The sequence below is a fragment of the Alosa sapidissima genome, chromosome 5 (genome assembly GCF_018492685.1).
Source record: "Alosa sapidissima isolate fAloSap1 chromosome 5, fAloSap1.pri, whole genome shotgun sequence".
NCBI classification, from domain to species: domain Eukaryota; kingdom Metazoa; phylum Chordata; class Actinopteri; order Clupeiformes; family Clupeidae; genus Alosa; species Alosa sapidissima.
Window position 1 is genome coordinate 14,611,205 of NC_055961.1, and position 72,089 is coordinate 14,683,293.

The 72,089-nt window shown below is 43.4% G+C and overlaps 3 protein-coding genes and 2 long non-coding RNA genes across 6 annotated transcripts in view; 3 read left to right on the plus strand and 2 right to left on the minus strand.

Annotated features, from left to right (window-relative positions):
* The first annotated feature begins 9,154 nt into the window (after positions 1-9,154).
* On the plus strand, positions 9,155-10,333 carry LOC121709684. The gene is made up of 3 exons (XR_006032009.1): positions 9,155-9,210; positions 9,893-9,969; positions 10,081-10,333. It is a non-coding gene; the product is annotated as an uncharacterized LOC121709684 (long non-coding RNA).
* Positions 10,334-11,381: 1,048 nt separating this feature from the next.
* LOC121709669 (NEDD4-binding protein 2-like 2) lies at positions 11,382-15,200 on the plus strand. The gene is made up of 5 exons (XM_042093253.1): positions 11,382-11,961; positions 12,131-12,276; positions 12,380-12,468; positions 14,602-14,675; positions 14,806-15,200. Exons 1-5 carry the CDS (start codon positions 11,888-11,890, stop codon positions 14,930-14,932), a joined length of 510 nt encoding a protein of 169 aa, XP_041949187.1. The 5' UTR covers positions 11,382-11,887; the 3' UTR covers positions 14,933-15,200.
* A 10,283-nt stretch (positions 15,201-25,483) lies between these two features.
* On the minus strand, positions 25,484-31,781 carry kl (klotho). The gene is made up of 5 exons (XM_042093199.1): positions 30,744-31,781; positions 29,838-30,384; positions 29,454-29,722; positions 27,403-28,522; positions 25,484-26,492 (listed from the first exon to the last, which is right to left on the minus strand). The coding sequence occupies exons 1-5, from the start codon at positions 31,467-31,469 to the stop codon at positions 26,167-26,169; spliced, it is 2,988 nt and encodes a 995-aa protein (XP_041949133.1). The 5' UTR covers positions 31,470-31,781; the 3' UTR covers positions 25,484-26,166.
* Positions 31,782-36,116: 4,335 nt separating this feature from the next.
* Positions 36,117-38,136, plus strand: LOC121709678. 2 transcript variants are annotated; one of them, XR_006032003.1, is made up of 4 exons: positions 36,117-36,255; positions 36,588-36,660; positions 36,756-36,816; positions 37,560-38,136. It is a non-coding gene; the product is annotated as an uncharacterized LOC121709678 (long non-coding RNA). The 2 variants fall into 2 exon arrangements; XR_006032002.1 differs by lacking the exon at positions 37,560-38,136 and having other exon boundaries at positions 36,756-36,853.
* Positions 38,137-45,907: 7,771 nt separating this feature from the next.
* The window catches only part of LOC121709643, a 94,504-nt gene continuing 68,322 nt past the window's right edge, over positions 45,908-72,089 (minus strand). The window contains exon 4 of the mRNA XM_042093208.1: positions 45,908-48,530. Within this exon, the coding sequence (XP_041949142.1) occupies positions 46,843-48,530 (1,688 nt within the window). The 3' untranslated portion in view covers positions 45,908-46,842. The remainder of the gene's footprint in view (positions 48,531-72,089) is intronic.

Consider the following 72,089-nt stretch of genomic DNA (forward strand, 5'->3'; position numbering starts at 1 on the left):
AAGTGCAGAGTGTGGGAAATAAAATAAAATTGCTTTGGGGCTTAAGTTCTTATAAGCACAGTCTAGTCGTGTCTATGTTTTTGCAATGAAAAGTATGTTTTATTATTTGTCACAGCACTGGATATGCTGAGGTACTGAATCATCTAGATCGGAAACTCACGCAGCGTAGTCTTTCTTTAATGCTCAAAGGACATACATTACAGCATGTTCAGTTGTGTTGAGAAACTGTTGTGAAGAAACTATATTCACTGTTAAGTACAAAATATCTTTATCTGGTCAGTTATGAGTTCTGACTTTCGAAAGGAGAGACTCGGTCAGGTACATCGTGTCTCACACTGGATTGGGGGTTTGTGACCTTGAGCTTATCTACAAACAGGCTCAAGAAGAATGTGCAGTTTGTGTCTCTTAATATCACACATTAGTTCACATAATCTTATAGGATACAAACTCTTTATTTATAAAGGTTATTATGATACTTATAGTTATGATACATATAGTTAATAATAATGTATACATCAATAATGGTTATGTGGATTACATCGTCTCCATCTTTGAATTTTCACAGCATGTATTTTTTTATCCATGCTAATAAGTTATAGAGCCATCCTTACAGTGTAGTATTTCATGGTCAAGAAACGCTCTAAGTGATAACCTTTGGAATGAAATGGATGGAGTCAGGTTGTAAAACTTCTGTTGTTTAATTTTTGGTGTGGAAAGTAGTTTCTTAAACCTCCACCGATCTTGAATTAGGATGATGCATCAGAATGTTTCATTCATGAGACTCATATTTATTGAAAAACATGAATGGTTATTTTCCTGTCAGAAAACTTCCAAAAGCACAGATCTATGGCCTATTTTAGTCAGAGAAGAGTAGGCTTACTATAATGCTATATACACTATAGCCTAGTTGGAGTCACAACAAGGCTCCAAAAGGTACAGTATGGTATTGTCACAAAAACTTATTCAAGACCTTTTCTCTAATAGGAAAAAATGTTTTTTTTTTTAACTGATCAGGATATATGACTTCATTCTTTAGATTTCAAAATACATATTTCATATGCATCGTGGTAACAGCATTAAGTGGCAATTCGACAGCAACCTAAATTAACTAAATGAATGCAATTCACAAACAAGTGCCAGTCTCAAATGCCACCCACATCGCTAGTTATTAAAGTGTCCAATATACTCACATGTTAAACGCGCTCAAGTAATAGAGGGTCAGGGAGCACAATACATAGGCCTACAAAGCACTAAAGAAGACATCCGATAGATATCTTTGAATTTCCGAGCACTTTGGACTATATGTTGGAGACACCAATTCACCATGTTCGCACAAAGGCTTTATCAACAGTAGCCTAAACTCACAGCCGTCAATCAATCAATCACTCTTAATCAATATTAAACCTGATTTAATAGAGATTTAATAACTCATGTGCACACCCATTGTAAAAAACCTACATTTTGTAAAACTAACGTTGTAGTAGGAAAGACCATCAATCAACTGATCAAGGCAGCTCTGGCGTTGCAGGATGACATGATATAGTGCTGCATTGTTAACAAATGCATGTTTAGTCTCCATTGTGACTGGGTTTGGAAGCCCCTCAACATCAAACCTCCATTCACAGCAATTGAGTGCTTCCTCCAATTCTTCCGGTGGGCCTGCTCCTTTGACCTAAAGATGACCGAGAAAATAGAAAATAACAGACAAGAAACAGACATAAATATATATTCCGAACTAAATCATTCTGAAATCAAAAAACATGGTTGGCCTAACACTAATACCTTTTGCAGAGAAGCCCTTAATGCAACATAAGCTACGTCAGGTGTAACATGAACTTGCGAGATATCTCCAGTCAGTCCACAACATGGGGCGCAAGGAATGCTGGTGGTTCACCGCCTTAGACTTTTATAGTCGACATCAGTTGTCCAATTGTTTTGTCTGTTTTTGTACATGGAATATGTTCATCCTAGGAGGGAACCAATTAAAAATATAGTAGCAAATAAATGCAGAACATAAGTGTCCTCCCGTATGAAAGCAACAGAGGCCTATGGATGTGTGTTTACATATACCATGTGCTGTTCTGTGCCCCCCCCCTCCCAATAACAAAATTGCAAGATAAACAAAAACATGTTGTGATGCTAAATGTGCTAAAACTGCACTGGATAAAACAAAATGCCCAATTTTACAAACGGCACCCCATAGTTATTAACCTTCATAATGACATGACAATTTATTAGGCCTTCACTTTGTCGAGTTATTACATAATGCAGTGTTATTACATAATGCGTTGTTACAGCCCTTGTCAGTTAATCATATTGGTGAATATTCCTGCTACGGTTACCATTAAAAATAATGTATGACATCAGTTGGTCTTAATGTCAGGTTTTGCCGATTAATCTTCACAGGTTTGGGCTTTTTGCCACTTTCCCAGGCGTCGAATAATTAATCATGTCAGCCTGTGTTATGGGGAGACGCTTTAGGCTACTAAGTGCTTCTTAAAGGAACCATATGTAAGATTGTGGCCAAAACTGGTACTGCAATCACTTTCAAATTACTGTAGAGTGGTGTATCCCCTCCACCTCCCCCTTGACTCAAGGTTGCCAACCCGGAAGCCGAAACACTACTGACTTTGTGATTAGTACATAGGTGGACGGTGGCGCATCAGGCCAAAACACAACATGACATGACAAAACACAACATCAACATCAGTTGAGGGCTGCAACTTCACTTTTTAAAATGACAATATCCTGGCCGGACTGCTCTTGCCAGTGATATAAGTATTTTAAATTAACATGATTTCTTAATGTCTAGTGACATACCAGAGCCATTTTATGATTAATTGAAATACATTTCTTACATACGGTTCCTTTAAGTGCTTTTTACATGTTTCAGTGACACTTTCCCCAGTGTCCAGTAGGATCCGATAATGTTTGGCTTGATCCTACAGAGTGGCATTTCGATACACCACTTCCTTCATGGGGGTGAATTATTACGGTATGAAAAGGAATGCAGGGTTCCCATAGCCCAGGTCATGGAATTTCTGTAACATCATGGAATTTTGGAAAGTCTATTCCAGACATGGAAAGTCATTTGATCATTTTGGGGGCAAATTCATTGAATATCAGGAGATTTTGTTATAGCAGTTTAAAATGTACTTGCGATACATTTATACAAATACAGTATACTTCCACTCAGTTATTAGCTTTACTGCTGAGTAGTTGTGTTTAGCCCAAGATTCCTGAACGCTACGCAACTGTTCTGAAAGCTTTGCTCGGTATATTGTACCCTTCATTATATAATAGGTCATGGAAATTCTATTTTTTGTCAGGGAAAAGTCATGACATTTTACATTTCACTTGGAGTGGGAACCCTGGGAATGATCAGATATCATGCATCATCCATACAGAAATAAATTGTGATATTTTTGAGAATTCAAGTTCACTGCAATCCATATTTTCTTACTAATTTGTTGTGCAGAGTGTGGGAAATGATACTTTTGCTTTGGGGCTTAACACTGGGTGAAAGGGCTCTGTATCAGGGAATATTTATAGTGATGTGTTTCCTGATATGTGTAATATATGGTCATATATTGGTAGATATTTTGCGGACATTTTGCCCCTCAACAGCCTCCTCCATGGTGCATGGACATCTTTAGTAAACTCTTGGTGGAATAATAGTGAGCGAGGATGATTACTTTTGAAATGGTCCAAATGATGAGATGGTCAACTTTCACCCCAGGAAACTCTGGGTCGCTCATAAGAAGGTACGGGAGAAGGGTTTTTTCATTCTGGGACATATATTAAAATCTATATTTAGTTCTCAATACATTCATGGTCATTATTTATGATGCCACACCCATGTGTTTATGTTTTAGCTTTGGATGTCAAGGAAAGAAAATCGTGTCATCATTGACAACATCAATATGGAATTTCAGTACATGTATCCTTATGTTTTCATGGTATGTATGTGATTCTCATTTGTTGTGCGGTGGGTGTGTTTGGCTTTAGAGATTGTCTTTGGCACCAGAAAGATCAGAAATACCACTGCTTTGTAGTGCTATGTGTAGATAAAGGTAATGTACAGCCCTCTATCAGGCCTTTGTTGTTACCTTGAGTCGAGAAAGTGGGCAAGAGACGACTCAAATCAGCTCTTCAGACTGTTCGACCTAATAGTAGTGGGGTTTTGTGTATAGGCAATTTGTCATTTTCATTTGAAATTAATTCAAAAGTTTCGTTTTCACTTCTAAATTGTAGATAAAGGCCTATAGAACAATCTTGGTTCGAGGGCCACCAAGCTGAGCAAAAATTGCCCTCCAATTAGAGTTTATGTAGATTTCCCATTGAAATGAATGGGAATCTTTGGATTTAGGTGGAAAAGTATCCAACCAGTACATTTTGGTCTAAACCATGAAGGGGAAACTGATTCTACACAGTACCATATATACCATGCTTTTTGAAAGCTTACACTCTCACGTTGTGATATGATATGACATAAGGTATGGCCCACCCTCCTCATTACCAGAATTATATAAAGTATCTGAAACCCACACTTGAGTAGAATTTCAGATATTTGATGAGAAATGACTTAAAGCGATGGTTCGGAGTAATTTCACCCTAGGCTCCTTTGCACAATGACCTCGAGCCAAACAACCCCACAGAAGCTTTTTTTCTCTTGGTTGAACATTGGTCGAGTTAGCGCTATCAGCCGAATGGCTTAGTGCAGGCGCTAATGGAACTAATGGTGTATCTTGTAACTACCCCACTAATAATGCCCGGAATGGTACCGAACTTCTACAGTAGTACAAATATGTTCTGTACTCATAAAACAAGGCATTGGAAAGTTTGTAACTACACCAGGAGTTTATGTAAATATCACTTGCCTGATGGCTTCTACTCTCTGCTGCTACCGCTACTGTTGCGTTGACGTTACTTCCGTGTTTTGGGAAAAGCCTGTAAAAGTTTTTTGGTATATCCAAAGTTTTTCATATTTTTCCCGAAGTGTTTACAACTTAGTGTTAACTATTAATTGTTGCAATCTGGTACTATGAATAAAATATTAGTGCATCCCTGGAACTGGCCATCGTTAGACTACATCCTTATACATAATTTTCTGCCAGGACTTGATTAATACACAATTATCTGTAGACTTTATTAGATTTCAAGTACTGTATACAGTTACACCTAACTTATTCTTTAACTATGGAAAACGGGAGGCGTAAGGGGAGGTGGTGGGTTGCGAGCGGAGTAATGCCGATGCTGCAACTTCGGCAGGTAGACTGGGAATAAATAACCTGACTGATTGAAGAAGGAGGTGTGGCAAATTCCGTCATGCTCCTTCCGAACTTCCGTTTGTAAACGCCATTTCACTAGTTCACATTCCGTAATTTTCAAAAAGATATAATAGCATAATAGAAAAGCATGTTTGGAGAAGTCTCTGGCCAGGGTCCTGAAGTGATTTGTGGGATTGTGCAGGAGTCAACTGTGCAGGCAGGAGTCGTGCAGGATTCCGCCATACACCCCAAAAAATTGCGTTAATGAGGGACCCTATGGCCAGGACCACGCGGAACAAATTCAGCGGGAGAGCACTCGGTGCAGGTGTACAGTTTGGAAAATGAACATTAAGGGTTGTTTTAAGGACATGTTTGTGAATGCCCATAGCCAGCCAGTCAAAGGCAATTGAAAACGAGTCAGAAAGTCGAGACAGGACCCATTGTCAAAATTTCGGTGTCCACCACTCTAGTTCAACCAAAAAAAAAAAACAGAAAAGGGACTCAAAGTGCTAAATACCGGAATTATCCTTTAAGCTAGTACTGCCCATCTCTGCACGGTCGCTACAGGAGGAGGGGGAGGAGGTTGCGCAGCACCCTGGGTCGGCAAAGAGAAAGGGGCTGGTTGATTAACTGGAAGTGGGGAAGGTTGATTAGCTGGAAAAGAGAAAGAGGCCACAGAAGTGGAAGGCAAGGTAGAGGGCTGCGTGTGGGCACCCATAACTTGCTGAGTTGAGTGAGCAGGGGGAAAAGGCTGATTAGCTGGAATAGAGAAAGAGGCCGCAGTAGTGGAAGGCAAGGTAGAGGGCTGCACGCGGGCAGCCATAACTTGCTGAGTTGAAAACCTGTTGCATGAACAGAGGGGGAGACGCCGGAGGAACGGAGCTCTGCGCTGCGCTGCGCTGCGCTGCTGGTGCTCGGTTGATCGGCTTTAGTAAGAGGGGAAAGAGAAAAGGATCGAGTACTTGCTCAACACCCTGACTGGGGAGAAGTTCAACCAAAACGCGTCTTTGCGAGCGGAGTAACGCAGATGCTGCAACTTTGGCAGGTAGATTGCGAATAAATAACCTGTCTGATTGAAGGAGGCGTGGCAAATTCCATCATGCTCCTCCCGAACTTCCGTTTGTAAACGCTATAAATATGGACCACTTTATGTTAGAAATGGGTGACTTCTCTCCAAATTAATTAATTAATTAATTAATTAATTAATTTATTTATTTGTAATAAAAAAAAGTTACAAAGTACCAAATACAGTGAGAATGAGTTTTGTTAATAGGATTTTTCCTCAAACTTTGGGACCAGGGCCCCATCGAATACATGACTATTTCAGGCCTAATACGATATAATAATATGGTTTAACACATAATTCGACTTTAGACTATGATATAACATGTAAAATACTTTGTGTTGATACCCAACTTGTTCAATATTGACTACTTTTTGCATAAGTAATGGCTTTTCATTTCTCATGTCTTAAAATCGGAAGTCAGAAAGTGGTCCACCAGGTACAGTGGGAATGAGTTTATTTCTTGTTAACATGATATCTTAAACTCTGGGACCAGGGCTACAAGAAAATACCAATTAAGTCTAGTAGTTGGGGGGGGGGGGGGGGGCATTTGGACCCCTCCTAGCCCATAGACTATAAGACACAACAACTGGTACTTGTGTCAAGTCAGCAAATCTACTACCTCAACTAGTTTATCTTTTGGTCGTTTTTACAATGTATCCGATGCATCAGCATCAAAAAAATTGAGTAGGCCTAATCGACATCTCATACAGCAGGTATTATGAAGGCTACACGGCACCACGTAAGAAAGGGACAAATGACGGAATAGCCGCCAGCTGTAAAACACAAGCAGAGCTGCACATTGAGCCGAGAATTCCACATTAGCACGTTGGGGGGCTCACTCACTAAAATGTTTGGCTTGTGTGCTAAATCATGTGCTCGTTTTAATTATTGTAGATATTGTAGATGTTCATACTGTAGATGTGAAAAGGGCCCCCCTGGCCACTTCAAAAGGTTGGTAACTCAGCTTAGTTAGGGTGGTCTGGGGGCATGCTCCCCCAGAAGAATTTTTTTTTAAAATAACCCCTTAAATAACGACTTCTGGTAAGTTTTTTGGAAAGAAGCATTAACCCTTTGAGACCTTGAATTTGTCATTGTAATCTATACATCCTATATCTTGTTTTTGTTTATTTTTCAGGACAGTCTGGGATTTGTATCCATGTGGGAAAGTATATACTTGCATAGCCTATGTCTCTTATGTCAGCCTTTATATCAAGGGGAAACCATTTGTGTTTTTATGTCACCAGGAAGCATCTCAGTAGAAGTAGAGTTGAGTAGAGTAAACTCATGTATATCTCCAGATCATTAACTCTTTAGGTGAGAACAGATACATTGACATCTCTAGTAATATTTCTGCGTAAGAAATGCAAGGTGTGGCGTGTGAACGTTTGAACTTGTTAAATTGAAAAATAGCTGGAGATTATCCTAATAATGTACCAAGACAAACGCAACCGTGGGACCATTTATATCCTCAGGGGTTTACCCTACACGGGTAGAAAAGGCAAAGCAAGGTAAAAAGTTAAATTATGTTTTAAGATCTTTTTTTAAAAGCACCAACTCTCAAAAAATAGTAGCTTTTTCCAAGCTGAGGTAACCTTGTTGGGCATACAGTATATTAACGGTGACCCATCAGACTGAATATCGTTAATCTCGTTAAGAAATACATTATTAAGACTTACGGTCGTACTTTCTTGTTCAGGCCATGGTCATCTCCAAACTGGAATATTGTAATTCACTATTAGCTGGCTTACCTGCTTGTGTAGTAAGATCATTACAACTGATTCAGAATGCTGCAGCACGCCTCAATCAGAAGAGGACAAATGTAGCCTAACTCCTCTCCTCCACTGGCTCCCTATAGTGGCCAGAATTAAATAAAAACATCTCACTTTGGCCTATAGGACACCAACTGGATCTGCTCCCTGTTATTTTAATTCAATGATCAAGATGTACATCCCCAACCGCCCACTGCGGTAAACTCTTTTCCTCATGTTGGTGGAATGAGTTGCTCTCCGTTCCTGCTGTGATAGTTTTGGGTCTTTCAAGACGGGTCTAAAAGCATATCTATTCAACCTAGCTTATTAACCGCTTATTATGTGTTATGGTTTGTATATTATAGTATTGTTCATTATAGGCTGTTGATTAATTTGACATTGTTGTGTATTATTGATATTCTCCTTAATGTAGTCTTACCATGTTATTGTTGTGTTATTTTATTATTGATTGAATGGACATTATTGTTTATATTGCTATTTCCTTTATTTTCATTGTTTATTTCGTTAGGCTATTGATTGAATTAAATTACATTTTCACATTAATTTATGTCTGATAGGAAACTGAAGAGGTGGAGTGGAGTGATCATCAGTTATTTCAATTATTTTCGCAAGTATCACAATTCTCAGATCATTCCTAAGTATCTTCACAAAGGCACATATGTGGGCACGCAGGAGAGGTAAGATCACTCTAAAAACTGGTGGCATTTAGTCTGGCTTTCATACAGCGAATTGTATATTGTTTGTTGCTTGTCAGCATATAAGGGTCAGCTTACGTAGGCAGTATATGAATAATGTGTGTTATATGTGTAGAGCCTGTATTGTCTCAAAATATATGTTCTGTGTTTTTCATGTAAGCTACATGTCACTTCATGTATGAAGTCTTCATGCGATGTCTCCAACTCCACTGTAGTGCAATGTGATCTGATGTGAAGCGGAATGTGGGGATGTATGTCTGTATAGACCTGTTAACAAAGGGCAATAAACTAACTATCTAACTAACATTATGACAGCCCTAGCAAATATATAGAAAGAGGGGTCATCAACAACCTCAGTCATCAACAACCTCAACATGCCCCGTTGGCACATGTATCCATACGTCTGAATGGTACGTTATGATATTCAACATCGCTTTTGTTCTTATTGTCAATGGAATGGACTGTAAGGCAGTTTCCTCTTTTTGATTTGTAAGACAATTTAACCATTTGTCTACACATCACACTATTCAGACAGTCCACTTAGGCCAACTTTTTAAACTGATTTGTTTGTAGACAGTGTGTGTGTAGGCATCTGTTCAGAAAAATGATCCATGGCTCATCTCTATATGGGTTAGAATGTGTGATAATTTTCCAGAAAAAGGCCTATGTACCACTCTACAGTAGAAGCCATTGCCCAATCCACTTATTACAATGTAACTGAACTGAATGTAACTTCGGTAACTGTCTCCATTTAGCTTTCTCCACAATGCTCAGCCGTGGGCTGAGTTTATGACATGAGCTACTAAACTGATCCAATCCACTTAAAAAAATCATTATTATATTTTATATTATTATATTTTTTACATTATTTTAATTTTGTATTATTATTATTTGTGTATTATTATAGTGTTTTTCCCCTTGCCCATTTAATGAGGTGATTCCATGGTTGTAATTAAGGTTGTATAGAACCAACAGGAAAAACATTAGCCTATTTTAAATAATCAGACCGGTTTGGAGAACGTGGATTAAGCCAAGTTTTAACCAAGTTACTACATAAGAGAAATCTTTCCTAATATTGTGTTTGATGGGTAGGCTTTTGAACGTGGCTACTGAATTAATTTAATTGAAACAAAAGACACCTGGAATGTTCCTCTTGAGGAATTGGAAAGGTGAGCCCATGTCTGGTAAACCATGTACAATGTACTATTTTGAATGATCTGATAACATTTTTAGTTTTAGTTCGGTGGTATTCTTGTCACATTATAAATTGTTTTCTGCAGAATTGGTGGCGGTACAATTCCACTACCAATACTGGAAGACATGAAGAACTAATATGAGCCAGTACGAAATGTCTACGACGTCCTGAATGATGAATATTCTCAATATAGATGGATTGTTAGTAAGGAAATGACATCTAATTTCTATAGGCATTTCTATATTCCACTTCCTTCATGGCGTGAATTATGTTATGAAAAGGAATGATCAGATATCATGCATCATTCATATAAAAATAAATTGTGACATTTTTGTTTAGCCTACTGCCATCCACATTTGTTGTACTCAGAAGTGCAAAGTGTGGGAAATAATAATTTTGCTTTGGGGTTTAAGTTCTTATAAGCACAGTCTAGCTGTGTCTTGTGCAGTGTTGGAGCAATACAAAGTGTGTTACTGTAATTCCACTACTTTTAGCGGTAACAAGCATGTAAAGAAGTATTTTTTTGTGTTAAATATGCATCATACCTGCGGCATTGACGAATGTAAAGGAGGCAAAAATGCTTTTGACATCTGGCTCCTCGTAACGAGAGATTCTGGGTTTAAATAGAGGCGCCTCCATTCATATCTACCTAGAGCCACTCACCATATAGCCATCTGAACCCAAATGACAGGCGGCCACAGCCCAACTTCATTCTGTCACACTTGCATAAAGGGACAGTCATAAAATGCTTAATGTCAAGGTGGCAATGTGGTTATCACAGAACAAAAAACTCTTTTATTCTTACTATTCTTTCTATTCTGTACACTCTTTTATTTCTAAAAATAATAAATTACTGTATTAAGAAGAGGCTTTAATTAGGAATCTTGATAGGCCTATTCAAATACACCTCAATTGGAACCTTGTTATGGGAGAACATTTTTACATTGTGTTTGTTAAAAATGACAATATATCAGCCGATATATTGGTTATCAGTTTTTGAAAAACTATATTTTGAAAAAATATCGAAATCATATCGGCCTTCAAAATCCCATATTGGTCAGGCTCTATATAGAAGATGGAGACAAATTGACACACACACACACACACACACATCCACACACACAAACAGACACACAGGCACGCACACACACTCACACACAGGCACGCACATACAAGCATACACAAAAGTTGTGAGTAGGGGATGGAGTAGGAGATGGAGAAAAACTGACTTATGATTTATTATTAATATATAAATATATATTATATATTATATATATATAAATATATATAAATATATATTATATATAAATGATTTATTTTCGCGGAGAGAATGTAGCATACAGGACTGAGCGGCGGATCTATTTTGTACCACTATGCGTCATCTGCGTCCGTATATAGTTTCTCAGGGGGATGCAGAGTTTATCTCTGGGGTGGCACTGCCTTCCCCAGCCTCCCCATAGACACAGACACACCCCTGCACCCACATCGCTAGTAGGACTATCACGGTGTCCAGCATTATATGTTAAACGCGCACAAATAATAGAGGGAGCACAATACATAGGCATTCTCTCCAGTCGTCTTGCACATAATCAAGACATATTGAATTGAATTTAAATGAATTGAACATCCCCGACCATCCCGAGGGACTTTCCCCCGGACGCTCACCAAAATCATGTGACAGCAACTTCACTTTTTGTTCTGGGCTAACTCAATTCATTTCCGCATATAGTTGGCCTACATGTTTTTACAACAGTACTAAAGAAGACATTCGAAAGATATCTTTGCATTTCCGAGCGCTTTGGACTTTTTGTGAAGCAAAACGACTATATTTTGGAGAGACCGATTCACCGTGTCCGCACAAAGGATTTACCGACAGTAAACTCACAACCGTCATGGGAAGAAGGCGTTGGAGAAAGCTAATAATTCTCCGAGGTCTGCCTGGATCAAGAAAGACGGACAAAGCAAAGTATGTTTTAATGCAATTTCTTGCTTAAGCTAATGCGTTGTGTTATCACAACTTAAAATACATTGAACAGCTATTTGAATCAATCTGTCTGAATCAATAAATCCCAAATCTGAGCTGTTTGTTTATGGTGAGCGCATGGATTTAAATACAACATATTTTACATTTTTAGTGAGCTCTTAAAATACTTTAAAGAACGTGGGATGTATGGGATAATAGTGAGCGCGGATGATTACTTTCGAAATGGTCCAAATGGCGAGATAGTCAACTTTGACGCCAGGAAACTCTATGCAGCTCATAAAGAGGCACTGGAGAAGGGTAACTTTTTTTTATTATTATTCTGGGACATGTAAAATATTTTTGGTTCTCAATACATTCATTATGATGTAACATGCTGTTTAACATAATGTTTATGCTTCAGCTTTGGACGCTATGTTAAGGAAAGAAAATCCTATCATCATTGACAACATCAATATGGAATTCCAGTACATGTATCCTTATGTTTTTAGGGTATGTATGCGATTCTCATTTGTTGTGGGTTGGGTGTGTTTGGCTTTACAGATTGTCTTTGGCACCAGAGAGGTCAGAAATACCGCTGCTCTGAAGTGCATGTGTTAATTGTTATTTGAATTCTTTAAATGTCCTCTTATACTCAACATCAGAACTAGATTTACCGCAGAGCGGTACAAAATATGACCGCCGCCCAGTCCAGCACATTTTTTCCACAAAAAGAAATCACGCTGAAAGGCCTATATGATTCTAACTGTCTCACTAAATTGCATTATCCACACTCAATTCTCACTTGTATCTGCTAGACAACAAGTACCAAAACATGATTAGTTCATAGATTTCACATTAATTTTATACAACCCCACCTCCATCTTGCCTGTTCATAATTCTGAGAAATTCTTGATTGTTTGTGTTATGTTTATGTTATGTGTGTGTGTGTGAGTGTGTGTGTGTGTGTGTGTGTGCGTGTGTGTGTTTGCCTGTTTATGTGCCTGTGTGTGTGCATGTGCATGCATGCGTATATATATCTACTGTGTGAGTATGTGTCATACGTAGGATTACTGTGAATGTATGTGTGTGCGTGTGTATCTGTTTATGTACATGTGTGCATATGGAATGGGTTTACATGACCCCTGGAGGCAAACATACGCAAAAAAATGGTCATCCTAGGCCTAGGTTCTCAAGATATTCACAGAAAACTGTGTCTGCCCTACCCTCCTTTCGGGGGGTCCAGTCCAGCGGGGGGGGCTACAGATCAAAACGAAAAGCGATGGTTCCATGCTATCCATATGGGGTTACATGCCCACCAAGTTTCGTGTACCCCGGTCTTTCAGTGTCCCGGGAATCCTTGTTGGTGTACGGTCACTAAATGTACACATAAATTATTTTATTGTAAGGCCCCCCATGAACGAAAGTATGCATGCATGGCATGCATTCGGAGGGTGTCATAATGATCCTACACTTTCAATTTCGTGCAGTTTTGACCATGTCAGCCAGAGATATTGTGATGAAAACACCTAATGTTTTGCTTTTTAATTTTTAACTAGGTGCCGCTATACATGAAATAAGTGGTAATGGGATAGATTGACATGCCCCCTTAAGACCAACATACAAAAAAAAGGTGGACCTCCTAGGCACTACGGTTCTCGAGATATTCACAGAAAACTGTCTCCGGCCACTTACAGGCCAGTTGGTGTATAGTAACATAAATTAATTTATTGTGTGGCCCCCCATGAACGGAATTCCACGAAACTTGGCGTGCTTTCAGAGGGTGTCATAATGATCCTACACATCCAATTTCGTGCAGTTTTGACTATGTTAGGTCACAGATACCTGCGATTACAACACCTCATTTTTACATTTTTGTGTTTAATAGGTGGCGCTATACATGAAATGAGTGGTTATGGAATGGGTTGACATGGCCCTTTGAGATTAACATACAAAAAAATGGTCCTCCTAAACCCTACGGTTCTCCAAATATTCACAGAAAACTGTGTCTGCCCTACCCTCCTTTCGGGGGGTCCAGTCCAGCGGGGGGGCTACAGATCAAAACGAAAACAGGAGGTTCCATGCTATCCATGTGGGGTTACATGCCCACCAAGTTTCGTGTACCCCGGTCTTACAGTGTCCCGGGAATCCTTGACGGAAATTTGGACATGCGAAAAAGAAAAAAAAAAAAAATATATCTGACTAAACCTATATGCTGCGCTTCGCTGCGCGGCGGTCATAATAATGTGTAACTTTGTAGTTTTGAAATAGAAAATAGTGCTGCCTTGCGCATTGTTTATTAGAAAATGTTTACACAGTAAACTGTCATATTGACAACAAGACAAAACAGTATGACTATCTAGACATAAAAAGTGGCGTCAGGACTTGTCATTGTCATTGGTATAAACATTTGCTTTTGAGGCATAAACAAGGCATTTTGAGCAAGATACACATTTTTGCAGGTAATTCACTATGCAGTGCAATTTGCTGTAAATGTTTTGAGAAATGCAGTAACTGTTGTGCAAATGTTAACAATAATTCAAGAAATGCACCAAAGCGACTGAGAAAAACCAATATTTCTAATTAGATTAGAAAAAGATTATATTGAATGGATTTATAAATAAATGTTTTGACATTATATTTCAGGGTTTTCGTAAAAGATATTGGATTGAGTTTGTTGATTTGATGGATGACAATGTTTGCCCCTATGACTCATACAGGTAGCTATATAATTAATTCTTTGTGATGGAAATATGGAAATGGAAACATATGACAAACTAAATTACATTTTATGCGCAATGATAATTTGAGCATATTCACCAGAACCATCTTAATTATTTCCCTACATAGGAGCTGTAAAGGAAAGATCCCTTTGGAGAAGTTTGAAAAATGGAAGGCCTCCTACAGAAAAGTAAAACATATTTATCAAATTCTGCATGACCCAGTGTCAAAATCCAAGTGGAAGTACCGTTTGTAGTATGGAATGGGACAAAACATTGCAACATGTAATCCAAGGCAAAACTAATAATAAGTCATCACACTTAATTTACATATAGTATTTGTGTCTGATAACTGATACTTTTAATCTGAAATATTGAGTCAGAAAGGAAGTTGTTTTCTAACTTGAAATTGTATCCCCTATGTGCACATTTCAGTTATTGCTAGAGTCAAGAGAGACAAGAGTCTGTTGTCTATTTGTTTCAGTTCAGCAAGTCACCAAATAAAAACAAAATTGATGATAAGAATATGACATGTGCGCCACCTGGTTTATAAGATTGATACAGTATGATGCCTTGTTAAATTTCTCTATACTGCATCCTTGTTGCTTCTCCTGGGAGTGTTGAATGTGTTATTTGTTGCAATTCGCAGGGATTGTTTTAGATTTGGATTTAGAAACGTACAACAGTAGCTACATATAGAATATACCAAATATATTATTACGTACAACAGTAGCTATATATAGAATATACCAAATATATTATTATTATTTTTATTTTATTTTTACCATCGCTTTGGCGCCCCCACGGTGCTGCGCCCCTATGCGCCGCATATAGCGCATACCCATTTTTTGCGCCACTGCTCACAATGAATAGTTATTCACCATCATTTGCACATTGGTAATGACAGATAAAAGTGATTAGGCGAAAGGCACATATGAAGCACAGCTGAAGACGCACTGTCACGAGATGTAAGCAGCAACTCCTTTTTTATTCAGTCATTCAAACATTATTGGGGTAAGTGTTGCTTTTTTCAGGCTATGTTTTTGATGGTAATTAACCCATTGTCAGTCAATAGTGAAAGTAATTAACTGTGTATAACTGTTTTGTTGTTGACGATGACACCATGATGAAGTTAGTTTCACTTTGCCAATGAGTTCAAATAAGACGAATGGAGATGCGTGTAGGCTATACTCTGCTAGGTTTTAGTAAAGCATGGTTTAATGGAATACCTGTGCCATAGGCCTACGGTCTCGCATGCAAGCAGATTCCTTCAAATGCGCTGCTGACTATGAAAAAATACATATGTCATTCTCATTGATGTCAAATGATGTTACGCCCAAAACACACCCATGACTAATTATGACATAGGAAAGCCTTGTTGCGCCATCCGACGTTTGATAACAAAACCACTCCCAATGTGGACTGGACAACCCCCTATTTGCTAGTGACCATGTGTTTTAGATTGCTAAAATAGTTCAATTAATTAAGTTAAATTAATCAAATGTTAAAAGTTTAATTCAATTTGAGTTTAACAAAAGGATTATTTGGGAGTGTACGTAGTTAGGCCTAACTCAAACAGATATGTGAGAAGGCCCCATCTCTAGAGAGGATGTGTTGCCAAACCATGATTCAGTCCCTTCTGGCTTAGTTAGACCCTCGGAAGCAGTCAGATCAGTAGTGGCCTTATCAAGCTGAATCTCACAAGAGTATGTTGCACAGTCAGGAAGAATATGGCAAAGAAGTTTACAAAATCAATGGTTCAATGTGTATGTTTATTTGTATGTCTGATTTTTTTGGTTGTTTTTAATGGGTTCCGTTCGGATGGAATGGACCACCAGAGGAAAATAGGGCAGGGTCATTTTTATTCTTTGTTGAGGGGAGGGCAACGTTTTTTAGTCTACGGGGGAGGGTCACCCAACTTTTGTATTCATGAAAACAGCAAAAATTCCAAAGTGGCTTGTTTGGTGCATATTTTTCCATGTAGCTCTCAGTCTCCACCCCCCATCGCTAGCAGATGGGTCTGACCCAACTCGGTCTCTGGGACTTGCAGCCAGGTGGTGTACTGGTGTACAGTACATCCACAGTAGCTGCAGGCATTGCCCTGTGCTGGCAGGTCATAATCCTCGCGTTCTTCACACTTCAGGCACCTAGCCCCTCTGCACACCACGTTTATCCTTCATTTCCTTCTTCCTTGCAGGGTAGGGGGAGTAAACAAAAGGCCTCGCGCTCAGTGACGTTGGAAGTGGGGGTGCGAGGACTTTATGGGGGTGACACTTGTCATTTTCCGTGTAGACAGACTCATGGCTACACTGGACATGCAACTGTGTTCTGTTCCCAGAGCATGCTTTTCTGTCTGTATGTGATCTGCAGGGTTAGGGCTTCCTTGACGCGGAGATTGCTGGTCCGCGGATAATTTGCCGCGCAGGATAGGCACCTCTGAGCTGCCTATCCTGAGGTGCCTATCAAAGGGATTTCCCCTCTTCTCACATTTTCCCCTTTCCCGGGGAAAAACCTCGGACCCCCGCTGACATCATCAACCCCCCCTCTCAGAAAATACTTCCAACGTCTCTGATTGCACTGTGGCTTTCGAGTGGAGAGTGATGTGTAAGATGAGAAAGCAGAGGTTAAGTCATATACTGTACTGTATGTCACAATTGTAAAAAAACAGTGGCTATCTGTGGCCTACATCTTTGCCAAGCGTAAACCAGTACAGAATGCATCAATACATTGTTGGGGGGGGGGGGGGGGGGTCATGCCTCTTTTCCCAATCATGGGTCATAAAAAAATTCATTGCTGGCGGGTCAAGCCTAGTCATCTATTTTGACTAAAGATACGAAAACTCCTCCGGTGGCCTAAACAGTCCCTTACATTGCTGTTTTCATCAAATAAGTTGACAAAGTCAAATGGCACAACTTAAGCACCTCTCATTATTTTCTGATAAAGTAAGAGAGATTAATTATTTCAAACTCAAATATTAATGAAAAGATATTTCATGTGATCATGCGACAGATCATGTTGAATCAATTTGTCCTTCACTCACTATGAGACCGGCATTGCGAAACACAATGGGCCCTATTTTGGCAATCAGAAATGGATGGTCAGAGGCGTAAAGCGGCGACAGTCGAGGGCTTTGTGGCCTGGCTCGTGTTCTCTCCACAAGGGTTAAAAAAAGGTTAAATAATAATTCCCTTTGCCCCAGCTGTGGCACAACTGGCTGGGGCACCTGCACCGTACACCGGCGACCCTGGTTCGATTCCCGCCCCGTGGTCCTTTCCGGATCCCACCCCTGCTCTCTCTCCCATTCGCTTCCTGTCACTCTCCACTGTCCTATCATTAAAAGGCATAAAAAGCCCAAAAAATATATTTAAAAAAAATAATAATAATAATTCCCTTAAGCTGAAACATATTCCACTATTCCAAAAGGATCAAATTAACAAAAGCAGAAAGAAAGAAATAAAGCATTTGAAACATATCAAAACGCCGGTCTCATAGTGAGGTCAGGACAGGATTAAATGGACACTTCCATATATGGCAGTTCGCCACTATCCTCCTGACCTTCCTGTGTCACCTCACTACATGTCCTGACAGTATAACCTTTAAGAGAGGACTTTTCCAGTCTCTCCCAATGGTTGGGATGGTTGCCAGGCTAGACAGCTCAGTTTGTAATGTACTAACAGTAGCTCTGTCATCAAACCTAAGCAGACATTTGTTGATTTCCTGGAGTGCTGAGTTAGCCCATTTATCTTTATTTCAGCATAGGGTCAAGACAAGCAAAATCTGAGGCAAGTTTTGCATTTGCTGAAAGCCACAGTGTCCAGAATAACATTATGGACATTGACCTCAAAGGCAGCATCAGATGAGGCTACTGACTTATCATCTAAAAGCTGTCCTGGCTGGCATTCTTTTCTTTTTTTGACACGCTTCTCTGGGAGTGCAGTCTGCACAACTAGCTCATAGTTGTCCATCTCTTCCAGCTTTTCATTGGCCCAACTCACAAACTAATCAGCCGCAACTTTCACTCCCTTCAAATATGTTTGAGAAATGAAAAGAAAGTTTGAGCAATGAGGATAATCTCATATTTCAGAAGATTTTCAATTAATCCCTTTGCTTTGACCTTCATACTTCTATCTCCCTCAACAGAGGCTAGGGTCAGCAGCAGTACAAACAAGGCATCCTGGGGATTACCAAAACACCCAAAGACCTTAGTGAGAGCCTGATCCTTAGCCCACCACTTGGTTTCCTCAGTCTCCTGTGATGTTTGTTCTCACTTGTCTCTTCCCATGTCTGCATACATTTATAAGACTCCCTGAGGAAAACTGCCACATTATTAAGTAGTATAGTGAGAAGAGAGATGCACTCTCTATAACACTGTCACAGTCACACCAGGTTCTCCTCCAGCCACATCCACTGCTTACGGCTCCCACACACAGCTGCATTCCGTCACCGCATTCCAGTGGGTGTTCCCGACGGTAGCTATGCAAATGACTTGAAGTAAAACCGTAATGTGATTGGTTGGTGCCGTCCGTAGATTGGCTTGATTGGCCGGTGCCGTCTGTCAGTGCAGCAACAGCTGAACTCCTCAACGCGAGCAGCGGGAGAAACGCGACGCGACGGACCCACAATTCAGTTCGGCAATGGATCACGTGAGCCCATTTAAAGTGAATGGGATGCGTCTCCAGGCAACGCGATGCACGCAGCTGTGTGTGGGAGCCGTTACTCTCCTGAAGCTCTCCTCAGTCTCACACTCCCCAGTCTACTAATGACCTGCACCTGTTCCCAATCAGCCTCACTCCCTACTTAAACCCCAGTCTCCCCTCAGTCTTTGTCTGGCCTCGTCAGAGATGACACTAAAGACACCCCTCCACAAGCTCCTCCTGGATTCCCCTCGCCTGGTCCAGCATCCTTCTGGTCTAGTGTCCTTCTGGCAAGGGCGTAGGTTTGGTCTGAGCTTTGGTGGGGACACTACCCAACCCCCCCCAAATAAAATAAAATAAAAAATAAAATAAATAATGTGTAACCCCTTCTTAACGGGTGTGTGCACAGGCACTAGTTACAATACATTAAACAATTAATTAAATGGCGCAAACAGGATCCTGAAGGTCTCAGCGGTGGAATGGTGAGCTGGCTGAGATTCCTGAATACCACAGTAGGCTAATAATTAAAGACAATCAAAGAATTAAATAGCGCGGTGCCTCCACTGTAAAAATACTACACTTACCGTATAGCTTGTGTATAGTGTATTCCTACAGAATTTAAATAATCAATGTGGAAATGCTCCAGTAATTTAGTGGTGGATGCAAGGCTTGAAAACAAAATAATTTTTCAAACGTTCCGTTCCGAACGGTTCAGATAGGCCTATGTTTAACGTTTTCGTTCTTGCATGCGTTCCGCCACCAACATATCGGTCCTGAACCGGTTCGGAACGCAAAATATCGTTCGTTCTTAAAGTTCCGGCAGTGTTTGGCGGGCCTATCAAGTCTATTTTTGTGGATTTTACCTTAGAATAGACGTACTCATTATTTCCCCTTGATTTAGCCTATACCGTAGCTATGCCCCAAAATAATAAATCACAGGCGGCATCCAAAAACATTCAGATGGGCTATCCATCCCATAGCCTACAGACTTACTGTAGGCCTAAAATAATTTCTTATCAAAAATATTTCTGGATACGTGCTAAACTCCTTACCTGGTTGTAGCCTAAGTTTTATCCATATGGAGATCTTCAAAGACTTGCGCTATAATTCCAACCCTGTTTATAAACGAACCTGTCTGTTGCTGACAAGGCCTATCTCAAATTTCCCGTTTAACTCTTCTACATAGAATAGGCTATAATTGCGCAAACATTTCAAATCCCGACTTTAAAACGACAAGGCGTGGACAGGCAAAATAGGCTATTACGCATAGGCTACAAACAATTTCCAAATCAGTTTCAGTAGCCTATGCTACGAGCTGGCCTAAGATCCGAAGTGGCAGACGGATAGGTTAGGACAGCAAGACAAAATATACACATTTGGACCAAAGGTCCATTTATTCGTTTTTTTTTTCAAACTGCAGAAATCAAATTATTAGGCTGTTATATAGAGAACGAAAAAAAAACGTTATTAACCGGTTTTGTGGATTGCAGAATAACGTTTCTGTTCCGGAACAGTTGAAGACCATTTTGTTTTCGTTTCCGCTCCTCGTAAAATTCCGTAAAATTCTGTTCGTTTTCGGTTTTCGTTTTCGTTCCTTGAACCGGTTCGGAGCCCTGGGTGGATGCATACAAATGAATTGCCAATACACCCAAAAGTATAATGAAATATAATAATCAAAAATGTATTTAATAATAATAGCCACGTCGTAAACGTGACGACCAAAAAGCTGACAACTGTCAGCGAGTGAACAATTCACTCGAACGTTAACGTTAAGGTTAACAGACTTTAGCTAAAGGTTGGCCAACACAGTTAGCTTAAGCTAAACAGCTGGGCTCAGCACCGGAGGCAAAACGCAGTCGTCCTTAGGAGGTCTGGCTCCGGTGGGCCCAGCACTGGAGGAAAAACGCAGTCGTCCCTGGGAGGTCTGGCTCCAGTGGGCCCAGCACCGAAGCACAAATCGAGTCCGTCTCCGAAGGAGAATGCAACAGGAGCTAGCAAGTCAGCTACCCAGGTCAGGATAGCTTCAGCTACAAAATAGCACTGACAAATAGCTAGCTAGACAAATAATAGCTGACTGGTAACTTAAAAGAGAAGGAGTAAACAAGTACGATGCGCCAATGTTACGGAGTATGTGGGCCTATGAACTTGTCCAATGGTCTCCACAAACTACAGGCAGCAAAGTATCCTCTCCAGTGCAAAACCCAGGACCGTGACTGATGAGCCTTCTCCTCTCTGAGGAGATGGAACCTTCCCGTTCCCCGCGATTTCGCGGGCATAAACAAATAACAAATAATGATTGGCTGAGTATAAAATTCAAATAAAAGCAAACAAAGACATTTGATTGGTTGACATGTACAGTATTCCATCCCAACATAACCATGACAAACCCAAAGCATTGTGGTCATTGTAGTGACAAAAATTAAACAGTGCAGTAATAAACACTAAACAGATTTTACAGGTGCTTACAAATGTATGATGCGTGCCTGACTTTAACTTTGATGCATTAGGCTACCTATGCATGCAGTAAAACATTTAGTCAAAACACCATGTAACACCATGTCAAATTTACCTGTAGCCCTGAATCTTCCCTGAGCAACAACCTGGCCGGGTTAGGGTTAGCATGTCCTTATTCAAGTTCACCTGCTGCTGTGAGTGACCCTGCCACACCGCTGTCTGATAAAGGGAGCGGCTGGGTTGCTTATTCTGTCATCTGACAACGTAACAAATCGATTGCCATGAGTGAGAAAACGGTTGGAAACAATGTTTTACATTCATGTTCATCCATCATGGTGGTGCTTCGGCATCGGGCTAGCCATGCAAATAAATCACTGTTTTACACCATTTACGAGGCTCAATGTATCTCCACACTTCATTGGTAGACTTCCGAGGGCCCTGACATTTAAAACGAGACATTGAGAACTTTGAAAAAGCACTGGTAGTTTACTTACAAGACGATTTATACAGACAGTATCTTCACGAAGTTTAGTGTTTGCAGCCATCTTGAATTTAGTCACGATAAGTCGAGCAACGAGTAAGAATGAACAGCTATGATAAGGGATCAGATTCCAAAAATAATTCAGTGGAAATGCATGGATTCCAGTTGCTGCTACTGGAAGAAACTGGAATCCATGCATTTCCACTGAATTATTTAGACAAGGGTCTCTTCTCCCCTCATCAAGTGGATGTTGGTATTAGGCTGTGACCCTCTTAACTCATTAGAGGGTGGTGTTGGTATTAGGCTGTGACCCTTTTAAATCATTAGTGGGTGTTGGTATTACGCTGTGACCCTCTTAAATGATTCATTAGTATCTGAGCCATATATTACATTACATTACATTACATTACATTACATTACATTTGGCTGACGCTTTTTTAACCAAAGCGACTAACAACATGGTAAACAGTAAGTTTTAGAACAATTCTCACAATTTTAGGACAGTTTAAAAAAATATATATATAAACCCTATTTTGTCACCCGCTATAACAAAGAGGCTGTCCAGATTAAACATATCATAAAGAAGAACTGGAACCTCATTGAATGTGACCCAGCCCTACGGGAAATATTCACTGAACCCCCTGGGATTAGTTTTAGAAGGGCCCCTACTATTAAAGACAAATTAGTGAGAAGTCACCTCCCTGCTCCAAAACGTGAAACTTGGCTTCGCCAACCCAAGGGAAACTTCCCCTGTGGTAATTGCAATTATTGTGAGAATATGGTTAAAACTGACAGATTTATAGATGTTTTTCAATAATAAGACCTATTCTCTTAACAGTTTCATAAATTGCAATACTACTCACGTGGTCTATCGATTAGAATGTCCTTGTGGTTGTTTCTATGTAGGCCTTACGAAAAGGAGACTAAGAGACAGGGTAGCTGGACATAGGTATGCCATTCGAACTAGAAATATGAATTACCCAATGGCCAAACATTATGCAGAAGCTAATCATGGGAGGGATTCAACATTAAGAGTAATTGGTATTGAATCTATTCGCCTTGATGCCAGGGGTGGGGACAAAATAAAACGCCTTAAACAGAGGGAGACATACTGGATTTATTCGCTGAGAGCTACTAGCCATCCAGGTCTCAACGAAGATTTTGACCTTTCACCTTTTCTGTAGTTTTTTGTAGCCTATTGTGGGTCTTCAGAACAATGGGTCTGTTTTGATCTGTTGTTGTGTGGAGTACATTTTAGTACATTTTAGAATAACCATGAACTATGACATTTGACTGAACATGTTAGGACTTATTTAGTTTTGACATGAAGAATACATCCAGATTTTAGAATTACTGTTGTAATCTTTACCGTGATTTGTGATTTATGGACTTTTTGATACATGTGTGGAGTAGACCTGCACCAAGGTTTTAGAACTACTGTTGACATCTTGATCATGAACTGTAATGTATAACCTATTCATATTTACTGTCTTTTAATGCATGTACGGAATGCGTTTAGAGCTTTTGGAATTGCTATCGTGATCTTGACTATGAATTGTGATACATGGTGTGTTCATATTTGTTCAATTTTGATGTGGAGTTCTTTGTTTGTGAATAATAATCATTTGGAATGATGTCATTGCTAGTTTCTCAATAGGATTTTCCCAACTGCCCTGTTGCCTTTGATTATTGACCTGCTTGACAAAAATGACTGCCCCTAGTGGCTGAAGAAATGTATAGCAAGTGCCTCATTGGCACACCTGAAACCCATGCTATAATTATGCTCAGACTCTCTGTTCCCAACACCCTGATGAAGGCTGGTGAGCCGACACGCGTTGGTGTTTTTTAATGGATTAGCCCTAAATAATAAATGTTAAAAAAAATTTGCATCCTACTGAGTGCCTGGACCTGGAATCTTTTTCCAAACTGATTCATATCTGAGCCATATGTTGGTTCATCAGATAGTCTGTGTCACAGCTACAAATAGGCCTACTGTATTGCATAGATACTCATACATGATGTATTACAGTAGAGTGGGTTATTTATATTTTCAAGCACTAATTTGTAGATAAAGAGAAGACAGTTAAAGACTTTGTCAGTGACATTCTTAAATGTTTCCTTCACTACCCAGCTGTCTAGGTCATTGTTTAAGCCACTCTTTGTGTGTTTAGACCTGACGTCAGTCAGAACTGTCCCCTGGACCCTGTGATGTAGGCTGAGTGATGTGCATTTCTGCAGACATTTGGTGTCTGTGACTTCCTAGAGAGTTAGCTAAGCAGAATGCTGAGAAAGGTGAGATATAGACTAGTTTAAAAAAAACAAAAAAAAAACAGGTTTTCAGATAAAAGCACTTACCATGAAACAACATGTTTTACATGTTCAACAAATTCTGTTCAGAAAAAGGGAAACAGCAAGACTGGCAGGCCTACACTCACGGCCAGCAACGCAACAGTGATTTAGGTCAGTGTTTCTCAAAGTGTGGTCCGGGGACCACTGGTGGTCCGTAAGCTAGCCCAAGTGGTCCGTGAGCAGACGTGGTAAAATATAATATAGATGAGTTGTTTGCAATATTGAACCAAGTTGTATGTAAATCCAAACATTTCTGCAACACTGCCTATGTAAGGCATGCCAGTTTAAATCATATAAATTCTCTGACACAATAAGCAAGGTGCAAAGACAATCAGTGAGTAGGCCTATTGTGTAATTTACTGTTGAAGTAGGTCTACTTTTTTTTTTTTAGCTAGGTGGTCCGTGAGGCTATTTTTATTGATTAAGTGGTCCTTGGTCTGAAAAAGTTTGAGAAACACTGATTTAGGTGACCGGCAACATTGAATAGAATCTATTGAAGTAAATGGGGAAACGTTCACGGCAAGTGGAACGAAAGGGCAACCGTCGCCGTCACATCACCCAAAACGCCCCCTTTCTATTTTTCAGGGCGATTTTGATATGTCATAATAGGAAACAGCTTTCTGGTCAGTGTATCTCCACTGAATCGATGGGTGATTGCGTCGCCAGTTGTGTGTGTAGCAAAGCGATTAACAGAATTCCACCGTTGCGTTCAACTGTTACGTGGCCGGCCGTGTGTGACGGCCTTAAAAGTTGACCCATGGTACACTAGGGCATAGGGAATAGGGTCAGCGGATTGTGATTTAAAAAAAATGAACATTCACATTAACAACAAACTGATAGCTGTCACTGATAATGTGTGTGGGAAAGTTTCTGTTAAATAACCAAATATGTACACACCTACGATTTATTATAGATTGTTACAAAGCACAAGAAAGATGCTTTGACAAACACACATTGATCAAAAAACATGAAGCCACATGAAAACATGCTATCTAGAATAAATTACATAGACCTACTGAAAATACAAAATATGTATAATTAATTTAAAAATAAAACACAGATTTCTAAAATGATTGACATAATTAGGATAGCAGTCTCATTGACAGGATATGCAACATTGTTTTCATCAGAAAGACATCAGCTACTTCACAGGACAACAATATTTGAATCTAACATTGTTTAGTCCACATTGATTATACACAAATGAATAATATTAATGTACAAAAGCTTAGGTGCCAAACACTACTACACTGATATTTCCCATTTCACTAAAAGCCTTGCCAGTCTATATCTAATGCGTAACTGCTTACAGTCTGTTCTATCAGCATCACAAAAGGCACACAAGCAGAGACTGATGAGGTGTCTAAAGGCCTCCACGCATAGGCGCCGACATGAGTGCAGCACACTCCACTTTCGACATTTCGCTACATTCCATTCCGTTGTTTTCAATACAACCCCGCTCACCAGCATCAAACTCTGTCGTGCCACCGTATCATTGTTTATGGAATGCTTGTCAGTAAAACATTTCGTCGCTGGTGTGTGGGGGTAAATGAAAAACCTATATACGGAGCACTTAACTGTGCTTTCTGGTGGCGTAATACAAAGTAAGGCCCATCGTGATGACCAACGCAGAGCCCACCAGTGAAAGGAAGCCGACCACCGAGTGCTTGGCCAGGATGTGGCAGCCGCTGCAAGGCTCGACAGGTCGCTTGCACTGCTGAGGAGCCGACTCTGGGGCAGGGAACCCGTTGTGGTCGATGATGTTGCGGTAGTGGCTCAGCGACACTTTCTCGATGACTTCGTCCTGCACGTAACCATACATGCCAAAGCCAGGATCGAGCAGGTCATTGAGGCCATACGCAAAGTAGCCCTGAAGGTTCACCCCATCCAGTGTATGAGCTGCAAAATTGAGGACATGAGAACAACTGGTTTGAGGATTACATATTTTAGGTTGTGAAAACTAAAAGAATGTCACAATTACTGTAATAAAATACATACATTTCCACAACAAATATACACACATATTACCAGGGGGTAATTTTATAAATGTGGGTGCTGTATTCCCAACAATGGCCCTAAAATGTCCATGTCGACCTTTGAACACTACTGTATGCGTATGTGAGTGTATACTGTGTGCATACTTATACTGTATGTAAGCTGGCTAAAAGGGTGTCCTGAATACTAAGCATACTGCCAGTCTCACTCAGTGAGCTGTGTCTGCTTGCCTGTCAATGATTAAACACTTTTGCGTGCTTGTTTGTGTGTCTATGAGCTGAGGGTCAAGAGCTGGGGGAGGGTGGGAGCTCCAAAAAGATGATGCTCATCATTTTCCTAACAAACCTCCACAATGACCACAGTTTTTTACTTGTTCCCACTGATGACATTGGCTAAGGGAATTGTATTTGTAACCCTTTCTATGAAGCCTCCTTCATAAATAAGCCTTCATCACAGGCCTATTAGTTTTTATGGGAGCGCTCCTATGATGTGACACAGTCAGTGTTGCCATTTTCAATGTAATTATTTAGTTTTAGCCATGTCCGTAACATGCAAACAAGCCTCCATGCCACCAAACATTTGAGAACTGTCAAGGCAATTACTGATTGGGGTCCTGCTGTTTCTGCAGGGCCTGTTTACATACACTACAAAAGATATAGTCACACACTGTACGTCTCAGACCACCTCGACAGGTGATTTCAGTGATCAGATAACAATGCATCTTTCTACCACTTACCACTTGTGATCGGATCACCCAGGACGCATTTTAAAAACGAAAGTAAACAGAATTTAAATGACACTGTGTTTGACTTACCTTTTAGAGCCTCATTGATGTAGTTGTACAAATAGTAAACTCGCAAGTTGTCTTTAAATTGGGAGGGATCCACTTTCACACCGTTGGCCATGACGTAGATGGGCACATCCTTATAATGGGCATGTATCCACTTGAGAGCTTTGCGTAGGCCAAAAGGCACCACACAGTTGTTTGGCGCACCGACCCAGGTGGGGTCGTTGCTGAACTGGACCTCCAGTGTCGGGTTGTTGTATTTGTTATTCAACAAAACCTGGTTATCCAGCACGGTGGTGGTGGTGTAGTGGCTGATGGCCAAGAAGTCATAGGTGCCCCTGACCAGCTCCCTCTCCTCCTCGGAGAAGGTGGGTAGCTGGTAGTTGAACAGGCCCAAAGAGTTGCGGTACTGCAACCAGCTCCGCATAAGTGCCGGATAGTCGCCGCCGCCGAAGACGGGTTCGGCGAACCAACCGACACGGAAAGCCAGCACGCGGTGGATGGCCTCCGCGTCCTGCCGACTGAAGGAGATGGCCGGCTCCACCCAGTCCATGTGGAGCACGAGCGAGACCTTGCCGCCATGCGTGGCGCGGAACTCGCGGTCGTACGCACGCCACGCCAGTGCGTGGGCCAGCAGCAAGTGGTGGCCGGCCTCGTAGCCCAGCACCTCGTTGGGCTCAGCCAGCGTGATCCACATCTTGACGTGCACGCCCAGCCAGCGGTAGCACAGCCGGGCGTAGTCAGCGAATGCCGCCACCGTGGACTTGCTCTGCCAGCCTCCGCCCTCCAGTGGCGCGGGGATGCTGGAGCGCCCCAGCGTGTGGTGCCACAGCGTGACCACCGGCGTGACGTTGGCGCGGCTGAGCTCGCTGACGAAACAGCGGTAGTAGCCCAGCAAGGTGGCGTTGGCCTCGTCCACGCGGCCTGTGGGTGTGACTGACGACCAGTTGAGGGCGAAGTGGAAGTGGGAGACATGCAGGCGACGCACATCTGACACCTGCTGGTGGATGGAGGCGTAGTCGGCGCAGTGGCGGACTGGGCGGACAGAAGGGGCCTGGACGCCCTCGAGGCGCCGCAGCTCGCCGTTGCCCGAGATGTTCCAGATGTAGACGTTGGGGTCGGCGAACTGGGTGGGGGTCGTCTCAATCTGAAGCACACACGGACAGAGAAAGGGTATGCTTGCTATTGTGATGCTGCTTTTCATAATGTATAACATAATGTTTTATTTAATTCTAAAAACATTGAATTACAAAAAACAGGTAACCAAGCAAACAACATTGAGAGTAAGCACTGGCTGACAGTAGTACTGTAGATGCGCTTTGATGTGCATACAAGGGCAGTCCGACTAACTGAGGTCATCGCCCACATTTGTTTGGCTAAGTAGGGCAGATGAGCTTGTGTAGTTTACAGATTAGGTCTTATCTACCATGACAAACATTCAACTGATTTGCAAAACTGGGGGCACTTCTTTGGGTGCCACTGCAAAACATTATTCTATGGCTCATTATAAGTACTGAAATATACTTTAATCATACTGAAGGTGCTTGATCATATGAATACTGGTGGTCAGTGATATATCCTAAATGTAGTGAAATAGTAGCAAATACAATAGTTGTGCCTCAGGTCCTACTCTATAACACATCAACTCTAAACTGCAGTCCAAGAGTTCAGTGAAGACGGATACAAGGGTTAATATTTTCTCAAGTTGTGTTCTTATGAAAGCTTCTACACTCCATGTTGTCTCAAGGTGAACAGCTCTACTGTATGCCACTAGTGCGCTGGCCATCAGGCCTACAGGGACACATCCCAGTGGGCCGAGGCAATCTGTGGGCCAGTGGACAATCTAGATATAATATATATATCTACTGTTTTGATATTTTTGCTATTTCTATCTGCCTCAATATTGGCCCCTTTGGTTGGTGCAGTCCAGGACCTAATTTCGTACACCCTTGCAGTGTGAGTAACTGAGTAACACTGAAGAATGTAATGAGTTTGAATTTGTGTGCAATTTGCGTTTGGGTACATTCCAGGTTCGAGGTCAGCACCTTGAATTGTACACTGCATCTTTCACTGTGTACCTGTATGGAGTTGGCTTCTACACCCCAGGCAAAGTTGCAGGGGAAAACCCCCTGGACGGGCTGGTGTTCCAGGAGCAGGGGGAAGCCATTCTTCTCTATGAGTTTGTTGTAGAACATGGCAGACGCCTTGGGTTCCCTCCTTTGATCTGGGGTTTTGAAGTCAACGTAGAACAGCCCACGCCGAATCGTGTACTCCCGGGACCACTCGAACCCATCCACTAAAGACCAGGCCGTGTAGCCGATTACAGTCACATTGTCATACCTGATGGCTGGATATAAAACAGATATTAAAACATTACATTGCCTCTGATACTGTATGCCATACTGAAATGTAAATGAATACTGTGTATGTAAATATGTTTCGTATACTATAACAGCTCTCACATTTCAATGTGTCCATTATGAATCTCTTCAGATAATTGATGTATTTAGCATCCTTGGTTTTGATGTTGTTATACTCATACCATCCACTTTCCACCACAAAAATGGGCGGGTTGTCATACTCAGCGTGAATCCAGTACATCAGCATACGCAGGTCCAGCTGTTCTTCTTGGCCAAACAGAAGAAAACTATCGCTGAGCTGATAACTCGGCGAGGTGCTGTCCTCGATCTTGAGCTGATAACTCAGCGAGGGCCCGTGAGACAGGGCAAAGAAATCCGCCGTGCCCCTGATGTGAAGCTTCTCGGCCTCTGTGAACTCGGGGAGTGTGTGGAACAGTTTGTGCTTCATGCAAGGGGGATAGTCGCCATCCACAAACAGGGGTCGCGCAAACCACCCAAGCACAAAGTCTAGAGAGCACTGGCACGCCCTGTGGTTCTCGTGCCGGGTTCTGCGAGGCTTGACCCAGTGGGAGGCCAGAGCCATGGAGACCTTTCCACCTTGTTTGGCACGGTAGTGTTTGTCATATGTATGCCAAGCTGCTGCATGGGCCTGGGAGAAAACAATGATGAACAGAAACAAGCCTGGTGACAATATTCCACCACAAAGAGATGAGCAACATTATCCTACTTCCTGAGTAGACATAACCAAAAGATAACAACACAGAATTTATACTGTAGGTTTAAGCACAATTTACTTTTTAATACAAGGTCTTTTTAACCACCCTGAATCTTTAGAGCATATTTGCTCAGCAGGCTCCTTAAATGCATTGTCCAATATTCAATAGGAATATTAATAATGGTATAACATTCAATAATACAGTAATAGTGATAGTAATAGTAATTTAATTTACCATTTAGCCTACCCATGGTACTTATAATTTACCATTCGTGCTCGTTATTTGTTTTTACCTTAAGGAGATTGTGTCCCACTCTGTATGGCAAGTCTGATTCATTCTTTATTCCAGGCGCTGCTTTTCCCGTGCCATATCCTTGCCAGGCGACCACAAATGGGTTATCTATAGTGATCCAGTATTTCACATCATCTCCATACGTTTTGAAACAAAATTCTGCATACTCTCGAAATAGATCAATGAGAATAGGATTACCCCAACCACCGTAGCGAATTTGTAGGTTGTCGGGCAAATCCCAGTGGTAGATAGTAACTACAGGCTGCACTTTAATTTCTTTTAAACTATGTATCAACCTTTTGTAGTGGTTTGCTCCCTTTTCATTATAGCTGCTCACACTTCCATTCGGGAAAATACGCGGCCAGGAGAGAGAAAACCGATAGTGACTCACACCAAGAAATTGTAAAGCACGGATATCGCCAGGGATGTTGTGATAACTGTCGCTCCCCACGTCTCCCTTGTTTATTCGACTGCCGCCGCGGTAGAAGGTGTCCCAAATAGACAACCCTTTGCCGTCCTTGTTATGCGCCCCTTCGATCTGGTAAGCGGCAGTGCCAACTGACCACATGAAGTTGACTGGAAAGGTGTCGTACAAAAACGCTGTGTCGCCGGGGTAAGAGAGTTTGTTGAATCTCCCCCAGGTGTGGAGTCCGTCTCCTGGACTGGCGACCACGCATTTTGTGCAACGACAAATAAGAATCGCCAACAGAACTTCGATGTATTTCATTGCCTTTTAGCTTATTGTCCGGTAATTTTGTGACACATTTAAGTAAAAGTAAATGTGGCTTATTGTAGCATTCACCTTGTTTATCATCTCCACACGCTTCTGGCTGTCATAAAATCAGCCTGTCCCACGCCAGCCCGCTTTTGTAGTCACTGGAAATCTATCAATTATTACCAGAGCACTTGACGCATAAAACGGTTTCCAAGCGCAGCACCATATCAAGGCACGATAACAACAATTTACAATCCAATTTCGCCTATTTTAGGACATTTTAGGATTTGATGTTACATATGCCTACATGGCAACTTAGCAGAATGACCATAAATACAAAATAAAATTCTCATTTCTAGCAACATATATATATATATATATATATATATATAATGTTTAAAGACCTACAATTCTGACCTCTCATATCACACATGAGTGTAAAAACGTCAAAGGTTATCACTTCTTATTAACCTGCTTTGACTGTGGATAAATAAACCATTTAATGTGTGCAGCTAATCATATGCCAAGAAACCTCAATTTACCTTCTCTCCTGTATATATGAAACATTTTTACAGTATAAGCTTATTACATGTATTGGCTGCATGGATATGAACATCCAACTGTTTCATTCTGTGTTTAATTGTAATAATCTGAAGAAAGACCTTTGCATCAAAGCTGTGGTGTAAGTAACAGCTCAAAAATATAAATATTTTATCCAAACCGAAAAATATGCCAGCCATTGTCTTTGCATGATACCAGAAAACCTTACCTCTGCCTGTTGTCTTCACTTCAGTGTTCCCTTGGGCAATCAATCACCCATTAGTGTTTGGACCCACAGAGGGATACAGATGGTAGGATTTGTAAAACATGGAGATAACACAATATCCCTTGGACAGATCTTATTTGTTCTCTCACACACAACATCTTGGGCCTTGTGCAAAATTGCTGTCTTATTAGGGTATGAACATCCACCAGTAACACAATCTTCCTGTGACAGGCCAATATACATAAACACTATAGACATTATAGTTTATCATCAATGATCTTAAGCCTGCCTGATGTGTCAGCCTCATCTAATGCATTTCTGACTGATCATAATGTTGACTACAGAAGACTATGCACCTGTCTTTGTCCTGACCTGCCTTGCTGATTCTCAGGATATAGGGGGGATGCATGGTGTGAAAACAGGCTGTTTACACTGTGCAGTGCATGACTTGGTAATTTTCTCTCTTGCGCATGTCCACACCACAGAACAACAGGTGGCGTCAGAAAAGAATGTCTGCTGTTGATATGAAAGGGTGTGATTTGTCACTCCTAATGTTTGAATTATAATTTAATAAAATGTATGTAATTTTATTTTGCATAGTTTGCTTAGCCCTTCAGGTCACCACTAAAATCACTAAAAATGACCCAAAGCAAACTAGAAAAACAGTGGCTTATGCAATATGTCAAAAACCTATGCTGTTCTGATTGAATACCTTTGAGCACCTGTGCAGATTATATTTACCAAATATGGAGATTTATTGTTAGACCACATTTTTGTATGATTTGAATACACAGAAAAACCCTCAGGTCTCCCACTGTGTTAAACATGTTAATAATACAGGTTTAACACAAAAATACTAAAGTACTCTCATAATATCTGGTCAGCAATCAATTTGGATCAGATACCCAGAGAAACGGGTAAGAAGTCTCATGTGTTTGGCTTGTCTTCATTCTTATGGCTGGTGTTTGTCTTGGGAAATCAAGGCTGGCGGGATGCACAGATAAGGATCAATCTCACCCTTTTACAACCGGCACCACTCGCCTCCTGCCCTGACAACCAGGCGCAGCAGCCAAGAGCTTTACTTTCACACCAGATCACACTGTCAGCACGGTACAGTGTAAGCAGCAGCACATACAGTATGCAGTGTAAACTATAAAGAAACACTATTATCAGGTAGTGTTTTTTAAAAAGAACATTGAAATATATAATACTGTAAATAATATTGTAAATATATATTACTGCATGTGTAGGATGTTATGGCTGGCTGGCTTAACATAAAAGGAGGCAGACAAACAAGATGAGGTTAACCAATAATACATTTACATAAGGTAGTCAAAAGTAATAAATAACTGCAATCAAAAGTAGGGGAAAAAACAAAATGAGGCACTGTAGCTACTCAGTAGAAAGAACATGGTATACGTGTATAATTGAAAAAAAAAGTATATTGCTTTGGGCTTTTTACCTTTTATTGATCGTGGACAGTGAAGAGTGACAGAAAGTGAGAGGGAGAGAGATATGGGGGGAGGCTGTGGCCTGTAGCTTTATGGCATGCCATTATCCATCTGCTCATTTAACTCTGACTGTTTCTGGTCTCCACATTACCAGGCACTCACATCTGGGAAAATTAAAATGATTGAAATGAAATAAAAACTGTAAACAACAAGCATTCCCAATATCCCCAATATGAAACACACACATGTCCACATTTTCTTCATGAACATCCTCATGAGGGCGATCTAACACAAAATTGGGTAGTTTCTAAAATGTGAGCACCAATGGTGAGTTTCCCAGTAAGGCTGTTTCATAGGATTTTATATCATACATTCACATCTTAATAAGAATATTAATCAAATTTCATTGGCCAAGTATGTCCACACATGCAGGGAACTTTGGTTCTGTCCTTTGGTGCCACTAGCAATAGAGACTAAATATAGTCAATTACAACATTCAGAAAATGTATACTGTATATATTATAATGGATTTCAGCTGATCAACAGTCTAGGGTATTCTTAATCATGTTTTTCATTCCATGATGCACCCAATTTGACAGGTCTGGACTGCAGACAGGTCATTTTAGCATGGTCCTCTATGGAGAAATACTATGGGCAGAATTAATTTTGCAAAAAAACAAAAATCAGCTCTGCCCCTTGTTTTAAAGATTTCATGTTTAGAAACATTATTCTAATATTGTTTCATAATTTTCCCACACAGGTTTACACAGATTAATGAATACCTCCACATCTTTACTTCTGAGAAACTCCGTCTCTCTGGGATGCTCTTTTTATCCCCGTTCATGGTTACAATTAAGCTAATTAGTTGTGAAATGTTCCTCCTTTTGTTATCTTTATCATTACAAAACTTTCCCAGCCTTTTGTTGCCCCCATCCCAACTTTTTTGAGGCCTGTTGCTGACACCAAATTCAAAATGTTCTTATTATATGTATTCCATGAAATTTCTCTCCTTCAACAGTTGATATGTTGTCTTTGAACTATTCTCAATTAAATATAGGGTTGGCATGATTTGTATATTTAATACACAGGCTACATAGAAGACTAACAATGTATATAAAGTGCATAATATAATAGGCTAGGGCAACCTACAAATATCACATATGGGTACCTATGCAATACAGTAGGCCTATTTGTATCTGTGACACAGAATGTAATGACTGCCTGATGAACAAAGAGTAGAAATATGACATATGGATATTAGTCAATCATTGAAATGGGTGACGGCCTAATACTAACACCCACTCTGAAACGAGAAGAGGAGGGGAGGCAGGGCCTGCAGTATGCATGGAGGAGTGGTCTGCCTGTGCAATTATGTCCCTTTGCATTAAATCAATGAGTCTTGAGTCCCCATTAATATATTGTGTTTTCTATAAAAGTAATGGGCAGGCATGGATGCCCATAGATTCCATTACCTTGCTATATTAGACGCTGAATACAAAGCAGGGCAAAAGCACACTGATCACTATGAAACGTGATGTACTCAAATTTACCATAATTACCCCTGAAAACATAGGCTACCAAAACTACTTAATTTATATTAAGTGGCCCTTAATTTGTAAAACAGGCCCTTAACTTTACCTCAAAATGCCATTTTAAGGTGTGACCCCTTAGTCTACATTTAAGGTGTCAAGTCAGGGGTTCCCTTTATTTGTTGTGCTTAAGGCGGTAATTAAGGACAATTTAAGTATATCTTAATTTTATTTTAAGGTGTTAATTCAGGGACTCCTTGATTAAGGGGGGAAATTAAAGGAAAAACGAAAAAGTAAGGGGTAAATTCAGTAGGCTTTTCTCCTTAAATCGACCGTAATCTATGCACATTTCTACTTAAAAACTACTTAAATATAGAAGGGGTTTAAGGTCAAAAGTAAGGCATTTAAAAGGGATGTTTCATAGTGGATTCTACTGTAATGTGACCCTATGGCCCATAGTGTTAGGGGCCAGGTGAGTATTTTCCAATGCTGAACATTTTCCAAATAAATTCATGCTCAAATTGTACTGTCCCTCATCTGAGGTAGGCCTACATAATCTCAGACAAGTGGATGCCTTTGGTTAGGTTGACACAAGGAGACCAGTGAGATCCTCTGTAATCTGGTAAAAAGAAACTATAAACGAATAAAATAAACGTTACTTAAAAAGGCTACTCTTGCGCGTAATCAAGGAGCTGAAAATCACCCACTATTCCAGCAACATTGCGCTCAAACTTGTAAACAATGTCACGTCATTGTATAGCCTAGCATGCTACCTCAAGTGACATGTTTTATTTTATTTTTTACCGAATCTCGTATGATTAAGAACTATGTTATGATATCAGAAGTTGTAGCCTACCGTCAAAATAGCGGTGCTTGTGATCCTTCAAGTTCTTTCTGTCGGACAAAACTGAACCAAAACATAAACTTGATTGAGCACGGCAGCACGGCGACTTTACAATTCCTAGGTGTTGTAAGCTGACTTATTTTAAAAGTGTGATTTTATATTTACAGGCTCTTGTTTACCTGACTTCGCAATGTCGGAAGGAAACGAGGTAAACTAAGTCATGGTTTGACTCAAATATATCCTGTTACAAATGTGGGGTTGGCCTATTCAGTATAATATTGTAGAAATGACTCCGTGTAGTCGGGTAAATCTTTGACGTTCATGCCGTATATTCACCCGAACGAATAGCCTAGTCTTTAGTTTATTAGGCTATATCCTGGCACAGAACAACTGGCAAAGGTGGTGCCAACCGGATACACCAGATTTAGAGCATAATTCACACAGACTCATATCATGGCTGATATGTTATTTTGACATTAACTAAACATGCTTTATATTCTAGTACTGTGAATAAATGGATGATTATGTATTGTGCCATAGCCAAAGAAGAAATCTTTTGAGGAATCAAGGGCTGAATGTAGCTCCACTATGAGGACCTCAAATATTGATGCAGGTTAGTCTATATGTGTAATTTAGACAGGCTAAATAATGTCAAAATAAAAAATAATGGTTAATGGTTAGAAAATGTCATACAATTAGAACAATCAGATCTGGATCATATTAATCTTTCGCCGATGATACGCCACCTTGTGGAAAACATGACTGAAGAGTAAGAGACACTACTACTACTACTCCTACCACTACTACTAGGCCTACTAATAATAATATTAATAATAAAATAATAAATTAAATTCCAAGTAATTACCAGTGCATGAAAATGAAACAAATGCTAGGCTGTTGCTAGGATAAATGAGTTTGTTGATGGTGTTGCTAGGGTAGATATGATGGTTGCTATAGCCTACTAACCCTTAAAGGTGGGGGTTTTTGAACATTCTAACATAAGATTCCATACCGCAACAATTGAAGGTTCTAAAATTCTATGTTTAATTCAATGAACCCAGATATTCTTTAGAATGTTCATTTTCCAACACCTTTAAGGGCTAAATACAATGGTTGCTATGCTGGTTGCTAGGGTAATCATGATGGTTGTTATAGTGGTTGCTAGGGTGAAATTATGGTCGCGGTTGCTAGATTGTTGCCAGGGTAATTCAGATGGTTGCTAGGGGAATCATAGTGGTTATATGCTATAAAATGTGGTTGTTATATAAGTTAATATGGTAGTCGTGTTAGTTGCAATGGAGGTTGCTAGGCAGTAATTGAAACGGACTTGGATACTGATGGATAATGACAGCCAGTTTAATGGATGTTGATAGACAGATAGTTTAGTCTATGTAAAAGACAGATAGTTTAATGTTTAACTTGTTTTCTAAATATGTCTACTCTGACAGTAAAGAGGAAACAACAATGGCATATGCCAGAAATTTAATTTGCCAAGTGATTACCTCAATGCAGAGTGACCTTCCAGATTTCAAGAGTGCAGAACATTTAGAGCAAGCCGCTCTGATTCATAAGATCCTTGGTGCTTTGTTTAATGAAGTGCAAATGATTGACATCAAAATGGACAAGGATAGGCCACAAAGCCATCACCCTTCTCAGCTGACTCAAAAGGAAATGACCAAAACAGACTCTGTGACACTCCTGTTCCCCCTGATGTGCCTATCAAAGGGATTTCCCCTGTTCTCGTGTGTCCCAGTGCTGGAATGAAGGACTCGTCATTGTTCACATGAAACCATCACTCAGGTGGTAGACACCATCTTCGAATGGGAGAAACGTGTTCCCATCACTAGAAGACTGGAGGAATTAATCTCAGATACCAAAATTATGGAATATTCTCATAATATTGCAGGTGAAGTACAGAAGTTCCTAAAAAGTTATCATGGCGTCCAGACTATATCTGTGCCAGTGGGGAAGAATCTCTCAGACTCCATTGTGTACAAGTTGCAACCCAGAGCCGTAGGAAAAAATGAAATTCTATCAGGATTCATTTACGGTTACGTAGAGGAGGCTGTGAAGCGACTTGTCCTTTCGTCTTTATTTCCCTCAATCTCTTCATCGTATCGGTTCATCAAAAGTATCGGTTCTCGTGACATCCCTAACACACACACACCATTTCATTATCCCCTTTTTATCATTCCCCTCCCACACACCCCATTACTCCCCCCCCAATACACACAAACACAATATACCTTTTTAATTACTACTTTTAATTTATTCTTTAAAGTTGAGCTGTCCATCGTCCCTTCATCGTCACTTACAAGACAACTGCAATGTAGGGTTGAAAATTGCAGAAGAACACAGCCAATGGTGTCTCAAACAATCTCTGGTGAGAAAAGCAGACAGCGTAAGATTGTGTATGGGTGCGTCATTCCTGATCCTTGTCCTGTAGACCCTGAACTTCAGTTGGAAAACAAAGAGGAGCTACAGAGAATGTATGAGCAGAATGATGAGGACAACAATAAAGTAGATAAATTAATGACTGACACATTTGCCCAACAGAGAAGGGATATACTCAGAAAGACATGAAAACCTTGAAAGAAGAGTGGCCCTACCTCTTCCACACAGCTGGATTGAAAATCCATCTCAACCAATTAACTGGTGTCCACATAGATAGCAAATTTGAAGATTCCATGACAAGTAAATTCACACAGGTTCTTAACTACTTTAAGCGGCAAAACCAAGAACGAGGTTGTCGTTCAGCCAAGCTGCTTTCTGACATTGAAAGAAGTTAAGATTCCTGTGGGGCGTTGATGCTCTTGCTACATTTCAAAGATGAAGGAAATATGTTCACATACAGGCTGATGACACATGCGTGTCATCTGAAGTAGACCTTCTATCAGAGAGGGTTAAAGCGGAGAATTTCCGCGTTCGATTATTGTAAGGGGGAGGGGGTAAAATTCCCCTTTATGCAGACCAGAGTAAACCTTCGCTGCACTAATGTCAATGGGAGACTTGTGTAATTTTACCAATAAATTGGTCATTATGTCTTTCTGGATTTGTTGAGGGGTTTTTGGAAAAAATGTGTATGATAATTTCAAACCTAATAGTGTAATTTTTTAGTGTTTTTTAGTATTTTTGTTTTAAAAATAACTTGATATCAGACCATGCTGCTACCAGTTACTATCCGGTTGCTAGCATGCTAGTTAGCCACTTAGCTAAGGTAACATTTTAAACAGAGAAGTGTAATTTCTTTGAAATGACAACTAGCTGAATGACATTACTGACATTCGATCGTGGATAGTTTCTACTCAAGCAAACTTGCAACAGTATATTAAGTTTAAGCGAAGTTTCTCAACTGCTAGTTTCTCAACATGTTAGTCAGAGTGTTTTGTCCTTTGGCCTTATCTGTGTGTTTGGCAACATGCATGTTAAGGACCAAAAGAGACAGCGTATGATCAAGATGGCCAGCAATATTATCGGACTTGAGCAGGTGTCGGCAGCTCAGCTGCACAATGATCTCATCCTAAAAAAGACTGACCAAATCCTTAATGACCCCTCTCACCCTCTCATCATAAATTTATGCGAAGCAATAGGTCAACTGGTAGAATTTTACAACAGAGAATTAGAACAGTAAGGTACAATAAATCGTTTGTGCCCACAACGATCAGATTGTATAATGACAAAGCACATCGCAAGCCCTTTAATACCACACTGGCACTTTAACTGGATGGTTGATCACAATTTCCTTGACAGCCATTTCTAGCTAGCTTAGCTATTTCTTTTTATGACTCTTTTAAATTTGTAGCTACAATATTAGTATTTTCCATGTTGTATCAATGTCAGATGTTGGATTGTCATGGTCATTTCTGTAGTAAGTCTATTGTCATTTTGTTTTGTCGTGGTCAATCTCTGTATTGTTATTCTTTTCTTTCCTTTATACATGTTTATTGGTTTGTCTGCAGTGTATATGTTTTGGAGAGCGTGTTGTGACAGGGGCGCAATGAAAGACCACATGAATTTCCCCCTGTGGGATAATAAAGTTCACCTTGACCTTGACCTTGTTAGCGCATAGCATATTGCCATAGCTACTGCCATCCACTTGTATAGCTACATACACAGCACATTATTTCATCAGGAAGCTTCTCCAACACACATCCCCAACATACTTACAGCACACTGCCCCCCCCCCCCCCCCCCAATACACATACACAGCACATTATTTCATCAGGAAGCTTCTCCAACACACATCCCCAACATACTTACAGCACACTGCCCCCCCCCCCCCCCCCCAATACACAGCACATTGTCTCATGAGGAAGCTTCTCCAACACACATATTGCACACTGCCCTCTCCCCACATACACAGCACACTATCCCATCTCCCCTGTCATCCCCCCAACACACACACCAAGACCCCTGGCAGTTGGGTTAGCCCCTTGAGCCGTGGATCTGCCCAAGGTTTCTTCCTTGGTAAGGGAGTTTTTCCTTGCCCCTGTTGCTCTTGGGTGCTCCTTGTTGGTGCCCCCCACCCAATCCCAATCCTCCCCCACCTTTTTTATGCAGCCCTTGCCACTTAATCTACTAAACCCCTCTTCTACTGCACTTTTTACCCCCCCCCCCCTCCATTAATGCACAAATAGGCTGACACCAGACATAATTTCACTGCATTTCTTACTTCCAGTAACTATATGCATGTGACAATAAACTTCCTTGTATCCTTGTATCCTTGTAGCTTTTGAACAGACTGATTTATTCATTCCATGTCTTAAAGAATGATTCATTGGTATCATACATGATTATGGACAATAATACTGTAAACACAATTATGTTTATCTGCTCTTATTCCTTGTTAAGAGAGAAAGTTTATTTAGTGACGTAAGGTGACACTCCCACTTATGCAGACCGGAACTGTCCCGTTTGCTCCCATAGTAACGAATTACGCTGCTCTTTCTTGCTAGTAATCAAGGATCAATTGCTTCTACTCTTACCACACACAATGGCGTTGGGGGTAGCAGCTAAGTGAAAGCATTAAAGGAGAATTCCGGTGTGATATTGACCTAAAGTGTATTGAAACATGATACCGAGTGTGAACGTATGTCTCATAGCCCATCTCGGCTTGTCCCCTGCACTCCAAAATCTGGCGCTAGTTAGCCGATGCTACCAACAGCTTTTTCAATAGTGGTGCTTCGGCATCGGGCTAGCCATGCAAATAAATCACTGTTTTACACCCATTTACGAGGCTCAATGTATCTCCACACTTCATTGGTAGACTTCCGAGGGCCCTGACATTTAAAACGAGACATTGAGAACTTTGAAAAAGCACTGGTAGTTTACTTACAAGACGATTTATACAGACAGTATCTTCACGAAGTTTAACGTTTCACACTGAGCACAGGGGCCCCCCAAGGCTGCGTGCTCAGTCCGCTGCTCTTCACCCTGCTGACGCATGACTGCACTGCAACCTACAGCAACAATCACATAGTGAAATTTGCTGACGACACAACTCTGGTGGGTCTCATCACTAAGGGCGACGAGACTCAATACAGGTTGGAGGTCGACCATCTGACCACGTGGTGCAGGGACAACAACCTCCTGCTGAACGTCAGCAAGACCAAAGAGATTGTTGTTGACTTCCGGAGAGGTCACACCTGCCACTGACCATCGACGGTGCTGTGGTGGAGAGAGCGAGCAGCACCAAATTCCTGGGGGTGCACATCAGTGAAGACCTCTCCTGGACCACCAACACTGCATCACTGGCGAAGAGAGCTCAGCGCCGCCTGTACTTCCTGCGGAAACTCAGGCGTGCAAGTGCTCCACCAGCCATCATGACCACATTCTACCGAGGCACCATTGAGAGCATCCTCTCCAGCTGTATCGCTGTGTGGGGCGGAAGCTGCACTGAATACAACAGGAAAGCCCTGCAGCGCATAGTGAACACAGCTGGAAGGATTATTGGTGCTTCACTCCCCTCCCTGAAGGACATTTACACCACCCACCTCACCCGCAAGGCGACCAAAATTGTGAGTGATGCAAGTCACCCCGCTCACAATCTGTTTGATCTACTGCCCTCTGGGAAGAGGTACAGAAGCCTGCGCTCCCGCACTACCAGACTCACCAACAGCTTCATACACCAAGCTGTAAGGATGCTGAACTCTCTCCCTCCTCTCCCCCCTCCACCCTCAGCTACATAACATCCTGGACATTGGACCCAAAATGGCCGCCTGCACTACTCCACTTGCACACTTGCACACTTGTACACTTTACAACTTGGTGTTGTTGTCCTGAAAACACAACACTTCTGCTGCTCTTACATAACTTGCACCACTATGCCACTTTCTTTCTTACTTAGGTCAAACAGAACTACCCAAGCCTTTTATTGGCCTGACTTTGCACTAGTATTTTATTGACTGTCTATGCACAATTTCAACCAAATTTTGCTGCTCTTATTTTTTCACTATTATATGTGCCCTCTTATTTACTTATTTACTTACTTTTTTGTTTACTTGAATGTTATGTTTGTCTGTGGACCTAAATTGGCAAAATATGTCTTGTCTTCACCGTGGGATAGTGAGAAACGTAATTTCGATCTCTTTGTATGTCTGGAACATGTGAAGAAACTGACAATAAAGCTGACTTTGACTTTGACTTTGTTTGCAGCCATCTTGAATTTAGTCACGATAAGTCGAGCAACGAGTAAGAATGAACAGGTATGATAAGGGATCAGATTCCAAAAATAATTCAGTGGAAATGCATGGATTCCAGTTTCTTCCAGTAGCAGCAACTGGAATCCATGCATTTCCACTGAATTATTTTTGGAATCTGATCCCTTATCATACCTGTTCATTCTTACTCGTTGCTCGACTTATCGTGACTAAATTCAAGATGGCTGCAAACGCTAAACTTCGTGAAGATACTGTCTGTATAAATCGTCTTGTAAGTAAACTACCAGTGCTTTTTCAAAGTCCTCAATGTCTCGTTTTAAATGTCAGGGCCCTCGGAAGTCTACCAATTAAGTGTGGAGATACATTGAGCCTCGTAAATGGGTGTAAAACAGTGATTTATTTGCATGGCTAGCCCGATGCCGAAGCACCACTATTGAAAAAGCTGTTGGTAGCATCGGCTAACTAGCGCCAGATTTTGGAGTGCAGGGGACAAGCCGAGATGGGCTATGAGACATACGTTCACACTCGGTATCATGTTTCAATACACTTTAGGTCAATATCACACCGGAATTCTCCTTTAGGGATGGGCAATTTTCTTAGTCGATCGTCGGGAGAATTAACGATCTACTATCAATTCATCATTAATATTTTTATATTAAAATTAATTGTGAATGCGATGAAATGATATACAGTCGGTTAAGAGGTTCGGAAAGGTTACTGCCCCCATGAGGGGGAAAGCATGCTAACATCACACAATGGAAGTCAATGGGCGAACTCGCTAGCAGTTAGACTTTACATTTAGGTGTAGTTCTGCTTGTTTCTGAACACAATAATTTGAAAGAATTGTGTTTACTTAACTGCCCAGTGTATGCTAACAACCTAATTCACCCTCGATTGCCCAATGTTAACGACAAATTTCTCTGGAAGCTATTCGATGGTAGCGTCATTAGGTTGCTAACTGGCTAACTTTATCTCGTCAGTGTAACATAACCAACTGGTACACATCACTGTACAACTGCTACTATTCCCACGGACATTGTAGGGAATGTGCATTCATGTGAGAATAAATTAAGATGCAACTTATGAGTATGTGGTTGTTAGAAAGGCCATTGGCTGCGCTGAAGATTCTGAGCTTGCACTTACATCCTCACGTTTTCGCGGGAAGCTCAGTGTCCACGCGTCCACGTATGGAGCAGTTCAGTTAGTGAGAGCTGCTGCCAGTCAGTTTGCAACGGACGTTTGGCTCGACGTTTCACCATGAAAGGACACTTTATTCACCTTCTACAGTCATTTTCTGTTCCTTGTGTGCGTCATTGAAGATTTGTGAGTATTTTTTGTCCTGTTTTAGTGTCCAGATGTTTAGTAGTTTAGTCCGTTTTGAGAGTGTGATTTTGCCAGCTTTAACAGTGAATGTAGAGTAATGTAGAGCCTTCTAGAATGTTCCTATGACTTCGTTTGTGATTTGTAGTGCCTTATATTGATGTCGGATCCCTTAATTGTCATTTGGAATGTGTTAATTGCCGTCTTTTGTGTTAGTATAGCGAAATACCGTTGTGTGTTTTACTGTGGAGATTTTCGCGCCTTTAATAGCCTGTTTAATGGGCGCCATTGTAATGCGTAATTACCACGAGTTTGCCAGTAGTTGGCCGTGTTTCCCCAGTGTATAGCAGTCATGTAGATTTTCCCTATGGAAGCTGCTCATGCCTTAAATAACTAGACTGAATGCCTTTATTTCAGTAATTGTTTATTGATGCAGAGTTTGTATTTTCTGCTCCCTTCCTTTCTTAGACCACACATATTTGTAACCAACTGTAGAAAGCCTATTTGAATTATACAACTGAATAATAATTAAGAAGAATTATCATCTGATTGACCCTGCATATTACTGTGCTGCCTTCAAGTTAATTAAAGCCCCTTAAACTGCATTTTGGACTCAGTGGCGTTCTTACCAACGCACCAGGAAGACACCATACCATCCAACCAGCACCTATACAGTCCACCCATCTAATCACCTAATACCTAAACCCTCCTTAACAGTGGTGTTACGCCAAAAGGCTTAGCTTGCTAAACCGAGCTACACAGTCCGGCCATTGAAAGCAGTTCTACAATGAGTACACTCGAGACAGTTCTGGCGGTTTAACCTCCACTTCAGACAATGGCAGCGATTTATGTATTGAAGGAGGCATAATATACTTGACCAACCCAGTCTCTTTTTAGTTTCAAATGCTCGAAGCAGTTAAATGTGTTTCCTGCAGTGTAGCTATCTGAACCCTCTCTAGCTTTGCAGTAGGGAGCAGGCCACACCGTACACCAGGGTGTACTTCCTTCATCAGGGTGATGAAGATCCTTCATCTTCGCTTTGACATCCTTGCTAGCAGCCCTCCGACGAGCAACGTCTGGAGGTCAATCCTGAAAAATGTGCACCCTGCGCTTTCTAAAGTATAGCTCGCATATGCCTCTTAGTGGAATTGTGGTATACATTTCAAATGCTTTATTTCTTCCTTCCTGTTTTTGTTAACTTATCAACCTATCCTTGTGGAATAATGGAATATTGGTAATATAATAAAAACTACAGGATAGTAAGAGCTGAAATGTTGCCTTATTTTTCCACCACCACTAAAAAAGTGGGCCAGTCTTGGGCCTGAAACTCCCGGGCTAAAAAGTTGCCCCACTCCGGCCCTGAGGTAATTCAATTACTTTTGAAAGAAGTAACTAGTAACTGTAACTATTACTATTACTAATTACTACTATTTAGCGGTTACTTGTGTGTGTGTGGCAAGTGTGCTGGCAAGTGTGTAAAAACACAGGCTCTGATTGGCTATCATGAAACATGACTCTGCCTTAGCCAATCATAATCGCTTACGTCGTTATTAACCCACCTCTTCACAAGCTGTGAGCCAGGGTGCGTTCGGATTACACAGTTTATTCAATCAATGCATAGTAACGCACCGCATTTAACGTCCAGTAACGTTAACGGCGTTGTAATGACGGGAAAAGTAATTAGTTAGATTACCCCTTTAGTGAAAAAATAACGTCGTCAACTAACGCCGTTCTTTTAAACGGCGTTATTCCAAACACTGGTGATTAGCCTTCACTACAACCATTGGTATATCCATAAATAATTCAACTGCATGCAGCTATAAAAACATTACGGAGACAAAGGTAAACTGACAAAACACAATAAAAAAGCACACCAGATAATGCTCCCAAATACCTTTAATGTTTTACATCGTGTGGAGTTTTGGGGCCCAAACTCTTCCTCAGACGTGAAATAGATACAGGAATACACTTACTAACCTGACAAATCATGTAATGACATGCACTCTATGTGCAATAGAGTATATTATATAGGTGATTATATTACAATAAAAGTAAACAGGGCTAGATCTAAAAGACAATGATAAAGAGTGAAAAATATCACAGCAATGTTTCCACCACACAGCGTCCATGGTACCATGGTGACAGGTTACAGGGCACTTTGCCATTCTATGTACATTATAAAAGAGCCATGACAATACACATTCTATATAAAAATGCACAAAATACAAACCATATACAAGAATAATATGTACACACTCAGGACATATCAATGTATCTTATCAATATCAACATCACAAAGTCATATCAATACAGATACAGCCAACATATACAGCCACCTTACTAGTCAGAAGACAAATCAAAAATCACAAAAAAACAAATCACAAAAGAAATCAAAAGGAAATAATATGCAAACGAGACGACACTAAATAATAGTGGATCCCTGGCAGATGATTGAGGCGGAGGCTGAGGAAAGACACATTTCAGGTGTTCTGTGGCAACATATTACTTGATAAGTTACAGTAAATGAATGTACTACTTGTGCAATTACATGAGAGACATAAATCATAAAACATGTTGCCAATAACAGTGACCAATATTTTTTGAAGTAGTCATTATCATAGAAATGTTAGGATGGTCATTCAATGGATTTTTTCTGAAACCTGTAAGAATAATGTATAAATGTATAAGTAATGTATAATGTATAAAGAATTTCTTATTGATTGTTGATTGACTTCATCCAGCAAATACATGTATGCCATTACTGAAACAGATGGTATGATGCCTCAGAAGGCTGATATTTGCATCAACTTTCTCAATTACTTGAGCTGACCGTACTGCTTTGGGGTTTGGGTGACTGCTTTCACATCCATTTTCCTTCTAATATAATCAAATGGTGTCTTGATGATTCTCAAAGTTGCTTTGACGTAATCCAAAGCACTCTGTTTGGCCTCATCAATGTTTCGCATCTCCATCAGTTTTTCTACCTTGTCATGGTCTCCCATTTCATCCATCTTTTCAATCAGGAAGTCCAGGTACACTTGTGTGAACACAGAGTCTTTCTCAAGGGCAATCTCCTGCAGCTTCTGGATGCTCTGATAGGCCTCCTGCACTAATCTGTCTTTTTCAGTTTTGTCTTTTGCCAAAGTTTCCTTAGCTTTTCTCATCATTTCCTCATAACTTTTGCTCTTGTCACTTTCTTTGTCAAACATTTTCTTCAGCTCTTCATTGGTTCTAGTCACCTTCCTGGTCATTGGCATGTATCTCCATCCCTCTTTGACATGCTTGCTGTGATGACATTTCTGAGTGCACACAGTGCAGTGGTCGTCCTTCATCACTTCACACTTGTTGACAACCAGGGTCATCCAGCAGCCTGGGTAATGGCAGGTCTCCTCACAGACAGTGCAGCACATGGCTCGAGCAGTGAAATATGCCCAAAGTCTATCTATTGTTGTAAAAATGTTTCCAGTTTGTGTTAAGGTGTAAGTGGGGATCTTTTCCTTGTATGGCTCATCAACTTCATATTTAAACTTTTCACATGATTTCAGTTTTGCTTTGTTCTCTTCAATAGCTGCTTGTGTTTGTTCCATCTCCTTCTGTTTCAGCTCGATCCACTCAATTCGCTGCTTTAGATTGTCAACACAAGCAGTCAATTGCACTCGCTCTGTCAGCACATTTTTAGTGAGTTCCATGCTCTTCCTTTCTATTTGATCTAAATAGGAATACAACTTTTCAATACCCTTGACCCCACGGTCCCAGATACATTTAGCAACATCTTTACTTCCTTCAAATATCTCTAGCTGACAGTTGTCAAACAGAAAGAAGACAGGCTCATTCTCTGTTGTTCTTGCACATGGAATGTTTGCTTCTTCTATGGCCTGCAGTGGATTTGTTGGATGGTTGCCATTGGAATGTGTGATGAGCAACACAATGTTGTCTTTGATGTCTTTGCCAAAAAGGGACAGAACTGCATTGAAGATGTAATGTTGTGGATCTGAAAGACGATTCATAGCTGCTTTCAGAACAAGACCAATGGCATCCACTTCATTCACTCCATCTTCTGATTTAAACAACTTAAACAGGTTTTCAGTGATTAGCTGGTCATGCAGGGGTCCTCGAGAATCTCCATAGCCTGGGATGTCAATGATGGTGAGGGATACTGGGCTCTCTTTCACAAAAATATCATAAACCGTTACAGTTACTGTTTGGGAATGTGTTTGTTTCTTGTTTTTGTCCTCTTCTGAAATCTCAAACCACATACCATCATCAAATTCCACACCCAGGGCGTGATTTACCAGAGTGTTGATGAGAGTGGTCTTCCCTGTTCCTGTTTCTCCTACTACCATCATGATCCTATTTTTTTTGCTGTCGTCTCTTTCTCCAAATGTCCATCTTGTAACAGTTTCATTCAGCACATTTTTTTCTGTTTCAAGAACATAGATGTTTCGGGCACCACGTTTAATGAGACGAGCATTCTCCTGAAGATTTTTCAGTCTTTTATTCTGTCCTACAACACACAATATAAACTATGGTCAGTACATGTGCATGTTCAATGTTTACTTTGTAAATTATATTACACTAAAACATGGATTATAGAACCATGTTCCAATGGTTCAAAGATCCATTCATATGTGGATGTCAAGATGTGGATAAGGAATTATATATCATGTATTCATCATTTGGATTTCATAGGGATACAATAAGGATGAGACTTCTTTTGAAACTCTCAATGGTGTTTCATGAAAACTCATGTGTTTTTCTATTCAAACAATCTGTGCCCGCTACAGCAACAAACCCTACAAGGTTTGCACAAACAAATCAAACACTTGTATTGCATGTAGGCTATGATAGAAAGCGTATGATCATATCCGGAATGCACATTAAAATAACTTTGGTTTTGTGGTGGAATGCATGGACAGAGCCCTGCTTAACGACCAAGGCACACACAGCCAATGGCCTTGCCACAGCATGGTGTTTGTTGTGGGAAATGCCTCAATTCCCTTCCTCGATACTTCCTGCTACGTCCCGTCGACCAGTTGGCTATACTAAAAATGTCGATTAGTGGGTTAGCAAGGTACTGTATATTGCGCTCTAAGCCAGAGTATGCTGTGACACGAAAGTGGCTCTGTTTTAGCGTGGCTGTATCACCATGGTGTCTTATGCTGCCAACCAAACCTGGTCGGGAGCAGGTTATGTGCTAAGTTATTGCTCAAATCTTGGATGTACATTACATTCCAATAAAGGTTATGTATAGATATGCGACTGACACCTTAGCTGGTAAGTATTCAACTAACTTTATTAACATTTCGTTACATTACATTACGGTGGCCTCTTAGGAACATAATAGTGTCTTGCAGGATATCCTTACATCTCCCTTATTCAGTAAACAAAAACAGATTTACTGTGCACTCTTTAAACATAAAAATAAATAAATAATAATTTGGTGCCAGAGGTTGCCAGTACTTAGCACACCGTAGGAGGACAGTCTTTACCACTGCCTCATAAAAAAACAGATTGTGTCACGATTACTTTTGTCTAACCTGAGCATGAGAACATGACATAAATAAGGCTACACATTACCTGGTATTAAACAGAACTCATGACCATATAGTAAGGCTCAACACATTACCTGATGTTAACACTTTTAACTGATCATTCCCTTTTTTTTAACAATAAACTTATTATAGCTCAACTGTGTATAGATCAAGTCTGTCAGGGGCTTTTCTAATGCGCTCTGACCTTCTCTCTGGAGCTGCCTCTGGCTCCGTCATGACAGGTGCATTCTCCTCTAAAACCCCTGTCCCTGTTCTCCTCTATTGAAGGAACTGCATTGCTGGCCTGTGTTTTGAGTAGCTGCAACCTGTTTTCTCTGACCACAGCCCCGGTGTCCGTCTGGACTGCGTAGGACCTCTGAGCCACTTCATTCAGCACTGTTCCAGTGCGCTGCCAGTCCTGTCTTTCTGTGTTGAAAACTCTGACTCTGTCGCCCGCCTGCAGAGGTTGCATTGCTTTTGCTGTGCGATTAAAGTATCTCTTTTGTTTTTCCTTTAGTTTTTTCATGGCCTCCAGCACAGGTGTCGAGACTTGTTTCTTCACTGTTGGGATCTGTGTCTGTAGTCGTCTACCCAAGAGCAGTTCAGCCGGAGACTTCCCGCATGCCAGAGGTGCTGCTCTATAAGCCAGCAGAGCCAAATAAGGATCCTCATCATTCTCTGTTGCCTTTGTCAGAAGACTTTTCACTATTTGAACACCCTTCTCAGCCTTGCCATTTGCCTATGGGAAGTGTGGGCTTACTGTGACTTGTTCAAATCCATACTCTCTGGCAAACTGATGGAACTTGAGTCATGGACTGGCATACTGAGGCCCATTGTCCGAGACGACAGTTCCTGGAATGCCATGTCGTGCAAAATTGGACTTCATATGCTTAACTACTCCCGTTGCTGTTGTGCTCGTGAGCAGAGCCATCTCTGGATAGTTGGAGTAGTAGTCGATCATCAGTAGATACTCTCTCCCTCTGAAGTGGAACAGGTCTGTCCCAATTTTTTCCCAGGGGTGCTCCACCCTCATGTCTGTGAGCAGTCTGTTTGCTGTAGTAAGGCAAGTGGCACAGTCATTTATCATCTCTGCTATGTCACAATTCATGCCTGGCCAGTAAACAGTCTGTCTGGCTAGTCTCCTTGTTTTCTATATGCCCAAGTGCCCTTTATGCAGTATCTGGAGGACCTCCTTCCACAGCTTTGTTGGGATGACTATTTGGTCACCTTTCAGCAGCAGGCCATCAGCAACCGCCAATAGTTCCTGGAATGAGTAGTACTGCGGGCACGCTTGCTTTGGTTTTCGCATGTGCCATATCACTTTCTGGAGCTGGCGGTCCACTGCAGTCTCCCTTACTATTTTCTCTTTTAGGGTAGAGCTCACAGGTAGAGCCTCCACCACAGCATCCACATGGCCTCTTATGGCGTCATATTCCTCTGTGCCGTCTGTGTTCAGTCCTTGTGCTGGTCTGGCCCTTGACAGAGCATCAGCCACAACCAGGTATTTCCCTGGCTTGTATGACCGTTCATGGTAACGCTTTAAAATAACACGTGCTTATTAGGTATTAACAGTGCATAAAAAGCAGTTAACAATTCATTATTAAGTGTTGTTATCCTTTAATAACATTAACTAACTGTTAACATGCAGCTTTAAGTGTTAATAAGCAACCTTTTAAGCTACTTACACACATATTTGTTAACAAGCAGCTTGTTAATGCTTGTTATTGGTGTATAAGACAAAGAGGTGGATAACTAATATGCGTATAAGACCTTTCTTACCTATTTATGACCGCCGCGCAGCGAAGCGGCCCACATCAACCTGGCTCATAATCACTCATTTGTGATTCCCCCCCCCCCCCCCCCCGGTAAAAAATGAAAATCAGTAGGATTAAAAGAAAGCCAAAATAAATATTCATCATTATCATCATGGCTGCATTTTCAGTATTGGCGAGAAGTAGTCGTTTGTCCACTAGATGGCGCATCGTTGCAGTGAGACGTAATTTTGTTGGAAGTTAAAAGTGGGTTGGAAAAAACAATGGACGCTTCATACAAGGACTGTAATTTACCGCAGCGAACATCTAATAAGGATAGGACGATGTTCACATGAAGTGTAATTCCCATTTCTTCTTGAAGCCGAAATAAATCTGAGGATGTTTATCGGACATGCTTGGTTTTTACTGCAGGTACGTTAATCTTGTAATATCAATAAGGACCTAGGTAATGTTACCGTTAGCGTTGGTTGAGTGATGGAGGCATTTGATTTATTGCATTTGTAGAAAACTATAAATGCGGTTATACCAAGCAAATGTATAGCAGCACTGTTTGTATCTTTCGACTGTCATTTATTGCACGTGCTACAAAATCATTCTGTGCAATGGAAGATTTACCAACGTTACACCGGTCTGATACAGTTTTGCCTATACATGCGTGAGACTGAGACGCCTGTTTATTTTGTTTTAAGTGCGTGCAGGGTGTGAGAGGGGAATCGATGTGCTTTGATTACAGCTTGGTAGTTGTAGTCTGTGAAATTAAAAAGCAAGTGTGTGTGAAGTATCCAAACAATGACACCTTCATTTCATTATGGCTGCTTTAGCAAAACACCTTAAGCTACTGTGTAGTGGGTCCCATTTAGAAGTGGCTACTTCATTCGCGCTTTCCTTGACTCATGGAGCTGCGTGAATGTTATTACAACTTTTCACCACGATATGACAGTTTAAGTCCGCTTGATACTGTAAGGCGTAAGCCATTGGTTTCCAAAGGAGATTTTATTTGTGTCGCCAGCATAGCCTATTGACAATTTATGTTGTAAATAGGCCTACCTTATAATCCTACCTGTAGCTTAGGGAAGTGTGGTGACTTTATCTAGACATGATAATAATAATACTTGTGTGTGTACCCATTTAATATGAAAACATTGGTTGTGCAGCTGTTATGCAAACATTTACTGGAAGTCATGAGACTGGAACGGTCAAAGGCTAAGAGTGGCTGGTATGCAAACATTTACTGGAAGTCAAAGAGTGGAAATAAACAAAACAGGGCCTGGGGGAGAAAAGGTGCTTACCAGAAGGGCAGAAATAGAAGGGGCTAGCAGAAAAGGAGGAGCAGGGACTTCCAGAGAGAGGAAGTGAAACCAGATGTTGAAGTGACACATAGAACCAAATCAAAACGTACCCTGCCTGGCAACAGATTACACATAGAACCTGGACACACATTTCTGCCTAGCAACACACATTTTTTAATGTTTATGTGAGGAGGAGTTTCCACCAATATCTCAAGTCCCAAAACGCTCTGATTGGCTAAAAGGGGCCTGGTGACGTTCCTGGGGATAGGAACGCCTCTCAGGCCCCCGAGAGTATAAAGGAGAGAGCTCAGGCACATTCAGATCAGATCTCATCGGGGTAGCAGCTGCCACTCACCACTCTATTGCCTGACGGTCCAGTCCTGACGCTGTTTGGATTGTATCATTACTGCAATACGGTGAATAAAGGATCAACAGTCTTCAGCTTCTCTCGTCTTGGTGTTCTCCTTCGGGTCTTTGACATCAGAGTGCTAGTTGGATTGGAGGTTTTTGGAAGTGGATGATTTCCACGACAGATCTGGAGGTTCCTACCGAGATTTGAAAGGATTCAACAAGGGAAGCAGTTCCGTCCCGGGTGAAGCAGACTTCTCCAGTGCAGCTCTCCGGGCCCAAAAGGTAAGCACTTTTGCTTATTATTAGGGAGAGCTGTACTGTGGGAGTCGGTGGGTAGGCCGGGAAGGGATGCTAACCTGAATCCTCAAAAGAATAGTGGAGACACAGGACAGAGATTGGGTTGCACTGTTGGTCTTAAAAAAGCGTTTTGTAATTTTGTGAACCGGTTAAAATAGTTTTCAAGGAGAAAACTGAGTTAAATGGCCATGTAATAATTTCCAAGGAGGAAATCTAGTTTTCAAGGAGAAAGCTAAAATAGTGTTTTAATTTCCAAGGAGGAAATCTAGTTTTCAAGGAGAAAACTAAAATAGTATTTTGTGTAAAGGGAGCACGGACTGCCCTAAAATATATGTGTGTCAGAGAAAAGGAACGGGTTAATAGGTAAAAACTGCAATATTAGCTGTAAGTTGAACGTGTGAAACTGTCCTGAGCAAAGGGTGATGAACAAAATATATTTTATTATAATCTGCTGTTGTTTCTGTAAAAACTGAGTGTGCACCGTTGTGTTTTCTTTTGACCGCCTGGGCATGGGCCCACAATAGATGCAAGACAAGCGCACATACAAATTTGAGGTAGAAGAGTTCGGCGAGGGAAGGAGGATCGCCACGCTAACAGACGGACGTCAAACTCACATAATAGAAGTTGCGGCTGCAATATTCATAAGAAAGTTGCACAGCAACCATAGTCTGGACATAAGGAGATTGTTGCAGTTGTTGGAGGTTTTTGCAGATGCCCCCCCCGAGCCCCCTGTTAGAGTAACGATATTGCCCAAGATTAGGATTGTGAGAGACCATAGGCCAGAGACCCTAGGAAAGGTACTCTACCGCTTTGAAATTTCTGATGATTCAGGTGAGGAAGAACCAGACACAGACTCCCTAGAAGAGTTCACTCCAAACAGTAGTGTTAGAGAGGAAGAGGCAGACATTGAGCCAGGGGAAGTAAGTGCCCCACCAGAGACAGGATACAGCAGCCTAGGGTCAGAGGAAGAGGGGCACCAAGAGTCAGGTCAAGGGGGTCTAGTGAGAGCTCCAACTCCCTATCCAGGCAACACCGTGTCCCACCAGCTGATTCGCAGCCCATTCCGTGTAGTTAACAGCCCAGCCACCCCCCGATATAGCTCACCGCCCTCTACAAGTTATAGCCCAACCAACCCCCGGTCCAACTCAAGCTACAGTCCAACTGTGCCCCAGCAGGAGGAGGTTCACGGCCCGACTGAGCCCCAGCCAGTGCGGGATATAGAACAGGTGCTGAAAGAGATAGTTGGCCGAGATAGAGGAAGGCTGGCCGATTTTATGAGAGAGTCTTTATCAGTATCAGTGTTCTGGAACGAGGAAGGGAGCACTAGGGATAAATATTCAGTTCATGTGGACCACCTTGACAAATACGGAGGAACCCACTCAAGACTAGGCACCAGCGTAGCACCATTGGCACTGCAGACAGTAATAGAACAGGTAGGAAAGTTTGTGGGGGTGAATACAAGGCCAGTGGTTGACCAGCTCTTTGCCCCACCTGAGGGAAGGAAGCGCAAGTTTGAGAGGGATTCCCCAGCTGCAAGAAGGAGAAGGACAAATAGAGATTACAGATAGGCAGGGGAGGCACTGCTGCGGGGACTCCATAAACAACTGCTTGAACTGAATAAACCCCACGGTAACGGCTTAACAAAAAACTTGTAATCCGCTAACTTGGCTTAAATTGAAAATGTTGTACCTGCTTCAATAAAATAAAGAGGAAAATAAAAAGTCAATAAATGTACTTTGTAAAAGCAAAATAAAAGGTTAAAAGGTAATCTTGAGTGAAGAAGTATTATTGAAAAGGAAAAAGATAAGGACTCAGAGCCCCCACTGATACAATAACGTTGGTGAAGTAGGAAGGATAGTTGTAATATTGAGATAGAAGCAGGAACTAGAGAAAATAAGCAGAGTAACGCCCACAAAAGCGAACGAACTTAGAAAGTAAGTGGCATATCACTTTCATTCGGCTACGGTGAAAGTATATGGAACAGGGACAGCAGAGCGTGCTCTGGGCCATAGAAATCGTTGAATACGACGAACACGACTGGGAGACAAGCGTCAGAGACGGAGAGGGCCGAGAATACGTAGGATACGTGGGTGAGGTCCCCTTTGAGTGCAAATTCCCGTATAGGTGCAAAAATCGAGACGACATAGACCTAAAAGCGACGCTTTCTTTGTTGAGTAAGCTAACCCCTAATAGCCTGCCAGTGAGGAAACAGGAGGAACCACAGCCCCAAGCAGCCGGAAGTAAAGGAGAGGCTACATCGGGTGACCTGAAGATAAAAGAGAAGTGGACAATAAGAATCTCCGAGCACGGGAGTGACGGGTGGAGCGTAAGCGCAGTGAACGATAGAGGAAAAGCATTTGAAGAAAGGAGAGGCCAACTGAATACGGTCTTCCAGGAGTGGGGCGACGTGCAGAACTCTATACTATATTTGGTGAGCGACCTACGACTGGACTGGGAGGAAAAAGACCAGAACAGATACAGGAGGGAGAGGAAGAGACAATACGAAAAGGATTATCGCCTGTTCTGCACTGACCGGGAGGACATAAACGAACGAGACTACGGCAGAAATCCCCATTCCACCGAAGGCAACGACCTCTAAGAAAAAATGGCAACCAGAGCAATGACACCTCTGGAGGAAGTAGTAAGGGAGAATGCCATTGCTGAGAAGGACGTAAAGAACATCAACCACAAGTGGTTCCTAAGATACAAAGGAGACCACACAGCATGGCCAAAAGAAGGGTCACTCAACCCGACAATAATTGCTCAAATGAGGGAAAAAATCATGAACCACAAGGGTTATGACAAAGGCCCACGGAGGCAGGAAAAGAGAGAGAAGGAATTGAAAACTCTGGAGGCCTTCGCTAAGATATCGGAGAGAAAGAGAAGGCAAAGGGCGGACCAGAATGACACGCCGCCGGAAACGCCCACCACAGAGAAGTGCCCCCAATCACAGCTCACAGAGAAAGAGCTGGACGCCCCGACCCAAGCGGCAGAGCCAGGAGCTCCGCCCATGGAGGAGCTGCGTCCTCCCCCATACAGGGAAAAGGACAAACTGTACCCGGAGGTGCCGCGAGAAGAGGACAACGTGCGGGAAATAATCCGGCGCCTGGAAGAAAGGGACCCACGAACCCTGGCAGTACAAGCACCGGGATACGGGTCGCAGGCCCCAACGGTGCACCTGGCAGTGCAGGCCCCACTAGTGGTGAAGGGAATCACACTGGAAGGGACCTGCGCGGAGGTGCTGAAAGAAGTAAAGAGAATAAGGTGGGAACAGGCCAACCCCCAGCCGAGACCATCAACCTCCCAACCGGCGTCCGCACAGGCATCGCCACCATCATCCCCCACCAGGGAGACGCTCCCAGAACACCTTCTGGAAAGTACGGAGCCGGGTGAAGGAAAAGAGTGGGATGAGGAAGAAGAAACTAAAAGGGAATTGGAGGAGCGGGTAGTGAGTGACTACCACACAAGCCTAAGAGGCCACCGGGAAACGGACGGATCTCCAGTGACCAGCCCCCAAGAACTCTGTCGGGGGAGCCAGAAGAGGCGTGCAGGTGATCCAGAAGCTGGAGGAAGCGAGCCCCTACGCCTTCCAGGCCAAAGGAAGGAACAAGCCCCTGAGGAGGGAGAAGAGGAACAGAAACAATGGTATGGGAGGCTGTGGGACCACCTGGGGACGGTCATGAGAAAGTGGGTAGAGGCCACAGGGGAGGAAGAGAGAGAAGCCCAAGATAGAGAGGCCCTGAAAACCCTGGCCTGGGTGAGGTCACAGATGGACCAGGAACCAGTGAAGGAGGGGTGCAGAGAGTCATGGCGGAAGCTCGAGGAATACACCCAGGTGTGCTGGAGGAAAGTGGAAAAAGCCATTAGGCAAGCGGAAGAGAGATACCGAAGCAGAAGAAGAGAGGAACAGAGGGTTGAAGATCGGTATGAGGAAAAAATGGAGAGAATGGAAAGGGGTCTGAAGGAGTTGAAAGCCGCTAGAAAGATCGGATCGCAGGAGGTAGAACTGGCCGAGGGGATTATGGAGGAATTAACAGAGATAGAGAAATGGGGAGACAAGGGGACAGGCCCAGAAAGCACGCCAGAACATGCCAAGTATAAAAGGGCTTGCAGGAACTGCGGCGAGAGCCTGAAAAGAGAAATGACAGAGGTCCTGAAAAAGATGGAGGCCATGGGAGCACGAGAGAAAGAAGAAGGAAGGCTCAGAGAGGAAGAGATGAAGAAGAGAAGGAGGGCCCGCCAACTAACCTTCGAACTGACCTGCAGTCCAACCACGATAGCGAAAGAAGAGGAGGAAGATACGGACGGGGCAGACAGCCAGGCTGACTCAGGAGAAGACTGTGAGTCAGTGGAAGACGAGGAGGTAGGACTGGAAGTCATGGAACAGCTCCTCGAAGAGCAAATTCAGAGAGAACTGCCACAGGGTCCGAGGGGAGAGGACCCCTCAGTGTGTCTCGGCTGCGGAAGGACGTTCAAAGGAGAGAAGGGTGTGAGGACCCACCAGCGACAAACAGAGGCATGTAGAGGGCGGGCCGGAATACTCCCAGTGATGATCCCACCCAGTGTGCTCGCCACAGGACTGTTTGGAATCAGCAGGATGAAGAAAGGAGTGGAGAAAGGCCTGGACGAGATCAGAAAAGGAGTGCGAAAGGGGCTCGACGAGATCGAAGGGGGAGTCAAGAAAGGCCTAAAGGAAAACAAGAAGGAGCTGGAAAAACTGGAAAAGGAGGGAAAGAAAGAAAGAGAGAGGGCACGAAAAGGAAGAGAAAGAATGGAAGCCATCCCAGAGGAATTGGACGAGGAAGAAACGGTTGTGATGGCACCATTAATAACAAAAAACCAAACGGCCCACTACCAGCCATGGACCCACTCAGATGTGAATGGCCTCATTTCACGGCTCCCTGTCCTGCATGAGGGAGCGGGCAGATGGATAAGTCGGCTAGAATCAGAAACTCAAGGCCGAAACCTGGCCGTAGGAGATATAAAATATCTGCTCGGCCTGATATTAGGAAAAGCTGACACAGAGGCTGTACTGGAGAGAGAAAACCTAGGGCGATTGATGAATGCCAGCAGAGACGCCCTGTGTTTTGACAGCGTCCGGAACGACGTATGGAAGGCCCTAAGGGCAGCTTACCCCAACCACTACAGCCCCTCAGCCGTCTGGATAGAGAAACTCAAAGACAGCGATAACCCCGCAGCCTTCGTAGAAAGGGCAGCGCAGGAATGGACGATAAGGATGGAACAAAGACCAGAAGATTCCGGTCCCCTCACCATGCAGTTCAGAAGAGCGGTTATGGACGCACTGCCAAGAGAAGTCAGGACGCAGCTGGAAAGCGACTGGCGCCTGGCAGCCATGCCAAAGGAAGAATTCAGACTGGCAGTGGTACACCATGTAACTCTGTACAGACAAGGGAAAGACAAGGAGGAGCAGCAGGAGAAGGAAGCAATAAGGAAGCTGACCCATGTGCAGCTCCAGGAGGCAAAGGGGGCAAAGAAGGCAGTTACCCAAGCTCCGGTAATGCCTGCTACGGCCCCTACCACACAGCCACCACCACCGGTGATGCAGCAACCTATGGTGCAACAACCAGTAATGATGCAGCCGCAACCCATGCAGCCCATGATGCAAACATGGCAACAAGCGCAATATGGACCCCCGCAACAACAGCAACAGAGACAACAATGGTACCAGCCAAGAGGCAGAGGAGGATTCCGCCAGGGAAGAGGTGGACAAGGCAGAGGAGGCTATGGAAGGGGACAGTACCAAGGCCAGCAGAGCCAAGGAAACAGCATTCAATGTTGGATGTGTGGAGGAACGGGACACATCTCCAGGGATTGCCCGACAAAGACCGGAGGCCAGAACAACCAAGGAGGACAGACAAATCAAGGACAAGCGCAAGGAGGGAACTATGCTCCCCAACAAGGGAGAGCCCCACAGCAAATGCAAGCACCCTCTGGCCCAGTCTCCCCTTACGGGGGAAGCTGGAATTGACGAGGCCCAGAAAACCCAGGGGAGGGTCAGTTCCCCGCCCTGACAAGGGGAGCTGACGCAGAACCAATGCTGCAGGTTCTAATCGAGGGCATGGAAGTCAAATGTTTAGTGGATACAGGGGCAACATATACTTGTCTTCACCCAAAAGATGCCCAACACCTCCCCAGATCTTCAGGAAAGTTTATGAAGACAGTGGGTTTTTCGGGAAAAACGCAGCTAATTCCAATGACGGCTCCAGTATCGATCCAAATAGAAGACAAGGAAATCAGGATACCAGTCTTGATAGCAGAGCACACGCCCGTCAACCTATTGGGACGGGACGCGCTGTGCAACCTAAGACTCCAAATTGAGTGTTCCCCAACAGGAGTACAAATAACAGGGCTGGCAACCCAAATGGCCCTAAGGATAAGTGCCCCAACTCAAACTGAAACTCACCAGGTCTACTGGATTGGACAATTGGAGCCAAGCGTAGAGCGAGTAGTCTACAACGAGTATGCTTTCCAAATAAACAGCCTTCATGCTCGGCTAAGGACGCCAAGATGCCCTTTTCATTGTACGATAAAATTCGACCAAACGCCAAGCAAGGAAAGAGAGGAAAGATGGCATAGGGACGTGAGTAAGTGGGGACGCATCCCACTCGACATACACGCACTGGTGGTGGCCAAGGAAGGAGTGGCCGCCGAGGTGAGATTTGCGAAAGGATGGGATCTAGGCTTGATCTTCGACATGCCTGGAACAATGCCACACATTACTCTAAGAGTGGCCAGAGGTCACAGAGCAAGAGAGATGGGCCCAGTGATGCTCAAGGCCCTGTGCGTCAAGTGGAAGGACACAGGAAATGATCGACTCCAAACGGCTATCAGTAAAGGAGGAGAGCCAATGTTCAGGATAAAATTGGACAACCCAGTCACCGTGTGGGGAGTCCCACAGATAATCGAAATCATGGACACAGAACCACAGGAGAGAGAGGAAATACCATATGTTGAAGGATGTCCATATGGGAATCAATTTTGCCTCTACCGCCTGTTCCCAGGAGCGGGGCGCCGCTGCTGGGACAAAACGAGACATGTACCGTTCAGCAAAGAAGACGCAGAATGGAGCATGTACATGCGACATCTGTCATGGTGCCCAAAGAAAAGGGAAGCACAACCAGCAGTATATCTCCCGGAGAAGGTTTATGACATACCCTACGTCAAAGGATGCCCCTACGGCAACCCATACTGCATGTATGGCCTGCTGGGAGGAGCAGGATATCGATGCTGGGATAAGGAGAACCATGTGCCCATCGACAAGTCCGACCTAGAGTGGGAGGAATATAAGAAGTACTACCTAGACGGCGAGGCGGACAAGAAGACAGGGAGGCCGGGACCGACCCCCTGGAAAATGATGATGCTGCAAGAGGCGACAGAAACAGACGCCGAACGGGCAGAGAGGATATTGAGAAAAGTGCCGCCTGCGGTATGGTCACAAGGAGATGGGGACATAGGGCTGGTCAAGTCAGCAAGCCCTGTGGAGTTCAGGCTGAAACCAGGAGCGACGCTGCCTTTCCAGCCACAGTACCCCATTTCAGCAGAGGCAGCTGAAGGGATAAGAGGGACAATTGAAGACCTCCTGGGAGCAGGAGTCTTAGAGGAAGTCCCAAGTGCAAGGTGCAACACACCCATATTTCCCGTGCTGAAGGCAGATGGAGTGCGATGGAGAATGGTCCAGGACCTCAGACCCGTCAACGAACGCATTGAGGACTATCCGGCGGACGTCCCACATGCTAACGTACTAATGACCAACATCCCGGCAAGTGCAACAACGTTCTCCGCCATTGATCTGGTTCAAGCATTTTTTACAATACGGGTGGCCCCTGCAAGTAGGGAATTTTTCGCATTCAAATATCAGGGCAAGACGTTCCAGTACACAAGGCTCCCACAAGGGTTTAAGCACTCACCGCACATCTTCAACCAAGCCCTCAAGGAGGACTTAAAGCACATCACATGCCAAAGCACGATTCTGCAGTATGTTGACGACGTCTTGGTATGCTCACCGGACCAGGAAACGTGTGAAAGGGATACGGTCCACGTGCTGACCGTTCTGGCCGAAGGGGGGTACAAAGCATCGAGGAAAAAGCTACAGTTTGCACAGCCCCAGGTGATCTACTTAGGTCGCCGGATCTCACATGGGCACAAGGGCATCGCCCCGGAACACATTGAGGCAATTGCCAAAGCACCAAAGCCAAACACGGTGAAGCAAATGATGTCGTTCATTGGACTCATAGGTTTCAGCAGCGACTGGGTGGAGTGCTATGAACAAAAGATAGCCCCACTACGAGCCATGATCGTGCAGGCTGGAACCAGCCACCTGAGGAATCGTCTCACATGGACAATGGACGGAAACGAGGCGTTTGAACGCATCAAAGGAGAACTACAGCAAGCACCGGCACTTGCACTGCCGGATTACGGAAGACCCTTCTATCTGTATGTGTCGGTCAGGAAGGAGGCAGGAAAAGACGCGTACATGACCGCAATCATGGCACAAACACAGTGCCACGGACGCGGCAAGCAAGCAATTGCCTACTACAGCTCAAAGCTGGATGCGGTGGCCCAGGGCTACCCACCATGCTTCCAGGGTCTTGAAGCCGTGTATTCGGCTTACGTCAAAGCCTCTAACATCACCATGGGATGGCCAGTGGTGATACACACCAGTCACGCAATAGCACAGTTGGTGGAACAAGGAAAGTTCTGTGTGACGCCTCAGAGGCAATTGAGGTACTACAATCTGTCACTCTGCCCAGATGTCACTATAAAGGCATGTGACACGGCAGGAAACCCGGCGGATCTCATCCCACTTGATTATGAGGGCGAGCCACATGACTGCGTAGCTGATTCAATCGCCTTCTCAAAACTGAGGGAAGACCTGCAGAGCGAGCCGTTAGGACAGGGGATCACCTACTTTGTGGACGGCTCTAGCCATAACTATGACAACAGGACACATGCAGGATTCAGCGTAGTGCAGATGACAGGTCCAGAAACATTTGCGACAATTATGAGTGAGCCATGCACACAACCATGTTCAGCGCAACTAGCTGAACTAAAGGCGCTGACAGCAGCATGCTCCCTGGCGGAGGGACAGGATGCAACCGTACACACGGACAGCGCCTATGCCCACAACGTCTGCCATGTGCATGGCGCTCAGTGGAAACAGAGAGGGTTCAAGAAATCGGATGGGAGCCCCATCCAGCATCTGGAGCAGATTCAGTTGTTGTTAGCGGCGATGATGCGCCCAAAGACGCTGGCAATATGCAAATGCAAGGCGCATTGTAAGGGACAGGACTACATTACTCTAGGGAATGCACAGGCAGATGAGGCAGCAAAGGAAGCGGCGTTGGAGGCTAGAAGGTCAAATGCCGCCCCTAAATCTCCACAGGATAACGAACCACATAAAATACTGCTCAACAGGACGGGGCACAGCGTGCCCTGCCCTACAAAATGCCCCTACCCTTACAACACATGTATGTGGTGCTCTCAATGGTGTGATGACGACCACAAGCACCAGGTAGATCCCGTCTGTTGCGCGCTATGCCAGAGGGCCAGTTGCCCCGAGTGCGGGGACAAGCCCTGCGAGGCCAGGTACTCGCCAGGCGTAATTGATCGTTTCTTTACGGCAACCGACACAGTGATACAAGCCCCAGTGGTCCGAACCTTGCCTGACGGACGAACGCTTAGAATTGTGGATCCCATGCTCACGCTTAGCGCTATCAAAGACGCACAGAGTGAGGCACCGCGTGCCGAAACACTGCTGTGGGAGGAAAGGGGTGCGTCGAAAGGCAGAAATGGGGTGTGGAGGAGTCATGATGGAAGGGTGGTGGCCCCAAGTAGACTCCTTGATCTCCTCATTCATGATGCGCATGATGTGGATCATTGCGCAAGGGGGGAGGTCAAGCGGCAGATACTTGACAAGGGGTTCTGGGCCCCATACCTTCAAGATCGCATCAATTACGTGCTAAGAAATTGCCACACCTGTGCCACGCACAATTACAGAAACAACATAACAATAGGCATAGGACCACGGCCCCTGGGACACGTGCCACTCCCAGAGGGACCGTTCAAACACCTGGTAATGGACTACATCGACATGGGTCGAACGGTAAACGCGTACAAACACGTACTGGTGATAATATGCCGCTACTCACGATGGGTAGAAGCCTGCCCAAGCCGAGGGCAGGACGAAAAAACGGTGATTCGATTCCTAGCAAGGGAAGTGATACCCAGGTTTGGGATCCCAGAAATAATCAGTAGCGACAATGGCCGAGCGTTTACGGCCAACACGTGGAAAAAGATTGCGCAGGCGCTGTGCATCAAGACTCGGTTTGGTTGTGTTTACCACCCGCAGTCCCAGGGGATGGTTGAAAGGGCGAACGGAACGCTGAAAAATAAAATAGCGAAGATCGTCCAAAGCGCCCATGACGATCCAAATCTGCCAAACTTAAATTGGGTTGACGCGCTGCCAATCGCGCTGATGAAAATGCGTTGCGAAAAAAATCGAACCACGCATCTGACCCCGCACGAAATGGTGACGGGGCGGGCAATGCCCACACCACGGTTCAGAGGGGATCAGAGGCCTCCGCTGGAAATTTTAGAACAGGAAGTAAGCAGTTACATTAAACAGCTCTCTCAAGTTCACAGGGCAGTTTTCAACGAGCAGAAGAGAAGAGAAAGAGCTCGGGAGCGGAGGACTGAGCCCGGACCGATCCAAGTGGGAGACTGGGTATACCTGAGGGTGTTTAAGAGATCGTGTCTCGACCCCAGGGCAGAAGGGCCCTACCGAGTGACCCAGGCTACCCCCCGGGCGGTAAGAGTGCAAGGATCAGATTTGTGGTATCACCTTAACTCTTGTTACAGGGCGGTGCCACCAGAAGGAGCGAGAGGGCCAGAGGAAGCGGAAGACGATGACGGGGACCAGGGCCCGCCAGGACCCCCACCAGACTCCCCCGGGGAGGATGATGGTGGTGGGGAACAAAGGGGAGGACCAGGTGCGCGTAGGAGTACGAGGCGGAGGATACTGCCGGCTCCTACTGATGACCCTGGGCGGAATGTACCTAGGGTGCCTGCTGTTTTCCCTCCCCTATCTGTGCCTACAGGTGCTGGCGATGCTGGAGCCGAGCCAGGCTCGAGGATGGGAAGGCGACATCCACCTGAAGTGGGAGCCACTCCCGAATCCCAAGTATCCAGACCTGCCACCGCCTCGACCAGCGGTGATCCACCAGCTGACCCCACAGCCCACTCTCGGACCACGACCACGCCCGACCTCACGGGGAGTGACGCCGAAGAAACGCCGAGGTCGGAAGAAGAAGCACCGCCCCCGCCACCGCCACACCAGCAAGGGAACGACACCATCGACTTTGGAGACTTCTACGCCGACTGGGATTACCCATACCCAGCCGACGCCCCCGCTGACGACCAGACTGGAGCACAGCCATCCGCCGCAGAGATTGCCGAGGCCCTCGACGCGCTCAGGCTACCCGCTGTCCTTACGCCTCCCCCCCGGACACCTCCTCGACAGGGCTCGCAACTTCCTGCGGAGCCTGTGGAGAGGCCGACGGACTCAGGACACACCACGGGTGGCCCCCACTTCGGGGACAGCCACCCAGGGACCAGCCAAGAGACAAGACGAGTACTCCGAGGGATCGGCCTGGACGACTCCCCCGATGCCCACTGGACTGGGGGCTTCGAGGAGGCCATGGATTGGCCTCTCCGGAGATTCCCAGAGGACGACGGAAGCGACGAAGGGGGTACAGACTGCTACCCCCAGTGACGCTCTGCGAGGGGACGGAGAGGAGCTGCTCGACGACGGTGCCCTAGACACGAACAATATTCTGTACATAGGGGAATCGGGGGATGAGATGCCCACCCTAGAGTTAGAAGCATCGGGAAGTAACGAATACATCCCGGTGCTGGACAGTGCAACGACTCAAAGCAAGAATGAGAGCAAAATTGTAAATAGTACAAGCACGCTTCTAGAAAACCCGTCAAGCCAGAATGAGAGCAAGAATGTAAACAGTACAAGCACACTTCCAGAAAACCCGTCAAAGAACCAGACTGATGGGACTCAGGCCAAAAGAAGAAGAAAGAGATCAACAGGCGCACTGGAGGCGTGGGAGGACAATTCATGGATGCAATGGGCCAAATACACAGCAAAGACAGTGAAGCCAGAAGGAGGATGTTATGTGTGCTCAGCAGTGAGACCCAAGCTGGCCATACTACCAGCGCCAGGAAGTGGAGAAGAGGATGCGGTATATCGAGCGTCGGGAAGGCAGTACGAAGAAGACAAGCTGTCTCCCTTTGCATGTTTTGAGCAATTAGGAAGCGAGAAGTTACGTAAGTGGGGGACTGGTATAGGCCCCTTACATGCAGGGCAGACAAAAGGAAAAGAAAAGCACAAGACCCAAGAAAATGAGGCGAGATGTGCAAAAGACTACCCAGGCATAGGAACCAGGGTAGCGAGGAAAACACACCGCCTCTATGAAATACCAGAAGACGTAGAGTTTGAATGCTTTGAAGTACCCCCCTTTGAAGGCATGGTCAAAGGGGACCCGAAGGATGTAGGAGCATTTGAAGGACGCTGCGCAGCAAAGTGGGTCCACGAATCCAACGGCTTCTTGTTTCGCCTAGTAGAGAGGAGCGAAAGCGGGAAGAGGAGTGGAGTCGAAGCAAACATCACGATGTTGGGTGTAAACTGGATGAGCGAACGGGATGTTCCGCTGGCAGACTTATGGTGGGCCTGTGGAAGACGATGGGGACTGCGAAACACCCTTCCGAAATACTGGAGGGGAAAGTGTGCAAGGGTCACCCTGGCCCAGCAAACCTACATAGTCCCCTGGTCAGAATGCAACTCAACATCGAACTCGACCGGCCCAGGGCACAACCAGCAGACACCCGTAGAAGGGAACCTGAGGAGAAGTCGGAGGGACGCCAACGATGGAGTATATATGGACGTATTCGGACAGCCCCACAACGTCCCGAGACAGTTCAAAGCACGAGACGAGGTGCTCGCCGGATTTGAAGCCGCCATCCCCGTCTACGGAGCATCCATAGGCATCGCCAAGAATGTTCAATGGATCAACTACATCCACTACAACGCCCTACGGTTCATGAATGCCACAGTGGATGCGTTCAACGCGCTTGATAAAAGGCTGAACGCCACCACGAGAATGGCAATGGAAACCAGGATAGCAGTGGACTGGATACTGGCAAAGGAAGGTGGAGTGTGCGCAATCGTCGGGACAGATTCGTGCTGTACGTACGTCCCAGGTGAAGGCGAGAACATGGATGACTTCACGAACGCGATGAACAGGCTCAAGGCCGTCAACAAGGAGGCCCACGAGAACTCTGGATTGGCACCGACATTTGCTGGAATCCCGGACATTTTTGCCCCCGTAACCCAGTGGCTAACGGACACCTTTGGGTCATGGGGGGGTAAGATTGTAGCATTTCTGGGAAAGTTATTGTTTGGGGCAGCCTTAGTGGTAGGAATGTTTTGCTGTATTACTCAATGTTGTGGTAAGGGTTGCTCCAAAGTGGTCGCTAGACAACTAGTGGTCCAAAATGTAAGGATGCCCTGGGACGAGGAGGATGCGAGTGAGAGGATCCTTTTAGTACAAACTAGTGTGGGACGAATAATGGAAAACGAGTTCAACGAGGGTTATATGATGCTGGAGCAGGAGCGGAAGCAGGGGCAGGAGTTTCCTCCCCCGGAGTTTCCTCTCCCGAATATATACGAGTAGGGGTGGGGTCCTGCGAGTCACCCACCTCTACACACACGCTGACGCACACTCACATACACAACACTGACAGGTAATTCACAAGGCACGTGACTGCACGCCCAGGTGACAGAGTCAAGGGATACTAGAGTCAAGGGGTATTATGGGCTGTGACCTGATACGAATGAGTCGCCTTAAGTGATCTTGATTCAATTTTATATCTTAGTGCTTCGCTATTCATAGACGGTAACTTAAGTTTTATGGAGGTGTAGCCCTCCACTGCAAGGCCATCCAAATCTGGATAGACGTAACCAAAGCTTGCTACTAGAAGTGATCACCTCACCCCAGGTTACCGCACGCCGGACCTGGCCCGCCTAGTGGTGTGGCAGGTGTGTGGCGCGGTCAGCGCTCAAGGACGGGTACGACCCCATTGGCCAGCAGGGGCAACCTAAGGCAGAGCATGGCGGCCCGTCCCCTCGGCGTAGCGCGCCTGCGGCCGGTGTGCTCACCCAGTCTCACGCTAGTGTGAATGCCCGGAGGACTCCGGAGGAGAAAGGGGATGACGTTGCGAGTAACGAAGGGGGGTGTAGTGTGACGCATAAAGGCCAGAAAAGGGCCATATATACCATGTACTACTAAAGGAGCCATTAGGGGATGGGCAAGTGACGAATAGGATCATGAAGTTGTTATGTAACTCCGATTTGGCACCAATGGCCGTTGCATGAAATCTCTTTATGCTCAAGGTGACTAGCACATTAGCCGCTTTGGGGACAAATCCGTCTCGGGTCCTAGCCATATGTTCATGACAAGGAATTGGTCTTTCTGTCACTTGATCTGGGCGTTCAGGGCTTGCTTACCGATGTTATTTACTCTCGTAAAGGCAATGATGCCAACACATTTACTAGTTATAAGGTTTAAGATTTTACGCATGCAATAAGGTTTGTAGTAGTAGACACCATTCCCCTGTAACTCACTCATGTGCACATAGCCTGAGGTGTCATGACAATATACGGGGTTATGACACACTCCTTTGTTTAAATGATGCTTATGCTGCATAGTGAGGCTAATTTAGCCTCAAAGGGGGGAATGTGGTGACTTTATCTAGACATGATAATAATAATACTTGTGTGTGTACCCATTTAATATGAAAACATTGGTTGTGCAGCTGTTATGCAAACATTTACTGGAAGTCATGAGACTGGAACGGTCAAAGGCTAAGAGTGGCTGGTATGCAAACATTTACTGGAAGTCAAAGAGTGGAAATAAACAAAACAGGGCCTGGGGGAGAAAAGGTGCTTACCAGAAGGGCAGAAATAGAAGGGGCTAGCAGAAAAGGAGGAGCAGGGACTTCCAGAGAGAGGAAGTGAAACCAGATGTTGAAGTGACACATAGAACCAAATCAAAACGTACCCTGCCTGGCAACAGATTACACATAGAACCTGGACACACATTTCTGCCTAGCAACACACATTTTTTAATGTTTATGTGAGGAGGAGTTTCCACCAATATCTCAAGTCCCAAAACGCTCTGATTGGCTAAAAGGGGCCTGGTGACGTTCCTGGGGATAGGAACGCCTCTCAGGCCCCCGAGAGTATAAAGGAGAGAGCTCAGGCACATTCAGATCAGATCTCATCGGGGTAGCAGCTGCCACTCACCACTCTATTGCCTGACGGTCCAGTCCTGACGCTGTTTGGATTGTATCATTACTGCAATACGGTGAATAAAGGATCAACAGTCTTCAGCTTCTCTCGTCTTGGTGTTCTCCTTCGGGTCTTTGACATCAGAGTGCTAGTTGGATTGGAGGTTTTTGGAAGTGGATGATTTCCACGACAGAAGCTAACAGCTTTCTATTAGGATCTAGTTTGTTAGTTACCGTTTTGTCATAACTCCCTGATGCATTTTTGCATTTAGAATAGCCAGAGCGTGTATATCTCAATCGGAAAATTAAACAATATCGGGTGCCTATGGACTAGGCTGGGTGAACTCAGCCTGATCTGCCCGCTATTTATTTTTTGATTTCTTAAAAGATTGAGCTTGGTCTGATGAAAGCCAGACTAGCCATGGACCTCAGTTAAACAATGCAAGGGAACATGAATCAGCCTATATTTGCACTAACAATAACGGACAAAAGCTCTTCAACTTTGGCCCGTTAAAATGTGTATGAACAGTCTAGCGACGCATTTCATCAAGGCCCATTTGGACATGTCAGTTATTTGCACCACTGGTTAGATGTAAAACAGCATTTCGTTTCAGACTAGGCTACTGTTACTTAATTTGTGCATTAACAATAACGTTTCAGACTACTGTTACTTAATTTGTGCATTGACAATAAAGTATTACATGAACTAAAGATGACTAAAATCTTATGTAGAAGAAGAAACATTCACAAAAAATCCATCCATCCAAAAATGACCTTTGTTTTTGATAGCTGTTGAAAACGGCATGGAACTGACAGAGATGTTTTTGTTTAAAAATACATAAAAAATAAATAAATAAATAACATTATGCTGATACCTTTTGCTTTTCCCAAATACAATGTAGCCTACAGGTGTAAGTGACCTTTCATCAATCCAGTTGCAATGGATGAACTGTGATGAACTGCCCTACTTGTGATTGTTTAGGGATTTTAAAGGTTTTATAACAATTCTACATCTTCTTTGGCTATTCTACAATCTATTCACCTTTTCAGCACCAGTAGGGTACTTTCTGTGCAGCCGCACACACACACTCAGGCATGCCAAACAAGCATACACAAAAGTTTCAAGAGTGGGGGATGGAGTAAAATATGGAGACAAATTGAAGTGTGATTTATTTTCGCGGAACGGATGTACAGGACTGAGCGGCGGTCATATTTTGTACCGCTATGCGGTACATCTAGTTGTAGTACATTTTGCAGCCCCCCAATCAAAAGCGAGGACCATGTAACCTATAGTTCCACAAGCCCAACCTTCTATCTCTATACTGTATCTATCTATCTAGCTTGGTTTAGCTGTGAGAAATGCACTTTCAAAATTGCTGCAGTGAGCAGGAATTAAAGGATAACAACCATTAACTAACTGTTAGTAATAAATTGTTAACAGCTTATTATGCACTGTTAATACCTAATAAGCACATGGTATTCTAAAGCGTTACCCAGTTCATAGGTATACTTCTGTAGACGCATCATCATACGCTGGATGCGTGGTGTCATCTCATTCAAGTGCTTTTTACTGATAGTTATGAGTGGCTTGTGGTCGGTCTCAAGTTCAATGAATGGCAAGCTAAAGACATAAGAGGGGAACTTGTCGCAGCCAAAGACGAGCCCCAGACACTCTTTTTTTTATCTCTGCATATCTTTGTTCTGTTTCTGTCATGGATCGTGCAGCATAAGCCACTGGTTTCCAAGCCCCATCATGATCCTGCAGCAAGACTGCCCCCAGTCCATCTTTTGAGGCATCCATGGAGATTCGCGTCTTCTTACTTGGATCAAAAATGGCCAACACTGGCTCTTTGCTTAAAATGTCCTTGATTTCTTTCCACTCTTTGTCATGTGTTTGGTGTCAGGACCACTCTGTGTTTGACTGCAGGAGCTGGCGGAGAGCACCAGTCTTTGCGGCAAGATTAGGCACAAATCTTCCCATGTAGTTCACCATCCCTAATGCTCTTTGTTCCGCCTTCTTGTCCGTTGGCTGGGGCATGTCAGTCACTGCTTTAATTTTGTTCATGTCCTGCTGTACTCCTGCCGGTGTCAGTCGATCCCCAAGAAACGTGACTTCTTGTGTGCTGAACTGGCATTTCTCCTTGTTCAATCTGAGCCCGTACTTCTGGACTCTCTGAAGTGCACTGTGCACTCTGCTGTTGAGCTGTCCTGGGGTCTCTGCCCATATTATGACATCATCAATATAAACCCTGACCCCCTCCAGTCCTTTAAACACATTCTCCATTGCACAGTGAACATTTTCTGATGCTGATGAAATACCAAAGGGGAGTCTCTGATAACTGTAGCGCCCAAAGGGCGTATTGAAGGTGCATAGGTCTGCGCTTGCACTGTCAATTTGCAGCTGCCAAAATCCATGTGACGCATCGAGCTTTGTGAACCACTGTTCCCCAGCCATCTCACTCAGGATCTCTTCCCTCTTGGGAATTTGATATTGTTCTCTAAAGGCCCATTCACACCAAGAACGATAACGATAACTATAACCATAACGATAAAAGCGTTCACACTGAACAACGATAAACAAAGTCTCTCCTTGTGTTAATGAATGTGACGGTTAAAATTCTATGGGTTCTGATTGGCTATTAGCTTTTTATCGTTCTGAAAATCGCTCTGAAAGTGATCCCCAACGATATCGTTCTTCATGTCGTTATCGTTATAGTTTATGTGTGAACGTCGTCATTCATATTAACGAGAACGATATATATGTATAGTTATTGTTATCGTTATCGTACTTGATGTGAATTAAGGATGTTCTCATTGAGGTCTTTTGGGTCCATGCATATTCTGAGAGCTCCATTTGGCTTCCTTACGCAGACCATTGAGTTGACTTACTCTGTGGCTCCCTTGGTGGGTTGAATGACATTTAATGACACCATTCTGTCCAGTTCTTTGCAAAGATCTTGTCTCAGCGGAACAGGAATTCGACGTGGAGCATGCACTACAGCTCTAGCATTACCCTTTATTTTAATGCTGTATGTGAACGGCAGCACCCCTATGCCATCAAAAATGTTGGGGTACTGCGCTTCCAAGTTGTCTGCTTGTGATGTGGTGACTCTTGTATTTTTCAGCTGTGGTGACTGTACTTTTCTCTCTGTCTTGGCAATGTTTAGAACACGCTTAACAAGTCCCATTTCCTCACAAGCTTGATGTCCCAGTAGGGAGTCCTTGCCTTTTGGCACTGTCACAAACGGTAGATTCCTCTTGATGTGCTTGTGCTGGACTTGTGGACGACCTGTGTTTCAATCATTTGTCCATTGTAAGCTCTCAATCCCACTTTTTTGTTTTTTATGACTGGCTTGTGGTGCAGAGCTTTGAAGTCTTTTACTGTGATATGATTTGCCATAGCTCCTGTGTCAAGTTCCATGTGAATCTCTGTGCCATTCACTGTAAG

Excerpts from the sequence above, each read along its gene's own strand:
- LOC121709669 (XM_042093253.1), top strand. The coding sequence starts at position 11,888 with ATGGGAAGAAGGCGTTGGAGAAAGCTAATAATTCTCCGAGGTCTGCCT. Across the intron at positions 12,277-12,379 it reads TAAAGAGGCACTGGAGAAGG|CTTTGGACGCTATGTTAAGG; the intron begins GTAACTTTTTTT and ends TTTATGCTTCAG. Across the intron at positions 12,469-14,601 it reads TGTATCCTTATGTTTTTAGG|GGTTTTCGTAAAAGATATTG; the intron begins GTATGTATGCGA and ends ATTATATTTCAG.
- kl (XM_042093199.1), bottom strand. The coding sequence starts at position 31,469 with ATGAAATACATCGAAGTTCTGTTGGCGATTCTTATTTGTCGTTGCACA. Across the intron at positions 30,385-30,743 it reads TGGGACACAATCTCCTTAAG|GCCCATGCAGCAGCTTGGCA; the intron begins GTAAAAACAAAT and ends GTTTTCTCCCAG. Across the intron at positions 28,523-29,453 it reads TAGAAGCCAACTCCATACAG|ATTGAGACGACCCCCACCCA; the intron begins GTACACAGTGAA and ends TGTGTGCTTCAG.